This window comes from Mytilus galloprovincialis, chromosome 13 (assembly GCF_965363235.1).
Source record: "Mytilus galloprovincialis chromosome 13, xbMytGall1.hap1.1, whole genome shotgun sequence".
In the NCBI taxonomy this organism is placed as follows: Eukaryota; Metazoa; Mollusca; class Bivalvia; order Mytilida; family Mytilidae; genus Mytilus; species Mytilus galloprovincialis.
The window spans coordinates 26,771,811-26,843,899 of record NC_134850.1 but is presented as its reverse complement, the minus strand read 5'-3'; the positions used below and the strand labels follow the sequence as shown (position 1 = coordinate 26,843,899).

Below are 72,089 nucleotides of genomic sequence, written 5' to 3'. Positions count from 1 at the left end.
GGTTCAAGCAATACTCATGTAAAATGATCTTTTGCATTGTTTTACGTTTTGTCGAGGTCTTTTATAGTTTAATGTGCAATATACATTGTAGGTACTTAGCACTGTTGGAAGGCCGAGCTGCGATTTTCGTCCTTTGGTAACTGGTAGTTTGTTGTCTCATTTACTATCATACCACATATACATATTATGCAACAGTAATTTCTTTAACCAATAATAATGCAAACCGTTTACACAGTCGTCATGTGTATTTCATATGCTTTTGGAAGTATTCTCAATGTTCAGGTGCATTATGAGATGCAAATAAACCCATCAAAGATAATAGGCTTAACATACTTTACGCCAGACGCGCTATTGGTCTACAAAAGGTGGGTACATGATGATCGAATCAAAAAGTTAAAAAGGCAAAATGAAGTACGAAGTTAAAGAGCATTGACAACTCACAGTTCCGAAAGCTTTCAGCAAATACACGTTCAAGGCTTCATTAAATGGTGTTGATAAAAATACCAATCTATTAATGCATGCAAAGTTTTTTGTATCTATTGTATTATCTATAGTACAAATGTTGACGTTCGGCGATATTTGAACAATGCAAATGACATAGTCATAGTTTCAGATGTTGTTTTAAAATATCAAAATTAAAATTGTCGATACTGATGCCTATAGATTTCAATGATAGACTTTGTAATACGTAGAGATGCTTAAAAACATTAGAAAAAAGGTACAAGATGATTTATTGAAATAAAAAAGCTTCTCTGACGGACTAGGGACACACACAGTTGGCCTGATCCTGAAAATATAAAACAAAAAAGAATTAAAAATCTAAATTAATTTGAATCAACACTATTACAAAAATATGTACTTTTGAATAAATGATCTGAAGGTAAGTTATTCCGGTTCCTGTTCCGTAAAAGGCCATATCAGAATCAAATGGATGATGAATAATTCAAATGTTCATACCCAAAATAAAAATGACGTCACGTCATTGGTTGAATTTCAATTGTTTAGGATATTTATAACCAGTCACGACGCTTTTGCATACAATTTTAAAAATATTAACAAGAATGCATTTGATTCTGAAACATCAAATAAAGCTTAGTCTTGGTAAATGGAAGTTGTTACTCTATACACCAAGATAATTACCAAAAAATCGACTGAAATATAACTCGTTATAACAATTGTCAAGATTTTGGGCACACCCATGAACTTTCTTCTCTTACTTTAGAAACAAACTATGAAACTGCAGTCAATTCGATCTATAATTTTTTAATAAAATGCCATATACATTGTAAACGCAATTAAATTAAGCATTACTTTCTCATCTCTGTCGTTTGATAATACTGGAGTATATTTCAAGGTTTTGTTACTTGGATGAAAAGTTGTCCCATTGGCACTCATACAACATCTTCCTATATCTATTTACTTACCAATCTCGCTTCACAGAGTGAATTAGCTATTACATCAACACAAGAAGGTATGGGATTATAAGCTCCAGTCCTTGTAACAGTTACACAATTAAGACCCGGAACAACTGTAATATTCAGTATTTTTAGTAATTAAGATTATAAAACAATGTTGACTGCTGTATATTACACATTTTTACCTATTACGTCTGTTTGTTTTTGTTCACGCATCTTTGTTTATATAATGAAACTTGATACGACTGTCATACAAGTGAGACGTTTAGCTAACAATAAAACCAGGTTCAATTCACTATTTTCTACATAAGAAAATAAATGCCTGTTTAAAGTCAGGAATATGTCTGTTGTTATCCATTCGTTTAGTTTGTTTGGGCTTTTGGTTTGCTCATTTGATTAGGAACTTTCCGTATTGAATTTTCCTCAGAGTTCAGTATTTTTGTGATTTTACTTTTTTTCGAAATTCAATATTTATTGCTTAGTATGAGTCAGATTAAGTTTCAAACATGTAACAACAAATATTAAGGTAATCGCATAAACTCGGAAAGGAGCGAAATAGGGTGCATCGACAGGTTATTGTCTCCTGCTATGATCTGCTATGCATGCATTACCCGTAATGCAAATTAACACGTTATCAAAACATCGCAATCATATGTATATGAATTGGTATCTTAAGATCTAAGACCAAAACATATCGATCTTGAGTTGAAGCACTGACATGGATCTTCAAATTTGGTGTTGTGTTTGAAATAGGTCGTTTGTTATTGTGTTACATATTTGTAATCTATAGTATTTATATTTCATTATAGTTAAAAACAGCAAATTTCCATGCAAAAGTAAAATGCTTCATACTTGAAGTGTGTGTTTTTTTTTCCACACAAGAAATAAATTTTCAGTGAACTTTTTAGAAACATATAATAGGTTTAGGCAAACATATGCAATGAACATAGGCGCTTTCCGTTGTCGGGACAGTTCTAATAATCCGAAATTTATAAGGCATTGTACAAGAGCATGCAGATTTGCAACACAAATTTCTCGTTTGAATTGTTTTACGTGTGGCAATTTGGGGACTTTTATAGATGACTATGCGGTATTGGTTGAGCTCATTGTTTAAGGGCGTACAGTAGAGGTCAATTAAGATTTTGCATCCAACCGGTTTTGCTTAAATACTGTTGTCTGAATAGTGCATTTAATACAAAATTCCTAAGGCATTGTAAAAGTGCATGCAGATGTGCAACAAATATTTAACTTACAAACAGGAGCTCCAATATTAGCTGGAAGTCCGCCACCCGTGTTAATCCCTACTGGGGCTACTGCCTGATTGTTAATGCTGGTATATCCAATGTAGTATGATGCCGTACTAGTCGCTGAAAAAATATATTCAATAGTTTTATGAACAGGCATATATATATATATACGTTTTGACAATTATATTTTAAGTGAGGTGAAACAACCCAAGTCATCCCTATTGCATACAGAAGCAGACTGTACAATCTAGGGATACAATATTTCTTTACATCGTTATGAAAAATATCACTGTTGCTTAGAAGAGCGTGAGCGTATCTATCTTTTATCGTCATTCTCTACGTCTTTGTCACCTTGCTCAGTCGCTCCGTTATTCACGTATTACGGCTTTGAAATGAGAGCAGGCATTATCAGCGACGTCACAATGTCTCATCTTATCAAGCTTGCGTTCGTCAAGCGTAAGACTGGTTTGGAAAGTGCAAAAAGACCAGTTATAGAACAATTAACAGATAGTCCGATTTTTTCGTATAGATACCGTAAAATCACTCCGCTCACTTGTCAAAAAGGTATATAATGTGGCTCGCGGCTGATATTTTACGATACTAATCTGTAGAAAACCCTAATGTACATCAAATGACACGTGGCCTTATCGGACTTAAAAAATGAGTTTTAACACATTATTTCAAATATCAACGCCGTTGCAATGGCATGAATAAAGGGACGACAAAAGATACCAGAAGAATATTCAAACTCATAAATCGAAAATAAACTGACAACGCCATGGCTAAAAAAGAAAAAGACAAACAAACAAACAATAGTTCCCGGCATGCCATAGAAAAAATGAAAGTCCAGAAAACCTGACAAAATTCAATAAAAAATTAAACAGAAACAACGGAATGAACCTGAGATATCGATGTCGTTGTATAGTCAATGCAAATGTATATGATCCGCTTTGTTTCGTCATACGTATATTAATTTCCTTCGACTATCAATATAACTTATATCCTCAACTTGAGTATTCGTATAATTCATTTTCTTCTTCACCAGTACATCAAACACTTTTTGAATTATGTCATTATTTTTGTTTTTATCTTAAATGTACTACTAGTATTTATGTTATTATGTTTAAATAGAATAAAGTGAAATAAACATGAAAGCTGTAAATAGTTACTCGCAAATTTTGTAACGTATACAGCCTAAATACATGTTAACTATTTCGTATCATATATTTGCAAAAAGGTGGAAAATTTCCTAAGACTAGAGATTTTTGAACAGTTCCTGCAAAGAAATAGTGACTTATGTATGCATGATCTACAAAGTAATTATATCTTACAAATTTAACCATTATTTTAGATACACCTACCGGCTATAAGAGAAGTTCGTACTGCATTAAGTTCTGCTGTCGACCTAGGCTCAAACAATTGTCCTCCCACAGTAGCACACGCTGTCTGAAAAGCATATATCGTATCTCGTTTCAGAACGATCAATACTATTGAAAAAAATATACATGAATACAGTAAGCCAGAAATACTGAAATATTATGGAATAGACCTTGCCATACAAGTTGAAAGTAACAACTAGACCTTATTATGCGGCATATAACAAAGAGCAAAACATAGACCGAATAGCAAGCATTAAAAAGACTGAAATTAAAAAAGCTAAAAAATTCAAATGTCAAGACTAACGGTCTTATCTATTTACAGTGATTGTCGTTTGTTATTTTTTTATAAATGCTTCTCGATTCTCGTTTTTTTTTATATGTATTAGACTGTCGGTTTTCTCATTTGAATTGTTTTACACTAGTCATTTGGGGAACTTTATAGATTACTGTTCGGTGTGAGCTACGGTGCTGAAGACCGTATTTTGACCTATAACGGTTTATTTTTACAAACTGTGACTTGGATGGAGAGTTGTCTCATTGGCACTTATACCACATCTTCTTATACCTATATATAAACATGAAAGGAAAACCAAGTTTGATTTAAAGATATCAAATGAAAGCCACTGTATCTCAGCCCCTTGAATATAAAAGCCACATACAAAAAAATAGCCTCAGTCTATTAACAAGCATGACATAACTCACGTGTATGAAGTTAAAAAAAAGAACTTACACTTGCAGCGCCGAAATTTCCCACAGAAGTTGATGATGCTAGGTAACATTTATTTGCATCACCATTGACAACAGCCACGAAACCTGCTGGACATGCTGCTGTTGGGCTGCATTGTACTAAGTTAAAAAACATATTTTGATTATAAAATAGATAGAAGTATGTTTTTACACAGATAAAATATGGTTTAAAATTTAATATAATTTCTGTGTCATTTTGGTCTTTTGTGGATAGTTGTCTCATTGGCAATCATACCACATATTCTTTTTTATATAAAGAATAAGGGTCCGAAAGATAATCACATAAGCTAAAAAGCTCTTTACGCTATCTCCCGCCCTAATTTAATATGCTATATATTGAATCGTTTCAATATAGTGAATTCATAAACATAATATATGAAATATTCCAAATAACTAAATGAAATATCACAGTATAGCGAAAGCTTAATTAAGTATCAAAGTTCAAAATGTCCTATGCATGATGTCAAAATCTAAAGGATTATGGGACATTGTTGTTCTCACTCCCTGTAAAGATCATCAATTAAGGTTATTCCTTGATTTCAATAATTTTAAAATACGTTGATAACTAATTCTTATGGTTTTCGCGTTTTAGAATAAAGGCCAAAATCCTAAGGAACTGAAATCGCAAAAAGAAAAATACTAAAATAACCGAACTTTTTGTACATACCTGTTGTTGTTGTTGGACATGTTGTCTGTGCTGGCGTCGTAGTACAAACTGGACATCCGCTGACCGCAACACTTCCTGGAGCAGGTGTAGTTGTGAGAGCGGTACCTCCACCGAGAAGCGCCAATAGGAGTAATAGTGGAACTGAAATAAAAATAAAAAAGATATATTTTGCGTCCTAATAAAAGAATCATCTCCAACTAGTCGAGTTGAGCATAAGACAATTCATGTATAAAAACAGACTCTCAAATCGTTACTTTTGTTCTTTTGTCTTTAAGTAAATTGTGATTTGTGCATTATGCCAATCTGACGAGTAAAATGATTTTGCAACCAAATTCGAAAGTGTAGTATTACATGTATGTTGCCGTTTCACCACTATCACAAATCAAGAATACGTTACTGAGTCGAAAACTTCAGACCCTTCTATACTTTTGAACATTAACATATGTTTAAACTAATCCCTGTTATAAATAAAGGAAGATAGAGATATCACAACCGTATTCAACCCCGCAATATATTCGTCATATGCCTGTCTTAAGTTAAGAGCCTTCTTGTCAGTGGTTTTCATTGGTTGCTGTGAGTCATATTGTCTTTTTGGATCTATTTCACGAGGATATTTTGGGACATTTTGTATTCAATGACTTTCAAATCGATGTGTACAGTGTATATACAACTTCTCTCTGTATTTTCTATTTTGATAATTTTTATCTTGGTAATTTACGCATCTAATTTTATCTTGGTAATTTACGCATCTACAAACATGAAGTAATTTCCCCAAAATATTGAATTTTAACACTTAAAACATGAACAGAATGGCAGATTGGATTTCTATATAAAATAACAGATGGCAAATGCTATGAAGCTTCTGGATAACAGTTTGAAAAATATTACTTTTGATGTAAAATTTGTTTCATTGACAAAAGTTTAAAGATTTCAAAAACATGAACATAACATACATAACGCATGCGCACAGATACAATTAATATTTCCTTCAGTTCTTCATTGATTATTAAATTGTATGACCCTCTCCAAGGAGTTTTTACCTATCAAATATATAATTCTTCTCGTTTGGATGATAAAATCGATGACGGGGACTTGAAAATTCCGAATTACTATTGATATCTAATGCAAATAAGGATACTTTAAATTAAGAACAATACTTACGTCCCATCATAAGAATACCCCCAAATCCACCACCCTCTCCATCTCCTATATCGGGACTTTCTACTACAGAAACCTGGGCAGGAAAACTTTCTCCAGTTTGAATTATAGAGACGCTTTCTGCATCATCAAATACTCGGGTATTTCCTAGTCCATTGAATTGAGTTGATGGCGACACAAGACATAGCACAACAATCACATACGGAATCACCATTGTTCTGTAAATTAGAAACATTTGTTTAGAATTACGTTAATAATTTTGTATGAACCCCTTTCCGTTTACTTTTGTTTTTTCATATGATGTTTCAAAAGGAGGTCTTTCCGCAAAATAAGGATAAAAACTTAGTCAAAATTGCACGACCATTATTACAAGTTATTATGATGAAAGTTGAAACCTTCCGTCATGTATGTCTGTTTATTTCTTTGAAAGTTTCATTCTAGGGTCGTTCAAAAGCATGTTTCCCCGAAAAATTAAGAAGGAAACATTAATCACAATGCTCAGACATTGTTAAAAATTAGAGTGACGATAGTATAAAGTTTTATTTAGATATGAATCACCGGTGAAAATCGAAGCCTCAGAGGCAATCAAGAAAGGTACTTGGTTTACACGGGTTTGTTAAATTTTTAAGAAATACTCAACCATGATTTGTTTCGCTTATATCTTCCATTTTTAAAGGGAATATATTGCAATGGTGCGAGACAAGATTTTCAAACTGAATACACATATTTTAATTGGATTAATTCACTTGAATAAACAGTTTAAATATATTTCCGACTTGAACCAGCCAATTCACTTCTTTTTTAGAATTTAGAATTTATAGGAATATATGTTTTCTGAACGATTTTTATTGATTTGAGATTTGTCTGATTAATACAATCGTTATTCTTTTTGGAATAACATCATAGCCAATTCACTTCTATTTTAGAATTTAGAATTTATAGGAATATAGAATGAAATTCAAAACAGTGTGGCTGTGGCCTCTGATTGACACATTGAATTCATCCATTGACTGGGACAATTTAGGTGAACGTTTGTATGTAACGACCACTGCTCACTATGTACTTTTTAAAGACACTTAAACTATGGGGTCACCAAAGGTTCTCAACACCTTAATAAAGTAATTCGAAAAACTAATCAGAAATAACACGATGTTTTGATTTATATCAATTATATAAATCAAAACATAAAGGTTATTCTTGATTAATTTTTTGAATTATTTTATAATTAAAGACGTTAAGAAACCTTTGGAGACCCCACAGTTTAAATGTCTATCGTAGGTACGTCGTGAACAGTGGTCGTTACAGACAAACGTTCATGTAAATTGTCCCAGTCAATGGATGAATTTAATGTGTCAATCATTGGCAACAACCACACTGTTTTGAATTTCATTCTATGTTTTCTGAACGATTTTTGATTCATTTGAGGTTTGTCTGATTAATACAATCGGTATTCTTTTTGGAATAACATCATAGGGTAATTGTGCTATTACTTCTCCTAAAATATATTTCCCTTGGCATTATATCGTAATGCGGAAGCTTTCGTACCACCTTTTGTGTAAAAAGAATGCAAAAGCGACCAATATACCATATGTTCACTTATTGGAAATGCTCTACTCTTCGGGATTATTATCTTATCGACTATCAACATGTAGCATTTAGACAGTGGCCTATTAAAGTAATCAAGTCTTCATTATAATAAAACCTATTACCATTGATATTTACAAAAAACAAATGTTGACAATAACCTGTCCCAAGTCAGGATCCTGTAATTGAGTGGTTGTCGTTTGTTTATGTGTTACATATTTGTTTTTTTTTTTTCATTTTCTTTATACAAATCAGGCCGTTAGTTGTCTAGTTTGAATTGTTTTACATTGTCATATCGGGGCCTTTTATAAATGACTATGCGGTATGGGATTTGCTCATTGTTGAAGGCCGTACAGTGACCTATAGTTGTTAATGTCTGTGTCATTTTGGTCTCTTATGGATAGTTGTCTCATTGGCAATCATACCACATCTTCTTTTTTATAATAACCACTTGTTAGCTTTAATGCTGTGTTTGGATTTATTTTCATTTGCTATTTTAGTGCTATTTTGGTGAATGTTGTTTTTATTAAAGAATGCAATACTCCTAATAACCAAATATTAAAACAAAACACGCCCACTTATCTAATATCAATTATATAGGGTCTTAACACAGTGTCTTATAACCTGTCATATTCCTAAAAATGTGTAAGAGGTAAAATAGATATATAGATGTCGACAAACATTGTAGTTATCTTTTAATAAATTAACTATTTGACACAACCTATTAAAATAAATAGAATTGGTGTTCATTCCTTCACTCCCAAAAAGGGCAAATGTTATTCAGAGGGTAATCAATCTCGATGGATTCCAAAAAAACCAAACCGGGATCTCTCTTTTTTTTTAATTTCTATTTAAGATTGTGAAGGAAAACAATTTAGACAAATGTATATTAAAAAAATACGCCTTCCCACCTTCCTTAGACGAATTGCAAATGCGTAATTGAAGAGTAGAATAATTGTTGACAGAATTACAAAGACAAGAACTATGTGCTGATAATAACGATGATCTGATCCTAAGGAACAAGAAGCAGCACAAGATTGTAGGCCATACTTATAGAAAATAACTTACCAATGTTGTTTATTCATAAAAAATATAAGAAATTGGTTTCTTCAAAAATTCATAAAAGTGGTAAAACTTTAAATGTTTGCCACTTTAAAACACAGAACACTGTTTAAATTAAAATGCGGTTAAAAAAATCAATTTTGTGTTCCACACAAGAACACAACTTATTATATATTGAGTGTATTAGATTCAGTAACAAGTATTTCTAAAATATATTTTGTTTATTTCCGAAATAAACATTTTCTTTCAAACAGACAATAAATAACCTATTGTAACAAATAAAAAACCATAAGGTTTATATTTGTACCCCATAAAAACTTGAAAAATCGGCAATCAAGTTTCACAATTTCTAAATATTTTCTAACAAATGATCAAAATATTATGTATAAACGTACAATCTCAGAAAGTATTACTTACACGACAAGGTGTTGACTGAATGGCTGTGAGGTGGTATTGCAAAACTTAACTTTTTAAAACTATATATATAGTAAGTGATAAATGTTCGGGCCAATGACCAAGACATCATCCGTACGTGTCTTTTTTCCCTGGTAGAATATGATTGACATCAGGAAAAGTCAAAAGTTCGAGGTTCTTGTATTGCCAGTAGTAAAATCTTATAATTGTTTTACTGGTTTTTATCAGTGTAAATGTTCTGTACACTTGGGATTCGTTTTATCGACTAAACGGTCAACAAACATCATCCGCTCGTGTTTTTTTTAGGCTGGAAGAAAACAATGTTGACATTCAGAAAAGTCAAAAATTCGAAGTTCTTGTATTGCCAGGAGTAAAAACTTATAAATGGTTTTACTGGTTTTAATCAGTGTAAATATACCGTATGTGTGGGAATATTTTTATCAATTTAACTGTCAATAAAGTCCAACGTATAGTGATCGAATATGTTCGTTAAACTTTGTCGTAAAACAGATGACACTAATGGAATAGAATGTTCGTTAAACATTGTCGTAAAATCGACGAACACTGAAACAAAATAAAAGTAACTCTTCTTATTAGAATTCAACACTATTGTAATATGTCGTGGCTGTCAGTTTTAATTGATAAGAAAAAAGTAAAATCACAAAAATACTGAACTCAGAGGAAAATCAATTCGGAAAGTTCATAATCACATGGCAAAATCAAATAACAAAACGCATCAAAAACGAATGGACAAGAACTGTCATATTCCTGACTTGGTACAGGCATTTTCAAATGTAGAAAATGGTGGATTGAACCTGGTTTTATAGCTAGCTAAACCTCTCACTTGTATAAGAAAACCACCGATCATCGATAGAAGAATAATGACAATCCCGGTCAAATTTAATTCGCGTTTTCAGATGCTAAAGGATTGTGGGTAATCTCATTGTTCGAACACCAATATAAAAATCATTGGTTGAATTTCTATTGTTTAGAACGTTTTAAACCATTCACAACGTTTTTGGTTTTTTTTTAAATCATAAAATATTGAAGTCATACACGATATAGTCCTAACCATCGATTTTGACTACAATAAACTGTAAAAAAAATATTAAAAAAGTGGAATCTTTTAAACCGAACATACATGTAGTCCTATAAATGTCTTTTCAACGAGTTTTATCCATTTATTAAAGATGTTATATTTTATGTATACATAATGCCTACATACCGGATAAATGACTTTATACTGCATTCGTTCTATTTGAGCAGTCAAAATGCTTTGACTGTAAATTTCTATGTCATAAACAGTCACTGACCCGATATAACTTTTCCTCGTGAAAATTGAAATCGAAGTTGCCGAAACTATAGTTAATTATTCATACGACCTCTTCAACTTGTTCTTGTTTCCAATGTTTACAACGAAGCGTGGAACGACTCAAACTTATTCCTGTTACAATTTTTGGAAAAACATATTTCACTGTTTTTTTTTGTTGTTGTTTAAAACGTATAAATCATTATATTGTATGCTTATTGTTGATATTTTAGTCCAAAATCAAACGAATTCACCATTGATTGCGTGTTTCAACAGGTAATATACATTTCATTGTGTTGTAACTTGTATATTTCTCTGCCTGATATGAGACCTTTATGAAGGGGGATTTCCCCCACTATTTAAATCAAATGAATAACATTTACACATTAAACATTTTTCTAATTTGCAGTATAAAGACAATATATCAACGATATAAGGATTCGACCCAAAACCAAGGAAAAAACTCGGCACAGCCTCGCTTTTCCCCGTTTCGAAGCCTCATCCTTATATCATTGATATGTCAAGTCAATGCACTAATATTGTCTATACATCCTAGTCAAAGGAAGACCAAAACCCCTCACACTAAATTTCGTATATCTTTCCGTTGACTAACTCAACCTTTAGCTCTCGTATTTACATACATGTCACTAGATGTTATGAAGTAGTTAGTTAGTTAGGGACTATAGACAGTTACATCTAGGATACAGTAAACTATTCCAAAGCTGAACATTTTCACCCTAAGATTTTGCAGTGATGCTTGAGTATTTTATGGCAGAAGACGTTCGAGAGCACTATTTAAGTGGTGTTGATAAAAATACACACTGTCCTGAACACGTTTCCTACAGTTATCGACAACTATGTAAACAATGCATCAGTTACTTTGAGGTAACTGTTGTAAAAGAATCAACATCAATTGAACGTTTTCTACCTGTCATCTATAAAAAAAACATACTAATATGCCGACCTTGTGCGGAAAGTGTTACAAATTAAAGGGAAGAATCATTCGAAAAGAGAAGGGTGCAAGATAAAAGAGGTTGACTTTAACGATTAGGTTCCTGTATTGGAAATTAAACACTTGGATTAAAATCGTCATATATCTTTATTCCCGGCGTATATGAACTTAGATATGCCTTTGTATCCTCTCTGCAATGATACATGCCACAACGCACATGTACTTTCTCAACCTCTTGATATTTTTGCTTTTGCCTTTTTCAGATAGCATATCACCATATTATCTTGGATTTTCCGACGTTGGCAACACAGCTAATAACCCAGTAGGGATCCCGGATTCACTCCGGTAGAGGACTACCAGCTCCTGTGGGATCAGTAATTTGTAAGTTCAAACAACTGTTACACATGAATATGCACCGGACAAGGCTTTAGAGATTTACGATAAATAGTTCTGGCCAGACAAAAGTTAAGGATCTGCCAAAAATGGCGCACATACATATTCGTCGCAAGCTTACCCCTTATATGTTTTGATTAAATCTCTGATTTTTGAAAGAAACATCGAAAATTAATTTTTAGTATGACTTTAATAAATTTTGCAACGCTAAATGCAAGGTTTATTTGGTAAAATTTAAGTGTGGTTCATATTTATTTTCTGAGGATGTATCGACAAAAAATAAGCTTTTTGAAGAAATTCGCTGTGTTTTTTTTTTTACAACAATAAATCGTAAATAACTATCATGTTTGCCTACTTAAGATATAAGATAACAGCTAAACACATAATTTTAAATAAAAGTATAATTGAATTAAAAGACAAGTCGATGTCTTTCAACACCTGGTTTTGAAAAATCTAGCAGTAGTTCCCCTTATATATAAAGTTAACATTAAAATATCAAGGTAAAGAATACATACGTCCATTAACTGAAGGTGGCAAAAACCTGACAGTAATTAGGGGTAAAAAAAATGAAAGAAGTACACATTTACAAGACAGTTAAACTTCATTTACTAAAAAAGTTGTAAAAGGCTTCCAAGGCATCTGCATTTGGCCTAGTTTTTGTGGCATATACTGTTATTTTATAACTTTATAATGAAAAAATTGTGATTGCCAATGAAAACGTTGGTAACAATATAAACAAAGTGCCGTAAATATAGTGATTAGCTTAGTTTGAAAAGTCAAAGTTACGGATAAACCAAATATCAAAATAAATCAGTACATGTCTAAAAAACATTTTTTTTTTTTTTTTTTTTTTTTATATTTTATGAAATATCTTTCATTGAACGTCAAACATATACTAACATTGTTAGTCTTCAAACAGCTTTTGCGACGATAATTTACAATGTACGTAAATCCGTTTTCTTTTTTTTTTCTATAGGCGCGGGGAACATTGACAATACTCTGAAGGGGTAGATGTATGGACGTTTAATCGAGATTAGTTCTTTAATTTCAAGTATTTAATCAACTAACAATGAATACAATTAATACATTATTTTAACCGCCTTGAATAACGACCATATGCGCTGTCTTAAATCTTTAGATACCAGTTATCCCGTATTGTCGTAATTTTACCAATTGTGTATTATTCCCGACGATAACATTTTACTATTTTGACTAAATGTGAATTCGCACGGCGGATGATACATAATTTAGAAGAAAACTCTGAACTTTTCAATTCACCCGTTCTTGTTATTTTTGAAGTTCATAGTTACGATTCCCTCATTTTTGTGTGTGTTACCTTGGCTATTCTCTTCCCGATAGAATATCGTTGGTGTAATACTGTCGCCTTAAAATTTGTTGACTTAAAATGAATTTGCAAAAGTTTTCTTCTTATATTTTTAAGTTAAACGTTAACATGGTATTGTATATTACAGTTGATAAAGGTGAATTGGATTGTGTAAGTGTTAAAAAGACCGGAGAGTATTTTGCCGTGACATATTGTACGGGTAACGTAAAAGTACTCTGTGAAGTGAGATTGGTAAGTAAAATCTAAAAATATTCACCAATATTATTAGCCAACAGAGAACAGAAAATTTGTCTTACTTTAACAACGTTTCAAAACATTTCGTAGAGTACAGATGGTACGATTGCAGTTTTCAGACCTCGTTTCTAAAGTAAGATGAAAAAGTTTTTAACTGACATAAGCCTTAACGAGTTCGATGTCAATAGAAATGTCTGCAAACTATGATGGAGTAAGGGGCAATGACTCTTAAAAAGACTTGTTTGTGTCAACAGTTAAAGTAAATATATTTCTAAGCTTCTTCTTGAAAAGGTTATTTTACTTCGGTTTCACACGAGTGCTTAAAATGCATTAATTTAAAAAATTCTCCATCTCAAACGCATTACTGATTTAAATATTTATATCCCTTTTACCAAGTTCCACTTCCTCTTCAATCAAGGAACAGAAACATGTGCTCTTCTACCCTGATATCGAGTTGTCAAGAGTTCATCTTATACGTATAATGATGATCTCAAATCAGTTAGTAATGTATCAAATTTCATTTCATAATCAACTGTTAAAAATGTACCAAACTTGAATTTTAGCATTTTAAAAAAAATCGACATTTTTATGTGGAGGAATAATATCAGTCTATGAAACGTATCGAACACCACACTGTCATCACTAATATTCTATTTACATGTCCGTATATGCTAGAATATCACGAAAGGAATTGATAATACAAACTCAGATTATTTGATAGCGGGAATGACGGTCACGATAATCAAATAATAATTTTCCAATTATGGCTTTCTAACTATTTTGATTTGAGCGTCACAGATGAGTCTTATGACGATGAAACATGCGTCTGGTGTATTAAATTATAATACTTGTACCTTTGATAACTATAAAGAATGTGTAAACAAATAAATATTACTTTACATATCTATTAAGTATTTAGAAGAAGAATACTCTTATCTCTAATCTGTGTTTTCTTTACATGTTTCCATAATAGTAAATATCGCTGGTTTTTAGTAAAAAAAACCGTGCAGGAAATGGTAGTGTCACACATTTTGGTGAAAGTTTGCTCGATACTTTGCAAACTTTGAATTAAAATCGCAAACAAATCATTCATTTAACTGTTCTGAACGAAAATCCAAAACGTAGTTCAGCATTTTATAGAATGTACAAAATCTATCTACAATCTTTTGTAATACCAGTGCAAATATTTGTCTTAATAAAGGGATCTCTAAATAAATATCCGCTTTAATGCTATAGAATAATTGTAGTTTTAACGACATCAACATAGGTCACAGTAACAGTGAAGTTAAAAAAGCTAGAAAATGTCGAAATAAGTAATGTTGTCGCGTGTTTAAGGATTTAAACGTCGTTTCTCGTTGTTTTTCAGTACTGATATAGATTACTGTGGATTCATTATTATTCGTTGGATACCAATTTTTGTGAATTTCGTGGGTACAGGTAACACGAAATTAAATATTCAACGAATGCCAAATTTTCTCAGGTTTGTATAAAGAATTCGGCAAAACCACGAAATTAAATGTCCACGAAAATGTGGTTTTCCGTCATTCAAGAAAATTTATGCCCACGAAAATAAATGACTCCACAGATGTTACAACTATCTAAATGGAGTCAGTGATCCTACTTCAATTTCATATGAATTAAACTGAAATTTATATAGCATCAATTTAAAGTTTTAAGAAAAAAATCAACGCAGTAGTTTTTGAGATTTAGAAATTTTAAGACAACCGTGAAGAACTTTTTTTATCAATTCACATGCTTCTGTACACATTTGTATCAATCTATTTTCAGAAACTAGGGATATATGAATTTATTTTGATCCATTAAAAGTATGCAGTATGGGTTGGCTCATTGTTGAATGCCGATAAATGTCCTATATCTGATAATTTCTGTGTCATTTGGTCGCTTGTGGAGAGTTGTATCATTGGCATTCATACCATATCTTCTTTTTTTGTATAAACATTTAAAGGTCAACATACATTAATAAATAGTAAACAAAAGACTACTGAAATCCCGTTAAAAAGAATATCAAGCTCTTAATCGCGTCGAGTTTATGCTGGTTCCCTTTGATGTTGCATTAAGATACTTAGGTCACCGTAAGGACCAGTCAGCACAAATTGTGAATTAAGGTAACATATATGAATGATTTGTTTTTTAATGTATTAATTCAAGTTGTGGTAGTCTAATATGATCTTTTTTTTATAGCTATTCCTTTTCCATCTGTAGAGATAGGTATTACTGTCAATTCAGAACTTATTCCGAGGTTTATATAAATGTTAACATACAAATGGATGAGTATTCTCAATAATTCGAACTCGTATTGTGTTATCTGATTCATACATTATTTGGATGGAGAGTTGTCTCATTGGCACTCACACCACATCTTCCTATATCTATGTATGTCTGTACGGGTTATTTAATTGACTCGGAACGACTTAATCTCCCTGTTTTGTCAGCAAAAATCGCATAATCAATGCTTGAAATATTTCTGAATTTACACTACAGTATAATCTAGACCACAAAAGTTGTTATTGTCTTTCTGCGAAGACAACTCGCCTGACTAGGCAAAATAAAGAAACACATCAAGTAAAGATGTCGATGTTCATCATATTGATTTATTTGGATTGTTTATATGTTATCTTTTAATCTTTATTTTATATTTGCAGGATAGGGTCAACTGTGTGTGTCCGTAGTGATGGGATTATTCGTAAGAGAAAAGTTATTAATTCAATAAATCATCTTGTTTTCTTTTTTTAAAGCATCTCAACGTGCTACTATCATTGCACTCAATGTTATCTCTTAGGTAAGAAGCCTTTCGTTGAAATCAATTTGATTTGGAATAAAAAGGAAACAGTTTTGACAATTTGTATCTTTTTTTTTAAAGGAGGCAGATCTAGGATAAGGGAAATAACTCTTAAAATCAGTACGTTTGTGTCAACAATTTTCAATGCTTAAAATACATTGGTTAAACTTGACTTTTACATGATTTAAAGAGTTATCTTCCTAAACCAAGATGAACCCCCTTAAAAACAATATTGATAAAACCATGACAATGTCATTCGCAGAATCTTTACGTATTATGTATTTGTTTTGCACACATTTTTTGTCAAATATGTAATTCTATTGGACTTTCATTCAAAAAAGAGTATGAGCTTGCTGTTAAATGAGGTATAAAGCACTATTTTCTACATAAAGAAACGCCTGTATCAAGCCGGGAATAAGATAGTTGCTTTCCATTCGTTTAATGTGTTTGAGCTTTTGATTTTGCCATTTGACAAGGGTCTTCATGTTTTGTATTTCCTTAGAAGTCGGTATTTTTGTTTTTTTTCAATTTTGTTTTTAAATATCACCCAACGTCAATCTTTGTACTATATACACAATAGACATCAACTACAAATTGTCAATCTGTCATTAAGGCATAACAATATATGGTTTCCTTGTTATTTTTCCTTCTCTGCATTTGTATCTTTTATGTTGTGGCCATTTTGTATGACTTTCAAAAAGAGACATTCGTTGTTGATAACTTTCATTTACATAATATAAAGGTAAATACATGTATAATAATTGCAAATGATACAACTCACCACCAGTCTCCAAATGACATAGAAGTTAATATGTCGATTGAATACAAAATTTTACGAAAAAGGAGATTATTTCAGCTTCCTAATTGTGAACTTTCCATTTTTATGTACAACAGATACAGTTAAGAGTGCTTCATATCTTGACCTTTTAGAAATTGACAACGAAGGTCAGTTGAAAAAAACTTTACGACAAAAGAGATGATTTAAGCTTCGCAATATTTAAGAAGCGCCTGCTAACGGAGTATATATCTCCGAATTGATACGATTATCCTCGGCTTGTATTTCGTATCATGATTTCATTGATAGAGGTTGCTACTCACAATGAAGTTACTAAACCAACAGTTCCAAGTGGTGAAGTTAACATTTCCCCCTAGTATTTTTTACGGACGACATCACGAGTTGGTTGACCGTTATGAAATATCCATTTCGCAGATGATAGCGGATATGTTCTTTATGTTGCAACTAAAATCCCTGTCCCTATTCACGAATGTGACCTACTAGATAAGGATAAGACTTATAACCGGGTTATTACTATACTAACTTGAGCAACACGACGGATGACACATCTGGAGCAGGTTCTGCATACCTCCTGGACAACGTGATATCACCCCCAATTTTGGTTCGTTTCTGTGTGTGTTACATTTTAACGTTGTGTTTCCGTTGTGTCGTGTGTTTTCTCTTATTTTTGAGTGTGAATTCACATTACTATAAGACGTGTCACGGTGCTTATCTATCCCTAATTCATGTATTTGGTTTTGATGTTATATTTGTTATTCTCATAGGAATTTGTCTAGTGCTTAGTCCGTTTCTGTGTGTGTGTGTTACATTTGAATGTTGTGTCGTTGTTCTCCTCTTATATTTAATGCGTTTCCCTCAGTTTTAGTTTGTTACCCTGATTTTGTTTTTATCCATGTATTAATGAGTTTTGAACAGCGGTATACTACTGTTGTCTAGTGCTTAGTCCGTTTCTGTGTGTGTGTGTTACATTTGAATGTTGTGTCGTTGTTCTCCTCTTATATTTAATGCGTTTCCCTCAGTTTTAGTTTGTTACCCTGATTTTGATTTTTTTCCATGGATTAATGAGTTTTGAACAGCGGTATACTACTGTTGCTTTTATTTGGTGGTGTTCGTATTGTTAAGTTTTATATATGTTGTGTTTTGTGTACTATTGTTTGTCTGTTTGCTTTTTGCTTTTTTTACATTGCGTTGTCAGTTTATTTTAGAATTATGAGTTTGAATGTCAATAAGATATCTTTCGCCCCTATTTTAACAACAATAGGTCACAGTATAGCCTTTAACAAAAATCAAAATCCATTAAAGACCCGAAATGACAAATATGATACAATTCAAGTATTTGTGCATCATTCTTAGGAATGTTATTGTATATTCAGTGATACTCGATTAGAAAATATTTGAAAAGTAAAGTTGTAAAGTTTTATTATTTCCTTAAAACTTATAATTTACGGAAAATCAACAATATTTGTCAACTTATTATATTATATTATCAAAAAGCTTTCAAGAGTCGAAACTTCATTTAGTTATTATAAGGGCCAGATCGAAATGGTTAGGTTACGAAATGACTATAAATCACAAATAAAACAACGTCCTGTTACATATAAAAACTACGTGTGCGTAGAAAATCTATCGATTTATAACACCGGTAAAAGCACTAAATTCTTGCTTTTCGTTTTTCTGGTACTTTTAGGAATTTAGTGTCGTGGATCGAATTCTATTTGTTAATCTTGTTTAGTAAATATTTGAATTTAAATTTGAACACCAATATTCAAACTGTGGTCCCAACCTCAGAGTTTGTCATTCAATAAACAACATTTCAATAGGGTCGATATTGTAGACATTTACTCATAATTTTGGTTCTTTTTGTAAATTTTTTTGATTTTTGTAAAACCATTTTTCAAATATTCTTTAAAGATTTACCCTTTATATGTACAATAATTCTTTGGAAATAATTATTTTTTAACAAAGTTTTAGGAAAAAAAAAATTTTTTTAGCGGTAAAGGACAAGGTGTGATCAGGGTTTCAACTTCAAAGTTTAAGAATTCTGGAAAAAGGGGGGCCAGAAACGGCCCTTATCATACCTTGTCCTTTATCAAATTAAAAAAAATAAATGCTGAATTTTTCATTAAAATTTGTACAAATAATCTTCATCCGTTATCAAACCTAATGTAATTTTACAAAAGTAAGGTACATGTACTCGTTTTCAAGTTAAATCGGTTTAAAGCATAACAAAACAGTTGGCAAATGCATCCAGTAGTATGTAAAAAACGGATTTTGGTTTTATCAGATAAACTTTATGTTAACGTATGAACCAAGAACATTAGGTCAATATGTACTACTTGCTATTTGATGTTAACATATTGATCGATATACTACATTACTATCCTGGTTCCCGGTACTACGTTCCATGTTTTAGCTGATAGTAATACACTGTCACGAGGTACATAATGGTATATGTGTAACATACTGAATATTGTGATCGGGAACCGGTCTTTATTTAAATATGTATAACAAACTGAATTTTGCGATCGGGAACCAGTCTTAATTGGTATATGTGTAAAATACAGAATATTGCAATCGGGAACCAGTCATTATTCATATATGTATAACAAACCGAATATTGCGATCGGGAACCAGTTTTTATTTATATATGTGTGAAATACAGAACATTTCGACCGGGAACCAGTCTAATACATCACTTTCTCTTCATGAAAATTAAACTTATGAATAGTCATTTATTCAGAAGTAATCATGTAGTCATCACAACCGCGTGCTGTTATGTTTGGATTTTTGAGATGGAGCTCATTTTCAGAAATTTATGATGAAGTAGCATTTGCTGCACTTCAGTATTCTGTTGTTTCGTTATTTTCCTCTTATAGTTGGAGCAAGTTCGGACAAATATTCCAGCTTTATACTGTTTTAATTTGGATTGTGATATAGGTTTTTGACACAAAATAAATGTTTTCAAAGATCTTAAGAATTTAAAATGAAACATTGAATTAACCGAGTTTGACCTGATATAAAAAATATAACAACGTGGTTAGATTCAGCATATAAAAAACACAAAAATTTGGTTTTAGTTAAAATTAAACAAATTTTGATTTTATTTTGGACCCTTCAAACCTTTATGTGGACTAATTTGAAAACAGAGGCCAAAATCAAAAATCTAAATGTACAATACGATTCAGCATATCATTGAACTGCAATGATATAGTTTTTGATTTCTTGCTATTTCGGGATATGATGTAATTAAACTTTTCTTGCTTTTGCGCAATACTGTGCTATTGCGCAATTATATTTTATTGTGCAATACTGAGCTATTGTACAATACTGTGCAATTAAAGATTTATTGCTACTGCTCAATACTGTGTTGTTGCACAATACTGTGCTGTTGCACAATACTAAGTTAATCTGTTATATATAATAATTTACAAATCCTGTTTGTTGTATATCTAAATCCTAAATAATGTAATAAATATAAAAATGGAAAACTTAAAAAAAAAAAATTATGATCCCTCCCCCTCCCTTAATGGTAATTACCACAAACTCAATCTCAGCCTTCCCTTTTGGGTAAGACATTATATACAGAAAAACCCAAGTTATTGTCTGGAAACTTAAAACAATGCTTGTTTTTTTCCCCTCTTTTTTGGACCAATAGTTCCTGAATGTGTTGGGCGGCTTCCTTTGTTATATGGAACCTTGTGGTACAAACCCAGAGAGATCCATACACTTAAACGAAAGTTTTTTCCCCCCGGAAACATTAAAAAAGCTTGTTTTTCTGTTATTGACCCATTATTCTTTAACTGTTGGTACCATAACCCCCAACATCAATCCACACCTTTCTTTTTGTGGTATTGAGCCTTCTGGTAAAATTTCAATGAGATCTATTCCGACGAGAAAATGCTTACAATTTACGAACGCAAACTCTTTATTGCGAACGTATACAAATTTGCATGGATGTATGCCACTACTATCTGCACAAATGAAACCTTTTTTTTTCAAAATGAAGTTGCGCAGACTAGACATTGGAACTAAGAGCTTGTTTCAATTATTGGTTTTATTAGCGCATCGGAATATTAATAATCCCAGATACACATAAAAGATGTCGTTCAATTTGTATATCTTATTTAAACGTAGTACAAAGTTAATGTTAGTTACAAGAAATGTTTAACTCGTTTTTTAAGGCCTACAACGAGCTTAAATAATGATACCGCATCTTTAAATTTGTTGTTGTGAGTGTATATTAACGTGTTAACCTATTAATAACTAATCAAGACTAAGCTTGACACACACAAAAAAAAAAAAATGAGAACACTTTTTCACGATCAATGTTTATTGAACAAATGCTGATTGTCGGTAATTGCAAAATTATTAGTTATAGATTGACAAAGTTTAACTCTAATTATCTTTAATTGATATGTTTTACTATCGTTCACAATCTCTACCATTTAAGATATAGAAGTGGCAGAAATAAAATGCTAATAGCTTACTATACGATATAGGTATTACTCATTATGCCAATAGGAATTTTGACCCCTCTTCCTAACCGCCATGTTGCTAGTTAGAGTCATGGGCGCTGAAGGAGGAAAGACATTTATGACAGTACAATGGAGATAATTTGACATAATTATTCAAGTATTTCAGTAAAAAATCCATGTCAGCAGTTGATAAATTAAAGTACAAGTGATAAATCAAGTTTTATACCATTTTGTTTTCTTCAATATTGTGAAAACCTATTAGTTTATGTATACAAAACAAATTAATCTCTTGTCTTCACTTTCAATGTTCGCATTGAAAATTCGCAAATTAAATATTTTTTATTGAGATTTTCAAATCGCTCGCTCGCCCAACTTCTTTTTTTTAAAGTCAAAAATAGGAAGAACAAGAAATTAAATTGGTGTGGTCTTATTTGTATTTGCCAGAACGTTTATGAATTTTGCTCATTGGCATTACTTTAGGAATTTCGGTCCTCTGTGCACTTTAACTTCGTAATTTGTTTGGCCTTTTAAACTCTTTTTACCCTAGCGTCGACACTGATGTTTCTTTTTGTAGCTGAAACGAGCGTCTAGCGTACTACATTTCAATCGTGGTATATCTGAGGATTTTATCTATTAAAGTTAAGTCTAACTCAAGCTGGAGTAAAATTGTTACTTATTATAACCACGACAGACTAGTTTATCTCTATACTTTCTCTGGTTTACTCTTATGTAAACGAAACGCACTCCTGACGTATTGAACTATAAGCCTGGTACCTGACCCAACTTTTTGGAATTTTGTGTCATCAATGCTGTACAACTTTGTTTTGTTTGGCTTTTAAACTATTTTGATCTTAGCGTCTTTGATGAGTCTAATGAAAACGAAACGCGCGACTGGAGTATACATTATAAGCCTGGAAACCTTTGATAACTAGTAACTTCACTGTGTGGATACCACTGCTGGTGGATGTTTCGTCCCCAAGGGTATCACTAGCCCAGTAGTCAGCACTTCGGTATTAACATGAATAGCAATTATATGGTCATTTTTATAAATTTCCTAAATACTAAGGATTTTTATTATCCCTGGCATAGATTACCTTAGCCGTATTTGACACAGATTCTTGGAATTTTGGGTCCTCAATGCTCTTCAGCTTTGTACTTGTTTGGCTTTAACACTATTTTGATGTGAGCGTTACTAATGAGTCTTATGCAGCCGAAACGCGGGTCAGGTGTATTCAATAATAAGCCTAGTACCTTTGAAAACTATTCAGTATTTCAAGCAATAATCATGTAAAATGATCTTTTGCATTGTTTTACGTTTGTGTCGAGATCTTTTATAGTTTAATGTGCAATATACATTGTAGGTATTGAGCACTGTTGGAAGGCCGAGCTGCGATTTTCGTCCTTTGGTAACTGGTAGTTTGTTGTCTCATTGACTATCATACCACATATACATATAATGCAACAGTAATTGCTTTAACCAATAATAATGCAAACCGTTTACACAGTCGTCATGTGTATTTCATAGGCTTTTGGAAGTATTCTAAATGTTCAGGTGCGTTATGAGATGTAAATAAACCCATCAAAGATAGCAACGTTGTTATTGTCTTTCTGCGAAGACAACTCGCCTGACTAGGCAAAATGAAGAAACACATAATGTAAAGATGTCGTTGTTCATCATACTGATTTCTTTTGATTGTTTATATGTTATCTTTTAATCTTTATTTTATATTTGCAGGATAAGGTGAAGTGTGTGTGTCCGTAGTAATGGGATTATCCGTAAGAGAAAACTTATTAATTCAATAAATCATCTTGTTTTCTTTTGTTTTCTTTTTTTTAAAGCATCTCAACGTGTTTCTATCATTGCACTCAATGTTATCTCTTAGGTAAGAAGCCTTTCTTTGAAATCAATTTGATTTGGAATAAAAAGGAAACAGTTTTGACAATTTGTATTTTTTTTAAAAGGAGGCAGATCTAGGATAAGGGAAATAACTCTTAAAATCACCACGTTTGTGTCAACAATTTTCATAAATGTATTCTAAGCTTCAAGATTACATATGTTATTTCCAAACTGGTTCAGAAAAATGCTTAAAATACATTGGTTAAACTTGACTTTTACATGATTTAAAGAGTTATCTTCCTGAACCAAGGTCAACCCTTTAAAAACAATATTGATAAAACCATGACAATGTCCTCCGCAGAATCTTTACGTATTGTGTCTATAATACTTGTATTTGTTTTACACACATTTTTTGTCAAATATGCAATTCTATGAATTCTATTGAACTTCCATTCAAAAAAGAGTTTGAGCTTGCTGTTAAACCAGGTTTAAGGCACTATTTTTTAACATAAGGAAACGCCTGTATCAAGCCGGGAATAAGATAGTTGCTTTCCATTCGTTTAATATGTTTCAGCTTTTTATTTTGCCATTTGACAAGGGACTTCACGTTTTGTATTTCCTTAAGTAAGTAAGTCTGTATTTTTGTTTTTTTTTCAATTCTTTAAGGAATGACTGTAATATTTCTGTCTATGAAGAAATAACATTAAAAATTTGGTGCACACTGAATAACGCGCGTAGCGGGTTATTTAACAGTGTGCACCACATTTTTTATGTTATTTCGAATAGACAGAAAAAATATTACAGTCATTTCTTATAATTTAATTCTAAATTCCATTTTAAACCGTAGAAAACCATGAAAAAACGTTGATGACGTCACGGTCACATGACTAAATAATGTCTATGGGCTCATAACAAAATAACGTCAGCCAATCAGTAGACGCGTTACATCCAAAATTAAATCATTTTTAAATATCACCCAACATCAATCTTTTTACTATATACACAATAGACATCAACTACAAATTGTCAATCTGTCATTAAGGCATAACAATATATTGTTTCCTTGTTATTTTTCCTTCTCTGCATTTGTATCTTTTATGTTGTGGCCATTTTGTATGACTTTCAAAAAGAGACATTCGCTGTTGATAACTTATTTCACTTACATAATATAAAGGTAAATACATGTATAATAATTGCAAATGAAACACCTCACCACCAGTGTTAGTGACTCTGCAGCTTTTGCTAATCTAACAGAAAATGATTGTTTGTGTACACCAATTTGAAGCATACTTGTTGTCCGGTAAATAAATTACATTATTTCTTGTCATCGGTACGGTAGATTTTTTTAAGGACATTATCTCCCCCTTTGGCGCATTTTCTTCTCTGGCAGTGTCCAAATGACATAGAAGTTAATATGTCGATTGAAAAGAAAATTTGACGACAAAGGAGATTATTTCAGCTTCCTAATTGTGAACTTTCCATTTTTATGTACAAAAGATACAGTTAAGAGTGCTTCATATCTTAACCTTTTAGAAATTGACAACGAAGGTCAGTTGAAATTAAAACTTTACGACAAAAGAGATGATTCAAGCTGCCCAATATTTAAGCAGCACCTTCTAACGGAGTATATATCTCCGAATTGATACGGTTATCCTCGGCCTGTATTTTGTCTCATGATTTCATTGATAGAGGTTGCTACTCACAATGAAGTTACTAAACCAACAGTTCCAAGTGGTGAAGTTAACATCACCCCTAGTATTCTTTACGGACGACATCACGAGTTGGTTGACCGTTATGAAATATCCATTTCACAGATGATAGCAGATATGTTCTTTATGTCGCAACTAAAATCCCTTTCCCTATTCACGAATAAGGATAAGACTTATAACCGGGTTTTTACTTACTTGAGCAACACGACGGATGACACATCTGGAGCAGGTTCTGCATACCCTCCTGGACAACCTGATATCACCCCCAATTTTGGTTCGTTTCTGTGTTTGTTACATTTTAACGTTGTGTTTCCGTTGTGTCGTTTGTTTTCTCTTATTTTTGAGTGTGAATTCACATTACTATAACATTGTATAAGATTTGTCACAGTACTTATCTATCCCAAATTCATGTATTTGGTTTTGATGTTATATTTGTTATTCTCATAGGAATTTGTCTAATGCTTAGTCCGTTTCTGTGTGTGTGTTGTGTGTGTGTTACATTTTACTGTTGTGTCGTTGTTCTCCTCTAATATTTAATACGTTTCCCTCAGTTTTAGTTTGTTACCCCGATTTGATTTTATCCATGGATTTATGACTTTTGAACAGCGGTATACTACTGTTGCCTTTTGCTTTTTTTACATTGCGTTGTCAGTTTATTTTTAGAATTATGAGTTTGAATGTCGATAAGATATCTTTCGCCCCTCTTTTAACAACAATAGGTCACAGTATAGCCTTTAACAAAAATCAAAATCCATTAAAGACCCGAAATGACAAATATGATACTATTCAATTATTTGTGCATAATTCTTAGAAATATTATTGTATATTTAGTGATACTCGATTAGAAAATATTTGAAAAGTAAAGTTGTAAAGTTTTATTATTTCCTTAAAACTGATAATTTACGGAAAATCAACAATATTCGTCAACTTGTAACACACATTAGTTGAAAAGAAAGTACAAGCTAAATTTTCAGTATTATCAAAAAGCTTTCAAGAGTCGAAACTTCATTTAGTTATTATAATGGCCAGATCGAAATGGTTAGGGTACGAAATGACTATAATGACTATATAAAAAAAGAAATAAAATAACGTCCTGTTACATATAAAAACTACGTGTGCGTAGAAAATCTATAGATTTATAACACTGGTAAAAGCACTGAATTCTGGTACTTTTAGAAATTTAGTGTCGTGGCTCGTATTCTATTTGTTAATCTTCTTCAGTAAATATTTTAATTCAAATTTGAACATCAATATTCAATCTATGGTCCCAATCTCCGAGTTTGTCATTTAATAAAAAAACATTTCATTAGGGTCGATATTGTAAACATTTACTCATAATTTGGTTCTTTTTGTAAATTTTTGGGATTTTTGTAAAACCATTTTTAAAATATTCTTTAAAAATTTACGCTTTACATGTACAATAATTCTTTTGAAATAATTATATTTTTATAAAGTTTTAGGAAAACAAGTATTTTAGCGGTAAATTTATCAAATTAAAAAAAATAAATGCTGAATTTTTCATTAAAATTTGTACAAATAATCTTCATCCGTTATCAAACCTAATGAAATTTTACAAAAGTAAGGTCCATGTACTCGTTTTAAAATTAAATCGGTTTAAAGCATAACAAAACAGTCGACAAATGCATCCAGTAGTATGTAAAAAACGGATTTTGGTTTTATAAGATAAACTTTATGTTAACTTATAAACCAGGAACATTAGGTCAATATTTACAACTTGCTATTTGATGTTAACATATTGATCAATATACTACATTACTAACATGGTTCCCGGTACTACGTTCCATGTTTTAGCTGATAGTAATACTCTGTCACGAGGTACATAATGGTATATGTGTAACATACTGAATATTGTGATCGGGAACCGGTCTTTATTTATATATGTATAACAAACTAAATTTTGCGATCAGGAAGCAGTCTTTATTGGTATATGTGTGAAATACAGAACATTTCGACCGGGAACCAGTCTAATACATCACTTTCTCTTAATGAAAATTAAACTTATGACTTGTCACTTATTCAGAAGTAATAATGTAATCATTACAACCGCGCGATGTTATGTTTGGATTTTTGAGATGGAGTTCATTTTCAGAAATTTATGATGAAGTAGCATTTGCTGCACTTCAGTATTCTGTTGTTTCGTTGTTTTCCTCTTATAGTTGGGGCAAGTGCGGACAAATATTCCAGCTTTATACTGTTTTAATTTGGATTTTGATATAGGTTTTTGACACAAAATAAATGTTTTCAAAGATCTTAAGAATTTAAAATGAAACATTGAATTAACATAGTTTGGCCTGATATAAAAAAATATAACAACATGGTTAGATTCAGCATATAAAAAACACAAAAATTGGTTTCAGTTAAAATTAAACAAATTTTAATTTTGGACCCTTCAAACCTTTATGTGGAATAATTTGAAAACAGAGCCCAAAATCAAAGATCTAAATGTACAATACCATTTAGCATATCATTGAGCTGCAATGATATAATTTTTGATTTCTTGCTATTTCAGGATATGATATAACTAAACTTTTCTTGCATTTGCGCAATACTGTGCTATTGTACAATAATATGTTATTGTGCAATTAATACTGAGCTATTGTACAAAACTGTGCAATCAAAGAGTTATTGCTACTGCGCAGTACTGTGTTGTTGCGCAATACTGTGCTGTTGCACAATACTAAGTTAATCTGTTATATATGATAATTTACAAATCCTGTTTGTTGTATATCTAAATCCCAAATAATGTAATAGATATAAAAATGGAAAACTTAAAAAAAAAAAAAAAAAAAAAAACTAAAAAGTTATGATCCCTCCCCCTCCTTTAATGGTAATTGCCACATACTCAATGTCAGCCTTCCCTTTTGGGTAAGACATTATATACAGAAAAACCCAAGTTATTGTCTGGAAAGATAAAACAATGCTTGTTTTTGTCTCTTTTTTGAACCAATAGTTCCTGAATGTGTTGGGCAGCTTCCTTTGTTTTATGTAACCTTGTGGTACAAACCCAGGGAGATCCATACACTTAAACAAAACTTTTTTTCCCGGAAACTATTAAAAAAAGTTTTTTTTTTTTTTTTTTTTTTTTTTTATCTCTTATTGACCCTTAATTCTTTAACTGTTGGTACCATAACCCCCAACATCAATTCAAACCTTTCTTTTTGTGGTATTGAGCCTTCTGGTAAAATTTCAATGAGATCTATTCCGACGAGGAAATACTTACATTTTACGAAGGCAAACTCTTTCTTGCGAACGTATACAAATTTGCATGGATGTACAAAAATGTATGCCACTACTATCTGCACAAATGAAACCTTTTTTTCAAAGTGAAGTTGCGCAGACTAGACATTGGAACTAAGAGCTTGTTTCAATTATTGTTTTTATTAGCGCATCGGAATATTAATAATCCCAGATACACATAAAAGATGTCGTTCAATTTGTATATCTTATTCAAAAACATAGTACGATTATAGTTAATGTTAGTTACAAGAAATGTTTAACTCATTGTTTCAAGCCTTCAACGAGTTTAAATAATGATACAAAAAGATTTAAATTTGTTGTTGTGAATGTATATTAACTTGTTAACCTATTAATAACTAATCAATACTAAGCTGTCACCCCACAAAAAAAAAAAAAAAAAAAAAAAAAAAAAATGAGCAACACTTTTTCACTATCAATGTTTATTCAACAAATACTGATTGTCGGTAATTGCAAAATTATTAGTAATAGATTGACAAAGTTTAACTCTAATTATCTTTAAGTGATATGTTTTACTATCGTTCACAATCTCAAGCATTTAAAATATATAAGTGGCAGAAATACAATGCTAATAGCTTACTATACGATATAGGTATTACTCATTATGCCAATAGGAATTTTGACCCCTCAGTGCTCTTCAACTTCGTAAATGTATCACCAGCACAAAAGTCAGTACTTCGGTAGTGACCTGAATTATCACTGATATGGTCTTAATTATAACACACTGTTAACAAAATATTTCACATTACTAAAGCCCAAGGAAAAGATCACATTATGCCACAACAATTTAAATCCTTGATCGACGTACCCGCCCGCACATAACAGATTTTTTTTCTGATGTTACCGCTTCACGCAACTGGAAAAGTAATCATGGTTATTTCCCGTCTTTTTGTAAATATTAAAGATATAAATAGCGATCCCAGCATATAGCATATTAAAATCAGTTCCCTTCCCCTAACTTACATTACCCTGGAAAATCATGCTTTGAGATGTTCGAAAAAAAAAATACGCAAAAGGAGAAGTGTTTGTTTCAGCTGCAATATTGTTTACTGGCGGAACAAAACTATATATACTGTCCTGAGCCTGTTGTTCCGTTCATTGTAGTTGTCGTTTGTAGGTTTGATTCATAGGTATTCCTCCGTTTGTATCTATCTTGGATTTTCCTGTTTGAATTGTTTTACACTAATCATTTTGATGCCTTTTATAGCTTGCTGTATGGTCTAGGTCAAAGCCCTGTGTTGAAGGTCGTACTTTGACCTGTAATTGCATAAACTTGAAATACATTATCAGGTTAGGAACAACCCTCCAAATTAATTACTAAGTATTCCTTAAATGAGGGACTGTTCCTCAGACAAAGGGTCATTTAACTGTTGTAAAAAGAAACATAAATAAGAATGTGTCCATAGTACACGGATTCCCCACTCGCACTATCATTTTCTATGTTCAGTGGACCGTGAAATTGAGGTCAAAACTTAAATTTGGAATTATAATTAGAAAGATCATATCATAGGGAACATGTGTACTAAGTTTCAATTAGTACCGTCAATTTTATTACTACCACTGGGTCGATGCCTCTGCTGGTGGATTATTAGTCCCCGAGGGTATCACCAGCCCAGTAGCCAGTACTTCGGTACTGGCATGAAAATACGGATTTTTTGTGTTATTGAAATTTCCTGTTACAAAATATTAGAAATTATTATAAATTAAGGAATGAATCTCCCTCATGCAAAGCTCTGATTCCTTTCACGGATTTGGCTATACTTTTTGGACCTTTTGGATTATAGCTCTTCATCTTTTATATAAGCTTTGGATTTCAAATATTTTGGCCACGAGCATCACTGAAAAGACATGTATTGTCGAAATGCGCATCTGGTGCAAGAAAATTAGTACCGTCAATTTTATTTCAAGTTGATGTAACTTTAACTTCATCAAAAACTACCTTGACCAAAAACTTTAACCTGGACTTCGCACTATCATTTTCTATGTTCAGTGGACCATGAAATTGGGGTCAAAACTATAATTTGGCATTAAAATTAGAAAGATCATATCATGGGAAACATATGTACTAAGTTTCAAGTTGATTGGACTTCAACTTCTTCAAAAACTACCTTGACCAAAAACTTTAACCTTAAGCGAACGGACGCACAGACGGACGAACGGACGAACGGACGAACGGACGGACGAACGGAGGCACAGACCAGAAAACATAATGCCCCTCTACTATCGTAGGAGGGGCATAAAAACTTAGATTGTTTAACTTGAAAATGGGGGGGGATTAATCATATTTAAAACAATTTGTCTAAAAGAGGGGTCCACTAATTTTTAATATAAAGAATATATATTAACAACATGATTAATGTCAAGGAATATAAAAAAAATCTTGGACATGTGTTGACCATATAATACCAGATAGATGTTTAGTTCTTTGGGAAAAAGTTCTTCAAATAATATAAAGATGTGTCCTTTTGTACAAAAAGCTTTTTTTTTTCAAAAATAATTTATATCACTTGAAATGTACCTATCATAAAAGGGATAGTTATTACATTGAGGAGTTGTACCCAACCTGATTATCACTTGGATATGAGAATTGTCTCATTGGCACTCATATCATATCTTATTTATATACAAAGTGTCAAAAAGACAAAGAACAAACATGAAAACAATAAATCAACAGAGACACAGACAACCGACATATAACACAACAACTAAAAAGTTCACACATCAACGAACAGCTCTAACCCCAAAAAGCTGGGAGTGAACACAGGTGTTCTGGAAAGATGAGCAGTTCCTGCTTCTTGCAAGATAGCCTCCATGTTGCTAGTTGGAGTCATGTACGCTGAAGGAAGGAGGAAACAGAAATTTATGACAGTTCAATGGAGATAACTTGACATAATTATTCAAGTATTTTTTGGTGAACAGGAAAAAACCCACGTCAGCAGTTGATAAATTAAAGTACAAGTGGTAAATCAAGTTTTATACCATTCTGTTTTCTTCAATATTGTGAAAACCTATTAGTTTATGTATACAAAAAAACAAATTAATCGCTTGTCTTGACTTTCAATGTTCGCCTCGAAAATTCGCAAATTAAATATTTTTCAAGATTTCAAAATCGCTCGCTAGCCCCACTTCTTAAAGTCAAAAATCAGAAGAACAAGAAATTAAATTGGTGTGGCCTTATTTGTATTTGCCAGAACGTTTAGGAATTTTGCTCATTGGCATTATTTTAGGAATTTTTGTCCTCATTGCACTTTAACTTCGTAATTTGTTTGGCCTTTTTTACTATTTTTACCCTAGCGTCGACACTGATTCTTCTGTTTGTAGATGAAACGAGCGTCTAGCGTACTACATTTCAATCGTGGTATATCTGAGGATTTTATCTATTAAAGTTAAGTCTAACTCAAGCTGGAGTAAAATTGGCACTTATTATAACCACGACAGATTAGTTTATTTCTATACTTTCTCTGGTTTACTCTTATGTAAACGAAACGCACTTCTGACGTATTGAATTATAAGCCTGGTACCTGGCCCAACTTTTTGGAATTTTGTGTCATTAATGCTGTACAACTTTGTACTTGTTTGGCTTTAAAACTATTTTGATCTTAGCGTCTTTGATGAGGCTAATGAAAACGAAACGCGCGTTTGGGGTATTGAATTTTTAGCCTGGTACCATTGATAACTAGTAACACCACTGTTTCGATACCACTGCTGGTGGACGTTTCGTCCCCGAGGGTATCACCAGTCCACTAAGTCAGCACTTCGGTTTTGACATGAATATCAATTATATGGTCATTTTGATAAATTTCCTGTTTACAAAAGTATGATTTATTTGTAATACTAAGGATTTTTCTCATCCCCGGCATAGATTACCTTAGCCGTTGTTGGCACAGCTTCTTGGAATTTTGGGTCCTCAATGCTCTTCAAATTTGTACTTGTTTGGCTTTAACACTATTTTGATCTGAGCGTCACTTTATCAAATTATAAGCCTGGTACCTTTGAAAACTATTCAGTATTTCAAGCAATACTCATGTAAAATGATCTTTTGCATTGTTTTACGTTTTGTCGAGGTCTTTTATAGTTTAATGTGCAATATACATTGTAGGTATTTAACACTGTTGGAAGGCCGAGCTGCGATTTTCGTCCTTTGGTAACTGGTAGTTTGTTGTCTCATTGACTATCATACCACATATACATATTATGCAACAGTAATTGCTTTAACCAATAATAATGCAAACCGTTTACACAGTCGTCATGTGTATTTCATATGCTTTTGGAAGTATTCTAAATGTTCAGGTGCGTTATGAGATGCAAATAAACCCATCAAAGATAACAGGCTTAACATACTTTACGCCAGACGCGCTATTGGTCTACAAAAGGTGGGTACATGATGCTCGAATCAAAAAGTTAAAAAGGCAAAATGAAGTACGAAGTTAAAGAGCATTGACAACCCACAGTTCCGAAAGCTTTCAGCAAATACACGTTCAAGGCTTCATTAAATGGTGTTGATAAAAATACAAATCAATTAATGCGTGCAAACAGTTTTTTGTATCTATTGTGTTATCTATAGTACAAATGTTGACGTTCGTCGATATTTCAACAATGCAAATGACATAGTCAAAGTTTCAGGTTTTGTTTTAAAATATCAAAATTAAAATTGTCGATACTGACGCCTATAGATTTCAATGGTAGACTTTGTAATACGTAGAGATACTTAAAAACATTAGAAAAAAGGTACAAGATGATTTATTGAAATAAACAAGTTTCTCTGACGGACTAGGGACACACACAGTTGACCTTATCCTGAAAATATAAAACAAAAAAGAATTAAAAATCTAAATTAATTTGAATCAACACTATTAGAAAAATATGTACTCTTGAATAAATGATCTAAAGGTTAAACTATTCCGGTTCCGGTTCCGTAAAAGGCCATATCAGAATCAAATGGATGATGAATAATTCAAATGGTCATACCCAAAATGAAAATAACGTCACGTCATTGGTTGAATTTCAATTGTTTAGGATATTTATAACCAATCACGACGCTTTTGTATACAATTTTAAAAATATTAACAAGAATGCATTTGATTCTGAAACATCAAATAAAGCTTAGTCTTGGTAAATGGAAGTTGTTACTCTATACACCAAGATAATTACCAAAAAATCGACTGAAATATAACTCGTTATAACAATTGTCAAGATTTGGGGCACACCCATGAACTTTCTTCTCTTACTTCAGAAACAAACTATGAAACTACAGTCATTCGATCTTTAATCTTTTAATAAAATGCCATATACATTGTAAACCCAATTAAATTAAGTATTACTTTCTCTTCTCTTTCGGCTTATAATACTGGAGTATATTTCAAGGATTTGTTATTTGAATGGAGAGTTGTCTCATTGGCACTCACACCACATCTTCCTATATCTATTTACTTACCAATCTCGCTCCACAGAGTAAATTAGCTGCTACAGCAGTAGTACAACCTACGCCTTGATAACCTCCAAGTCTTCCTATATCTATTTACTTACCAATCTCGCTTCACAGAGTACATTTGATCCTGCATTAGAAGTACAAACTCCGCCTTGATAACCTCCAGTTCTTTGAACAGTAACACAATTAGCAGCCGCTGTAGTAACTGTAACATTCAGTATTTTTAGTGATCAAGATTATAAAACAATGTTGACTGCTGTATATTACAAATTTTTACCTATTATGTCTGTTTGTTTTGTTCACGCATTTTTGTTAATATAATGGAACTTGATACGACTGTCATACAACTGAGAGGTTTAGCCAGCTATAAAACCAGGTTCAATTCACTTTTTTTCTACATAAGAAAATGCCTGTTCAAAGTCAGGAATATGTCTGTTGTTTGATTTGTTTGGGCTTTTGGTTTGGTCATTTGATTAGGAACTTTCCGCTTTGAATTTTCCTTAGAGTTCAGTATTTTTGTGATTTTACTTTTTTATTGAAATACAATATTTATTGCTTAGTATGAGGCAGATTAAGGTTAATATATGTAACAACAAATATTGAGGTAATCGCAAGAACTCGGAAAGGAGCGAAATATGGTGCGTCGACAGGTTATTGTCTCCTGCTATGATCTGCTATGCATGCATTACCCGCAATGCAAATTAACACGTGATCAAAACATGGCATTAATATGTATATGCATTGGTATCTTAAGATCTAAGACCAAAACATCGATATTGAGTTGAAGCACTGACATTGATCTTCAAATTTGGTATTGCGTTTGGAATAGGTTGTTTGTTATTGTGTTACATATTTGTAATCTATAACTATTTATACTTTCATTGTAGTTAAATACAGAGCGAATTTCCCTACAAAAGTTTTTTTTTATTATTACAACAACAAAAAAGTAAAATGCTTCATATTTGAAGTGTGTGTTTTTTTCCATACAAGAAATAAATTTTAAGTGAGCTTTTTTAGAAGCATATAATAAGTTTAAGCAAACATATGCAATGAACATAGGCGCTTTCCGTTGTCGGGACAGTTCTAATAATCCAAAATGTCTAAGGCATTGTACAAGAGCATGCAGATTAGCAACACATATTTTCTCGTTTGATTTTTTTTACATGTGGCAATTTGGGGAATTTTATAGCTGACTATGCGGTATTGGTTAAGCTCATTGTTAAAGGGCGTACATTATAGGACAATTAAGAGTTCGCATCTAACCGGTTTTGCTTAAATACTGTTTTCTGAATAGTTCATTTAATCCAAAATTCCTAAGGCATTATACAAGTGCATGCAGATGTGCAACACATATTAAACTTACAAACCGGATTAGTTGCAACAGAATTAGCTGGAAGTCCTGCACCTGTGTAAAACCCTACTGGGGCTTGTAAAATATTGTTAATGCTGGAATATCCAATGAAGTATGATACCGTACTAGTCGCTAAAAAAATATATTCAATAGTTTTATGAACAGGCATATATATATACGTTTTGACAATTATATTTTGAGTGAGGTGAAACAACACAAGTCAACCCTATTGCATACAGAAGCAGACTGTACAATCTAGGGATACAATGTTTCTTTACATCGTTATGAAAAATATCACTGTTGCTTAGAAGAGTGTGACGTTAAGTCCTTTATCTATCTTTTATCGTCATTCTCTACGTCTTTGTCACCGTGCTCAGTCGCTCCGTTATTCACGTATTACGGCTTTGAAATGAGAGCAGGCATTATCAGCGACGTAACAATGTCTCATCAGTGACGTCACAATGTGTGAGGAGATGTTATCAAGCTTGCGTTCGTCAAGCGTAAGACTGGTTTGGGAAGTGTAAAAAGACCAGTTATAGAACAATAAACAGATAGTCGGATTTTATCGTATAGATACCGTAAAATCACTCCGCTCACTCGTCAAATAGGTTTACAATGTGGCTCCGGTTGATATTTTACGATAATAGTCTGTAGAAACCCTAATGTACATCAATTGACATGTGGCCTTATCGGACTTGAAAAACGAGTTTTAACACATTGATTTCAAATATCAACGCCGTTGCAATATCATGAATAAAGGGACGACAAAGGATACCAGAAGAATATTCAAACTCATAAATCGAAAATAAACTGACAACGCCATGGCTAAAAAAGAAAAAGACAAACAGACAAACAATAGTTCCCATGCCATAGAAAAAATGAAAGTCCATAACACATGACAAAATTCAATAAACAATTAAACAGAAACAATGGAATGAACCTCAGATATCGATGTCGTTGTATAGTCAATGCAAATGTATATGCTCCGTTTTGTTTCGTCATACGTATATTAATTCCATCCGACTATCAATATAACTTATATCCTCAACTCGAGTATTCGTATAATTTATTTTCTTCATCACCAATACATCAAACACTTTTTGAATTATGTCATTATTTTTGTTTTTATCTTAAATGTACTACTAGTATTTATGTTATTATGTTTAAATAGAATAAAGTGAAATAAACATGAAAGCTGTAAATAGTTACTCGCAAATTTTGTAACGTATACAGCCTAAATACATGTTAACTCTTTCGTATCATATATTTGCAAAAAGGTGGAAAATTTTCTTAGACTAGTGGTTGATTTATTTGAACAGTTCATGCAAAGAAATAGTGACTTATGTATGCATGATCTACAAATTAATTATATCTTAAAAATTTAACCATTTTTTTAGATACACCTACCGGCTATAAGAGAAGTTCGTACTGCATCAAGTTCTCCTGGCGATCTAGGCTCAAACAATTGTCCTCCCACAGTAGCACACGCTGCCTGAAAGCATATATCGTATCTCGTTTCAGAACGATCAATACTATTGAAAAAATATACATGAATACAGCAAGCCAGATGGAAATACTGAAATATTATGGAATACACCTTGCCATACAAGGTGAAAGTAACAACTAGACCTTATCATACCGCATATAACAATGAGCAAAACATAAATCGAATAGCAAGCATTAAAAAGACTGAAATTAAAAAGCTAAAAAATTCAAATGTCAAGACAAACGGTCTTATCTATTCACAGTAATTGTCGTTTGTTATTTTTTTATAAATGTTTCTTGATTCTCGTTTTTTTTTATATATATATTAGACAGTCGGTTTTCTCATTTCAATTGTTTAACACTAGTCATTTGGGGCACTTTTTAGATTACTGTGAGCTACGGTGCTGAAGACCGTATTTTGACCTATAACGGTTTAGTTTTACAAATTGTGACTTGGATGGAGAGTTGTCTCATTGGCACTTATACCAAATCTTCTTATACCTATATATAAAAATGAAAGGAAAACCGAGTTTGATATAAAGATAGCAAATGAAAGCCACTGCATCTCAGGCCCTTGAATATAAAAGCCACATACAAATATGCCTCAGTCTATTACATTTGTAACAAGCATGACATAACTCACGTGTATAAAGTTAAAAAAAAAAAGAACTTACACTTGCAGCGCCGAAATTTGTCACAGTAGTTGATGTTGCTAGGTAACATTTATTTGCATCACCATTGACAACAGCCACGAAACCTGCTGGACATGCTGCTGTTGGGCTGCATTGTACTAAGTTAAAAAACATAGTTTGATTATAAAATAGATAGAAGTATGTTTTTACACAGATGAAATATGGTTTAAAACTGAATATAATGTCTGTGTCATTTTGGTCTTTTGTGGATAGTTGTCTCATTGGCAATCATACCACATCTTCTTTTTTATATAAAGAGTAAGGGTCCGAAAGATAATCACATAAGCTAAAAAGCTCTTTACGCTATCTCCCGCCCTAATTTAATATGCTATATGTTGAATCGTTTCAATATAGTGAATTCATAAACATAATATATGAAATATTCCAAAAAACTAAATGAAATATCACAGTATAGCGAAAGCTTAATTAATTATCAAAGTTCAAAATGTCCTATGCATGATGTCAAAATCTAAAGGATTATGGGACATTGTTGTTCTCACTCCCTGTAAAGATCATCAATTAAGGTTATTCCTTGATTTCAATAATTTTAAAACACGTTGATAACTAATTCTTATGGTTTTCGCGTTTTAGAATAAAGGCCAAAATCCTAAGGAACTGAAATCGCAAAAAGAAAAATACTAAAATTACCTAACTTTTGGTACATACCTGTTGTTGTTGTTGGACATGTTGTCTGTACTGTCGTGGAACAAACTGGACATCCACTGACCAGAACACTTCCTGGAGCAGGTGTAGTTGTGAGAGCGGTACCTCCACCGAGAAGCGCCAATAGGAGTAATAGTGGAACTGAAATAAAAATAAAAAAGATATATTTTGCGTCATAATAAAAGAATCATCTGCAACTAGTCGAGTTGAGCACTAGACAATTCATGTATAAAAACAGACTCTCACATCGTTACTTTTGTTCTTTTGTCTTTAAGTAAATTGTGATTTGTGCATTATGCCAATCTGACGAGTAAAATGATTTTGCAACCAAATTTGAAAGTGTAGTATTATGTTGCCGTTTCACCACTATCACAAATGGAGAATACGTCACTGAGTCGAAAACTTCATATTATTATTCTATACTTCTGAACATTAACATATGTTTAAACTAATCCTTGTTATAAATAAAGGAAGATAGAGATCTCACAACCGTATTCAACCCCGCAATATATTCGTCATATGCCTGTCCTAAGTCAAGAGCCTTCTTGTCAGTGGTTTTAATTGGTTGCTGTGAGTCATATTGTCTTTTTGGATCTATTACACGAGGATTTTTTGGAACATTTTGTATTCAAATTTATTTCAAATCGATGTGTACAGTGTATATACAACTTCTTTCTGTATTTTCTATTCTGATAATTTTTATCTTGGTAATTTACGCATCTCTTAACAAACATGAAGTAATTTCCTCAAAATATTGAATTTTAACACTCAAAACATGAACAGAATGACAGATCGGATTTCTAAATAAAATAACAGATGGCAAATGCTGTGAAGCTTCTGGTCAGATAACAGTTTGAAAAATATCACATTTGATGTAAAATTTGTTTCATTGACAAAAGTTTTAAAGATTTCAAAAACATGAACATAACATACATAACGCACAGATACAATTACTATTTCCTTCAGTTCTTCATTGATTATTAAAATGTATGACCCTCTTAAGGGAGTTTTTACCTATCAAATATATAATTCTTCTCGTTTGGATGATAAAATCGGTGACGGGGACTTGAAAATTCCGAAATACTATTTATATCTAATGCAAGTCAGAATACTTTAAATTAAGAACAATACTTACGTCCCATCATAAGAATACCCCCAAATCCACCACCCCCTCCATCTCCTATATCGGGACTTTCTACTACAGAAACCTGGGCAGGAAAACTTTCTCCAGTTTGAATTATAGAGGCCCTTTCTGCATCATCAAATACTTGGGTATTTCCTAATCCAGTGAATTGAGTTGATGGCGACACAAGACATAGCACAACAATCACATACGGAATCACCATTGTCCTGTAAATTAGAAAAAATTGTTTAGAATTACGTTAACAATTTTGTATTAACCTCTTTCCGTTTACTTTTGTTTTTTCATATGATGTTTCAAAAGGAGGTCTTTCCGCAAAATAAGGATAAAAACTTAGTCAAAATTGCACGACCGTTGTTACAAGTTATTATGATGAAAGTTGAAACCTTCCGTCATGTATGTCTGTTTATTTCTTTGAAAGTTTCATTCTAGGGTCGTTGAAAAGCACGTTTCCCCGAAAAATTAAGAAGGAAACATTAATCACATTGCTCATGCAAACATTGTTAAAAATTAGAGTGACGATAGTATAAAGTTTTATTAAGATATGAATCACCGGTGAAAATCGAAGCCTCAGAGGGAATCAAGAAAGGTTCTTGGTTTACACGGGTTTATTGAATTTTTAAGGAATACTCAAACAAGATTTGTTTCGCTTATATCTTCCATTTTTAAAGGGAATATATTGCAATGGTGCGAGACAAGTTTTTAAAACTGAATACACATATTTTAATTGGATTAATTCACTTGAATAAACAGTTTAAATATATTTCCGATTTGAACCAGCCAATTCACTTCTATTTTAGAATTTAGAATTTATAGGAATATATGTTTTCTGAACGATTTTTATTGATTTGAGATTTGTCTGATTAATACAATCGTTATTCTTTTTGGAATAACATCATAGGGTAATTGTGCTATTACTTCTCCTAAAATATATTTCATTTGGCATTATATCGTAATGCGGGAGCTTTCGTACCACCTTTTGTGTAAAATGAATGCAAAGCGACCAATATACCATATGTTCACTTATTGGAAATGCTCTTCTCTTCGGGATTATTATCTTATCGACTATCGACATGTAGCATTTAGACAGTGGCCTATTAAAGTAATCAAGTCTTCAATATAATAAAACCTATTACCATTGATATTTACCTAAAACAAATGTTAACAATAACCTGTCCCAAGTCAGGAGCCTGTAATTCAGTGGTTGTCGTTTGTTTATGTGTTACATATTTGTTTTTCGTTCATTTTTTTATACAAATAAGGCCGTTAGATTTCTAGTTTGAATTGTTTTACATTGTCATATCGGGGCCTTTTATAGATGACTATGCGGTATTGGCTTTGCTCATTGTTGAAGGCCGTACGGTGACCTATAGCTGTTAATGTCTGGGTCATTTTAGTCTCTTGTGGATAGTTGTCTCATTGGCAATCATACCACATCTTCTTTTTTATAATAACCACTTGTTAGCTTTAACGCGGTGTTTGGATTTATTTTCATTTGCTATTTTAGTGCTATTTTGGTGATTGTTGTTTTTATTAAAGAATGCAATACTCCTAATAACCAAATATTAAAACAAAACACGCCCACTTTTCTAATATCAATTATATAGGGTCTTAACTCAGTGTCTTATAACCTGTCATATTCCTAAAATTGTATAAGAGGTAAAATAGATATATAGATGTCGACAAACATTGTAGTTATCTTTTGATAAATTAACTATTTGACACAACCTATTAAAATGAATATAATTTGTGTTCATTCCTTCACTCCAAAAAGGGCAAATTTTATTCAGAGGGTAATCAATCTCGATGGATTATAAAAAACCCAAACCAGGATCTCTTTTTTTTAATTTCTATTTAAGATTGTGAAGGAAAACATTTTAGACAAATGTATAATAAAAAAAATACGCCATCCCACCTTCCTTAGACGAATTGCAAATGCGTAATTGAAGAGTAGAATAATTGTTGACAGAATTACAAAGACAAGAAACATGTGCTGATAATAACGATGATCTGATCCTAAAGGAACAAGAAGCAGCACAACATTGTAGGCCATACTTATAGAAAATAACTTACCAATGTTGTTTTTTATAAAAATATAAGAAACTGGTTTCTTCAAAAATTCAGAAAAGTGGTGAAACTTTAAATGTTTGCCACTTTAAAACACAGAATACTGTTTAAATTAAAATGCGGTGAAAAAATCAATTTTGTGTTCCACAAAAGAACAAAACTTAAACTTGATATGGCTTATTATATACTGAGTGAATTAGATTCAGCAACAAGTATTTCTAAAATATGTTTTGTTTATTTCCGAAATAAACAATTCCTTTCAAACAGACAATAAATAACCTATTGTAACAAATAAAAACCATAAGGGTTATATTTGTACCCCATAAAAACTTGAAAAATCGGCAATCAAATATCACAATTTCTAAATATTTTCTAACAAATGATCAAAATATTATGTATAAACTTACAATCTCAGAAAGTATTACTTACACGACAAGGTGTTGACTGAAAGGCTGTGAGGTGGTATTGCAAAACTTAACTTTTTTAACTATATATATAGTAAGTGATAAATGTTCGGGCCAATGACCAAGACATCATCCGTACGTGTTTTTTCCTGGTAGAATATGATTGACATCAGGAAAGTCAAAAGTTCGAGGTTCTTGTATTGCCAGTAGTAAAAACTTATAAATGTTTTACTGTAAATGTTTTGTACACTTGAGATTCGTTTTATCGACTAAACGGTCAACAAACATCATCCGCTCGTGTTTTTTTTTTAGCCTGGAAGAAAACAATGTTGATATCCGGAAAAGTCAAAAGTTCGAAGTTCTTGTATTGCCAGGAGAAAAACTTATAAATGTTTTTACTGGTTTTAATCAGTGTAAATATACCGTATGTGTGGAAATATTTTTATCAATTTAACTGTCAATAAAGTCCAACGTAGTGATCGAATATGTTCGTTAAACTTTGTCGTAAAACAGATGACACTAATAGAATAGAATGTTCGTTAAACATTGTCGTAAAATCGACGACCACTGAAACAAAATAAAAGTAACTCTTCTTATTAGAATTCAACACGATTGTAATATGTCGTGGCTGTCAGTTTTAATTGATAAGAAAAAAGTAAAATCACAAAAATACTGAACTCAGAGGAAAATCAATTCGGAAAGTCCATAATCACATGGCAAAATCAAATAACAAAACGCATCAAAAACGAATGGACAAGAACTGTCATATTCCTGACTTGGTACAGGCATTTTCAAATGTAGAAAATGGTGGATTGAACCTGGTTTTATAGCTAGCTAAACCTCTCACTTGTATAAGAAAACCACCGATCATCGATAGAAGAATAATGACAATCCTAGTCAAAAGAGTAGGGGCATTAAGGCCTGGTTTTGGCCCAAGAAAATAAAATGTTTGATAACTTTTTCAAATTTGCACATAATGTTTAGAAATGCATAGGGTCAAGAAATGTAAATGAAAAACATTACGATTCTTATGTGATGACGTCACAATTACGTCATAATATGTACTGTTTTAAAAAAAACGACGAAAAATACAGAATTTTTGCAGTTTTCTATCTTAATTCCTGTTGTGGAAACATTGTGCGCAGCCAAGAAACAACAAAATAATTTAACAGAAGCTTTATTATAACTATTGACAAAATCTCACCAAACATAAAGTTGTTTCTTGGCTGCGCACATACTTTTTCAAACTAAAATATACTTAAAAAGTTGATGAAAAACAAGGAAAATCACGAAATTTTATAAAATATGCAAATTAAGTCATGATTTGTTGCCATGGTAACTTGTTCAATGTCCAAAATTGTTTTGTTTTTCTGAATACCTTTTACCTAAAATACTTTTTAGTAATTTAAAAAGAAGTATGATAACTTTTCAATTTGCAGTACTTTTTGGACCAAATAAGACGCTAAAGGATTGTGGGTAATCTCATTGTTCGAACACCAATATGAAATTAACGTTACGTCACTGGTTGAATTTATATTGTTTAGAACGTTTTGAACCATTTACAACGTTTTTGGTGTATGCTTTTGAAAATATTACATAGCATGCTTTATATTTCGAAACTGCGAATTGGAATTGAGCGTACCTGTAACGTGCAGGATACAAATTCCCAAACGCAGTATTGATAGTCGAGTGATACAGTTAATCGACTATTTGGTACATTCGAACACCGACGTATCTAATTCTTCTGATGAAAAAGTCGACAAGATCAATATAAAAAAATTGAAAATTGAACCTCCTTCCTCCCAAGCCCTGTTAATCGAACTTTCAATATTTTCATTTAATGACTATCACATATGGATGAGAGTAGGTCTAACATCCTTATAATAATTTATTTTAATAGCTCAGAAGATTTGAAAACCCTAGGTCTATAAAGGTTCAATTTTCTATGGTTTGATTTTTCCTATTCAATGCCTTTTTAAAAATATTTTTCTAACATGTATTTGTCCCTACAAAAAACATATTAACTTGAAAGCAGTATTGCCTGAAGAAAAACTGCTAAATTAGCTATAACGATTTAAAATTCAGAAGTTTATGAAAAGGCGGGGGGTCTGAGTCAAATAGTTTTAAAAAAAAATTCTATCAAGTTTTATTCTTGCCAATTACTTTTCATATTTTTTTAATGCATTACTACTATCACATAGCTTGAATTACTTTTCCTATTTTTTTAATGCATTACTACTATCACATAGCTTGAATTACTTTTCATATTTTTCTAATGCATTACTACTATCACATAGCTTGAATAGCTATGACAATTAGAGTAGTTTGAGGAATATAAAGAGGGTTAGTTTACCGTTGTAGGGGGTAAAATTATTAAAAATATTGTCTTGCATGCTTTATCCCTCCCAAATAAACTCATCATAGATTCGTATACAAGGAATGAAATATTGTATTTGCGCCAGCTGCGCGTTTCGTCTACAAACGACTCATTGGTGACGCTCGAATAAATTTAAAAAAAGGCTAAATAAAGAACGAAATTGAGGATCATTGAGGACCAAATTTCTATTTAGTTAAGCATGATGAAAAAAGATGACAATATTCAAATCGGAGGTCACTAACGGGGGTTCACTTTCCCACGGCTTGGGAAAAACGTGCTAAGATATTCAATTAACAAAACATGATTAGTTCCTTCTGAAATAGAAATGATAGTTATTAGGAAACATCAATAGTTCAAAGTTCCTGTACTGCCAGCAGTGATTGCTAAAATGTTCTTTCTGGGTTGAAACAGTGTCGATAATACTGACATGTTCGATTCATTATACTGGTCAAGAAAGGTAGAAATTGATATCCAATACTTTCGAAGTACATTGTGATAAAACTGAGGACACGAAAACACTAGCAAATACATTCTTCTTAAGACATTATCGACAATATTCATAGAAAGAAAATTGACGGCTTCACTTGTAAAACTGAACCGCTGGTGTCCTTCATCAGGAATGATCAAATTCGAATATGTGAAAGCCTAGAGTGCATAAACACAAAAACTTTTTTTTTCAATTTCAAAATTCATTAACTGACATTTTCAGAATGGTTTGATAACCATCATGCTAAAAGACATTGTTTTGCAATGTTATCAATACAAAAATCAATACAAAGACTGTTGTATCCTACTTTTGAAGTTGTTGTATCATGATGTTTTATTATCGACGTGATTTTTAACCATTATCTCATTTAATTTTGTGTTGTGCGTGTTTTCGTTATGCTTCATTGATTATAATTCGCGGCCCTGTGAAATGTATGCATGCGTTGACGTTAGTCATATTTTATGTCCTATTATCGAAGTGACGTCATTGGAATGTTGGATCATGATATTTAACGGACGCCATCACAAGTTAGTTGACAGTTATGGATAACCGTTTCACTGATGATATCGGATATGTTCCTTACGTCGTTACTACAATCCCCTTCCCTTTCATGAATATGACCTACTGAATTAGACAGTTTACCGGATTTGTTATAACATGAGCAACACGACGGGTGCAACATGAGGAAGAGGATCTGATTACCCTTCCGGAGCACCTGAGATCACCCCTCGTTTTTAGTGGGGTTCGTATTGCTTATTCTTTAGATTTCTATGTTGTGTCATGTCTGCTGTTGTTTGTCTGTTTGTCATTTTCATTTTAAGCCATGGCGTTGTAAGTTTATTTTCTATTTATGAGTTTGACTGTCCCTCTGGTATCTTTCGTTCCTCTTTTATTATCGACGTTATGATTTAACTATCATCTTATTTTACCTTTTGTTGTACGTGTCATCGTTATGCTTCATTGTTTATAATTTATGGTCCTGTGAACTGTATAAATGCGTTGATAAAACGTATGTGGCCTTCAATCGAAGTGTTTGTATCATGATGTTTTATTATCGATATCATCATTGAAATATCGTACCATTTAACCTTTTGTTGTGCGTGTGTAGTCATTATGCTTCATTGAGTATAATTTGCGGCCCAATGAAGTGCATATGTACGCTGATAAAAATAAGGTTGACATAAGTTATATTTGATGCAGCTATTGTAATACATTTTTACCTCTGCAGCTCTTCGACTATTTGTACTGGATCTTCAATGACAGTAACAATGATCCTTTTCCGAATTCATTTATTAGGACACCATACTGTACATTTAAATAGACACTCTATTTCACTTGGTCTTTTTGTAAATAATTTTAAAAAAAATCGATACATGATTGATTTATTGGTATACGTGTCACATGTTTTATTGTTTCAATGATACACTAGAAATACTTATGCTGATGTAAATTATTGGATATTCAAGAGCTTAAATTGCAGCTTCTACTCAGATTTTGTTAAAAATTACCAGTGTCTGAGCAGAAAGTTGATGAACCAGGAGTTTGTAAAAAAACGTCTCATCAGTTTTCTCATCGGAAGGTACCAAAACCTTGTTGATAAGTATTCCGTATCAACCACACAAATAATACACGATGGCCATGAACTTAGGATTTTGGGTAATGACGTTGTTAATCATCTTAATATATTGTTATACTATTCTTTTATTTGTCTTTATGAATTTTTACTTTTATTGTTTAGTCTGTTTTTATTGATATCCATTTGACGTGGCTTGATACTTGTAAATCCCTTCATTGTGTTATTGTACACATCTTCTTGTCTTTTATTTTTGCTAATGTCCTCTGTTTTATGACTTAAGGGGTTTCTTTGATACATATGACGTTGTTCTGTACGTATACACATCCCGTCATTGTACATGTTATTAAGGTCTTTCCTCTCCGTGAGGAAAGACCTTATTGTTTTTCTAATGTTTTTTTTTTCTTTTTCTTTTTTTTCTTCCAACATTTTTTTGACAGGGCCTCCTCCCCTTTGTGTTGAAGTTATCAAGACCAAATATGGACCATAGCTAGACCTCACCAAGATGTATTACCAAATGACCCTGTTGAGGATTTCATCATCCCCTTTAGGAGTTATCTCCCTTTTATTGATTTTTTTCAACATGGCCCTTCTCGTTGGTTTTGAAGATATCATGACCTTAATTGGACATAATGTAGATCTCATCATGATGTATTACCATGTGAGGCCGAATAGGATTTCATCGTCCCATATGAGAGTTATATCCCCTTGAAACAATTTCTTTCCTTTGCATTTTTCTCAAAAAGTATAAGAGATAGAATCGATTTGAAAACGGCAACATGTACAGGAACAGATGGCAATGTTAATGATCATGTATAATTATTTTGTTATTAACCCTTATAAGGAGTTATTCCCCTTGAAAAATAATTTTAGAAAAATTGTATTTCGAGAACGAGAAGTCGTAGAGACTTGGCACCTTCACCAATAATCTTAATTCATGTGACTTTTAATATGCAGTCAAGGTCAAAAGGTCACTGAGTGCAAAAAAAAATTACGCTGCAATTTCAAGCTTACATATTAGGAAAACGATAAGACTTTGCTGCACAGTCTTCCAACTAAGCCCTTCAGAGTGAAAATTTCATATCTTCTCTCAATTATAAAATGGTTAAGTAGAGATATAAATATGTCATCCACTACTGATTAGGGGACCGATGATATTACATAAAACAGATGTTTAAAACAAAAACTGAGTGTGTAAATTTTTGATAAACCCTCAAGTTAAGAAATTACAAAAGTAAAAAGTAAATATTCTGATTTAGTTTTACATCTACACATTACCTCATCAGATATTAAAAAGAAGAAGAACGAGTTTTGAATAATGCATTATTTTTCATAGTTTTATATGTTATATTTAAGCGTTGAATCTTTAATATGGTAAATTTCGGTAAATTTCAACAGCTTAATTAAGTTCATTACATATACATTAATTTGTTGTTACTAAAATACAATGAGAGCTCAACCACACCCTCTTATTGCATGTATTGATAGATTGTCAAAAGATGTTAAGAAGAAAAAAAAAGAAAAGAATATAAGAAGAACAATTAGGTCTTTTCTCATCTATAGGATAGATCCCATTGATACTAAATGATACCTCAATATTTTTATGGTAGGGGTGTGCCATTCTGGCCTAAAAAAGTACCAATTTTAATATACATGTAACATAACGTTCAGCACCTATAGTCAGGAGCTGATCCAGAACTTTTTGTAAAAGTGGGGTGGGGGTGGGGGGGGGGGGGGGGCTGACTGACCTAATAGGGGGTCTCTCTAGTCATTAGTGATTCCCTAAATAATCAACCAAATTTTTCCCATGAAAAAAGGGGGGAGGCATTTGGAACTTACTTTGAAGGTGAACTTTCATATTAATTCATATATTAGTTTAATTTAGTTTACTAACATTGACTATTTATAATTTAAGATTCTGAATAGCATATTCATATATGAAATGAAGATCATACATACCCCGAATAAATATATAGTTATCAAACGTAAATGCATTTTTATATAGTATATTATAAAAAGGAGGGTCATTTTTATATAAAACCTCTCAAAAAAGGGGGAGGCAGTGCTGTGTATTTACTATTATTCCATTTATGCAACAATTACCACTTGTGGATCAGGATAAAATAACATGTGCTTCCTGTCATCTAAAATTTTTTAGTTGGAATGACAGTCTAATTTGAAATTATGGTGTTTTTTTAAGTGGTGCAGATGATAAGCCCAACATCATTTTGATGTGATTTCTCGGGCTTAGTTGCAAGACTGTGCATACATACAGCGTATAAAATTTTCCTCTCGACGAGCTCTACATTTTATAAGATAAATCCAAAAATGTACGACTGTCTGTTCAAAAGTTACAACGGGATGATTCTTAAAAGTATAGTATTTTGTGTATATCTTTTTAAAGGTAACAGATATCAACCTACTATAAACTGCAAAGATGATCAGTAATTCAAGACCGTCAATTGTCAATGTCAGGTCATGATGAAATTTCACCTTGACCTTCACATTATACTATGACCTTGACCTTGTGATATTTGAAAGGTCAAGTGGTCTTGAGTTGAATGGTGGTAGTCCCATGTCTCCACGACTTCCGGTTCTCAAGTTTGGTATTGCATCATATATTTGATGATTAATTGTGACCTTGGTGAACTTTGAAATTGTCCCAATTCTTTTTCTATAATGTTGTCCTTCAACTGAAGATCATTTATCATTTAACAGATTTGAGATATCTATTGTCGTTTTAGAGATAATGCAGTTTGAAGTTTTGCGAGCAGAGGCATGTATTTCTGAATCAAAAAGAGCGTACCACTTAAAATGTTTTAGAAGAGGTTAACATAGTTATATGTTTGACCAAATAACAAAAACATTCCATGAAAAAAAACACCAAAAAATCATTTTGAAATTTTCATGTTTTGCATTGACTTTGTAAGTTTCATAACTTCTATTTATATCGTTGATATTGCATCATTTTTGGCACTTTGTCAAATGGGGTCATCTGATATATCAAATTGAAGGTCTCAATAAACTTTACTTAAAAATGAAAATTTTAAACCTCTTTTTCATCCCAGGTGGAAGGGTGTGGTCATTTAGTGCAAAAATTCAAATTTCTCAGATGGTAAGGTTGTCGCATATCAAATGAAAGAACATAAAGCGTACATTTTAAATTTCAAATTGACGTCCCCCAAAAATTGGTTGGATGGGGTCATTGAGTGCAAAAAATAATTTTTTTTTACGATAGGGTTGTTGTATATCAAATGAAAGGTCATGATGTGTACATTTGAAATATCAAATTCCCAACCTCCAAAAATTGGTTGGATGGGGTTATTAAGTGCAAAAATCAAACTTTCTAGAACATGGCGTTGTCGCATATCAAATGAAAGCTCATCTACCCTGTGTTACATATATCATACTTCCGATCTCAAAAATGTAGGCGGATGAGGTCATTAAGTGTTAAAAGCGGAAAGTTTCAGAAGGTATGCTTGTCGTATATCAAACGAAAGGTCGTACAAGGTACATTACGAAAACATCACTTTTACAGGTAAGACCTTTCAATTGTTTTACAAACAATTGAGATACTAGTATTGTACTATGGTTTGTTTGTGTATTCTTGTCTTTAATTTTTGATGATATGCTTGTCAATTAATGCAACTGTGTAAAATATTTGTTTGTTTTTAAAGTGATCAAGATTATAACAAAATATTGACTGGTGTACCACTATTCATGACATTTTTACCTAGTATGTCTTTTTGTTTTGTTAACGTTTCGTTGTCAATATAATGTGATTTGATGCGACTGTCATACAAGTGAGAGGTTTAGCTAGCTTTAAAACTAGGTTTAATCCACCATTGTTTACCTTAGAAAATGCCGGTACCAAGTCAGGAATATGACAGTTGTTGTCAATTCGTTTGATGTTTTTGAGCTTTTTATTTGTCAATTAAATAAGGACATTTTCGTTTTGAATTTTCCTCGAATTTCAGATTTTTTGTGATTTTACTTTTCAGGTTGATGAATATATGAGCTACAGTTTTGTAGGCTTCTTGTTATTGTTACCCATACTGATATAAAGTTGCCGTCACGTTAGCGTTAGTCATAGATAATTCCACAAAGGCGTCCAATTGTGACAATTTTAAGGAACAGATCTGGAGCAGACTATCTACCTTCAGTAGTAGTCGGGTTGTTGTTGCTTTGACACATTCCCCATTTCCTTTCTCAATTTTATTATCAATTTCGTTTTCACTTGGATAAATGAGATGTAGGGATTAATTAAAATGATGTTTATTGTGTGACACAATCTGAAAATGGTAAAAATCATTTTTATATTATAAATAAAATTTGAAGTAAAATTTTTGCTGGAAAAATATAACAAAGAGAATACTATCCACTAAAAAAACCTATAGTTAATAATAAATGAAAAGCAAACGACAAGCTCTACTATTCTTATTCTTCATCCATATAGTTACTTATAATTGAAAAGCAAACGACAAGTTCTACTATTTTTATTCTTCATCTATATTACCTTCATACCTTCTTATTATTTTTAATATGTCTTACGTTGTTGGTGTTTTATTTGTTATTTAAAAAAGTATTGACCCTTACAATTAATTGTAAATAAGATATAGCATAGAAAACAGTCTTCTTAACTAAAATATTGATCATGAAACAATATTATGTACTGAATTTGCATAGCAATAGACACAATTCCAACCTAATATACTATCTGAATCCTCCTTTAATTACCGAAGTCTTAAACATAAAGCAGGAGTAGTCTTTCCTTCTAGCAATGTATTTCTCACATTTCATGGATGGTTAAGTCAGACAAGCTTTTTAAAAATTAAAATTCATCTTGTTGTTCGCATATGAATTGGAGTTCCTTCAAACACTTGTCAAGATAAGAAGTTCAAAGACGCCAGGTCTTTTAATTTCACATTCGGATATATTGATGATGCTCTATCCTTTAACAATCCAAATTTTTCTAATTTGAGTTTAATAAATATATTCCAAAGAACCAGAAATTAGAAACAAAAACAACATTCACGACTTCCTCTGCCTATTTGTTTTTACCTATGCCTAGAATTTGACAACACGGTCACCTCAGTACCAGCATCTATGACAAACGAGACGATTTAATTTTGAATTATCAATTTTAACCACCTAGGTAGCAAAATAACAAATTCTTACTTTAAAAAAAATGTTCATCGGAAGATACCCAATTCCTTGTTGATATATATTCCGTACCAACTTCACAATAAATATACGATGGTCTTGAAGTATAGATTCTGGTTTCTGCCGTTATTATCATCTTAATAGCGTGTTACATACATATTTTATTTTATTTGTCTTTATAAATATTACTTTTACTGTTAAGCCTGTTTGTGGTGATATTATCTTGACGTGGATATCTACTCAAACATCCCGTCATTGTGTTACTGTTCTATGGTGCAATTTTTGTAATCTTCTCTTCTTTTTTGAGAATGCCTTTTGTCTATATGTTTTTTGTGTGTTTCTTTGCTACATATGACGTGGCTCTGTACATCCCGTCGTTGTGTTATTGTTCTATGGTTATTTGTTTTGTATCCGTGTCTTAAGTTTTTGTCATATGCCTATTCCTTCTAATATATTTGTTTGTTTTTATAGTGATTAAAATTATAACACAATGATGACTGCTGTACTCCTATTTTTGACATTTTTCACAGTGTATGTTTGTTTAACACAGCGTTTTCAATATAATGGATTTTGTTACGACTGTCATTCAAGAAAGAGGTTTAGCTAGCTATAAAACCAGGTTTGAACCATGATTCACCACACAAGAAAACGCAAGTACCAAGTCAGGAACATGACAGTCGTTATAAATTCTTTTGGTCTGTTTGAGCTATGGATGTTTCCATTCGAATTGGGACTTTCCGTTTTGAGTTCAGTATTTTTCTGATTTAATTTCATAAAGCATATACCGGTTATGAATACTATGAATCAAATGTTTTACAAGAGTTCTTAAGTTTGCATTGATTATAACAACAATTAATGAACACGCAACAACCTGTCATGATGTCTTTTGGGTATAAAAAAGAAGATATGATATGATTGACAATGAGACAACTATCCACAAGAGACCAACTGACACAGAAATTGACAACTATAGGTCACCGTACGGCATTCACCAATGAGCAAAGCCCAGACCCCGAGTGGCAATGTAAAACAATTGTTGTTGTCCATTCGTTTGATGTGTTTTGTCATTTTATTTTGCCATGTGATTGGGGTCTTTTCGATTGAATTTTCCTCGGAGTTCAGTATTTTTGTGCTTTTATTTTATTCATACGAGAACAATAACGGCCTAATTCATGTACCAATAAATGAACGAAAAAGAAATATATAACACATAAACAAACGACAACCACTGAATTAAAGGCTCTTGACATTGAACAGGCACATACATACAGAATATGGCGGGGTTAAACATGTTAGCGGTATCCAAACCCTCCTCCTAACATGAAACAGTGGTTTAACAGTACAACATAAGAACGAACTATAAAAATCAGTTGAAAAAACTCGTTAGATGGATAAAATACAAATAGCCGGTTTTTTCAAAAATTGTCATTAACCGATGTTTGAACAATGCAGATGACATTGTCATACTTTCATAAAAAAAAACACAACATCAAAATTGTCGAGCCTGTTCCATAATGATTTAAAATCATATTCACAGAAGGCTTTGTTTCCCCAAAGAAGTATTTGTGTGTAAACGATGGTTACACATTAAGATGCGAAAATAAAAAAATAAAAACATTGAAAGAATGATTTATTTAGTTATTATCTTTTCTCTGCTGCATTAGGGACACACACAGTTTGTCTTATCCTAAAAAAAAACATGTATTAAAATATAAAAAATAAAAATTTCCAAACAAATAAGTTTGATAAAACTAATAGTATTTTCACCTTCTATGTTTCTTTTTAATTTGGCCTAGTTGAATGAGGCGTCTTCATAGAAGAAAAAAATAACTTTCAAATCAAGAATTTTCTGTAAATATATACATCATTGCGAGTTTTGACTTTTTCTTCTTTTAAACAGTTAAAAAAAGCAAGATTTCTTTTTTGCAATTATATGAAACGATTCTTACCGATATATGTATCAAATATAAAAATACGAGTTCATATTATCATGACACTCACCCAGTCATACTTTTGCATTAATAAAAACCTTTGCAATAATTTCAGAATTAACAGATGCTCAACAGATAGAATAAGAATACCTAATAGCATAGATTGCTTTAAACTATCACAATTCAAATTGGTTATTTATTATTATAGCAAATAATTCATGTCAGTTAGATAAATCAAATATATGTGTAGACTTGTTTCCTGTCCCTCATCTGGTTGTCGTATTTAACATGTTTAAGTGTATCCTAATAATACAAGGGAAAGAACAAGGTTAAACTCAACACGAGTTTGAGATTGATATTCGTTATGAAGTGTTTTCTGAGAGTGTTTTGTTTACTGTTAAATACTGTTTTGACCTTAAAATAATTGGACTTTTTATAAGATTTGTGTATTCACCTTAACAGTTATTCAAAGCTTTAACTACAAAATAAAACATAATAATTAATTTATCCCTATATTTGAAATGATATTGAATATTTTTTCTGCAATTGCCGAAATTGGTATATAAGTACGTACATCAGTAAAGAGTTCTTCAAAATTGTCTTCGAATACCAAAATCTGTTAAAATACTATCTAATTTGAGATCAACCTTATTAGAACCAGATTTTCCTATACCACTCGATCTCAAGGTAGAGGCCCACTGGCTTCTGGTCCGTGAATGAGGAAGGATTGGTACTTGGTAAGGGGAGATAAAAATTGATATCAGTAATGCGTATGTGATAGGCAGTTTTATTTTCACATTAAACACATGAAAATGATGTTAAATATATTGGTGACCATTGTTGACACACAAATACAACTATTTAAAGAGTAAGACATCTTTTTCTAACTTAATTAGAGACGTGTCGATTGAAATTGAATGTGTACAAAAATATGTCAATCAGTTAGATAAAATCAAAAACGTTTCATCTTAGCTTTAGAAACTAACTATGAAATTTGCAATCGTACAATCTGTAATTATATAACCAAATTGTAAATGCATTTTACAACTCAATTTAAGTTAGACGAATTATCTTCTCTGTTAGTTAGTAATACTGAAGTACAATTCTAAGTTTAACTTACCAATCTCGTTTCACAAAGTACCCTTGCAGTACCCACACAACGTGACACGGCTGTATAACCTCCGGTTTTTCTAACAGCTATACAATCCAAAGCAGTAGGAGAAACTGTAGTATTTAGTACCATGTAGATGTTCAACGTAAGAGCAAACAAACCATATATATGTTATTTAAAAATGTTTCATATAGGCCGATGTTAGATAAATTCTATCAAACTCTTTGTATTTTTGTGTACTATTTAACATGTATGACATATTGAACGGTTCACTTAAAATACACAATCAGTTGAAACACAATTTGAGTGTGTCATGTATAGCTTCAATGCCGTTCTTTTAATGTGCATGCAGATATTACCATTGAATGTTAAGAAATCATTACAAATCCGCCGCCCACAAAAGAAAAATTATCAACGCATTTTTTAATAAAGTTCCCGTAAAATCGTTAATGTTATTTTCCCATCCTCAATAGGTATTGGTCAATATGTCTCTGATATTATGAAGAATACTTAAAATATTATATATATGTATTGATGCAATTTGTCAGCGTCACTTAGTTTAATATTATAACTATTTTGTCGAATGCTTTCTACAAAAGTTATCTTTGATGGCTTCCTTGAAAAGGATAAGAAAAAAGTGGTTTTATATTCACACGAATGCTTTCTATTAATGTCATCTATGAAAGCGTCCTCGAAAAGGTAAAACAATATATGAAATATGTGTTCTGAGAATTTTTACTGAAAAGAAGGCTCGTTTTTTTAGAATCTTGCTCAAATATTATAACAATGGGACATTATCTTTTGTTATATCTCGAAGTAATTATAGTAAGGTTTAAATTCCGGTGAAATTTATGAAATGGTCGGAGGTTTTGTCAAAATTATAAATGAAGTATTTTCTTCCCTAAAAAAAGAAATTATATTTAATATTCATTGTCACTTATCACTTATTTATAAAAACACCCATTGCTCATATAATTCTTACATCGATTCTACCCCACAATACCTCTCCATACCATACAAAATAAGACAAATAAGTAGATACAGAATGAAACGTCATAAAACGTCTGAAATAAGTTTGAACACATGATAAAAAGTAACAATAATATAACTGATCTTACTGATTGTTATGCTTCCCATGATCAGTTGGTAGTTCAAATGATACCACATTATGTTTGTATATTTAGGTAAGAAATTCTGTCGTTTGAATATGCATTTATAATGTTTTTCCTTTTCCTATTGGTATATTAAAAATGTCCGATTCAGTTCTTATCTTGAACTTTTTGATTTTTTTCAAAGGTATGGGTGACATGTAAATATCTTTATAACAAAATCCTCTTACTTTTCCTTTTCATTGATAGCAATTCTTTCAGGGACAACCACAACTTTTTATAATAAAGTTTCTACAAATGCAAAATATCCAAAATACCATGGGAAGTTCTAAACGGAAAGTCAAAAGCTCAAAAACAACAAATGAATAGCAACTGTCATACTTCTGACTTGGTAGAGGTATGTTGCTATGAAGAAACCCCTTTTATAGCTAGCTAAACCTCTTACTTGTCTGACATTCACATAAGATTCTATTGTATTGACAACGATGTGTGAACAAAACAAACTGGAATAATAGGTAAAATTTTCAAACATAAGGATACAGAAGTAAACATTGTGTCATAATGATCACAATCACTATAAAACTTTTACTTTAGCTAGGCCATTAAAGTTGAGTAAATGTAAGTCTATTACAAGTCATTTTGAGCAGTTGAAGTTAAACTGTCTTGTATAATTATACATAACTTAACCCTTATTTAACATCTTAAACATTAAGTACTGTAGGCTTGTGCCACCTTCATCCCGTGAAAATAAGCATTCGTCACCTTGATCTTTTGCTGTATCTTTCAAATAATAGCTTGGTGGGGTAAATGTGGCTTATTCTTTAGTTTTCTATGTTGTAGTTCCTGGCTGTTTGGTGTACTTTTGTCTGCTTGTCTATTTGCTTTTAGTGATAACAACGGCAGTTTATTTTCGACTTATGAGTTTGAAAGTCCAATTTCTCTCTTTCGTTTAGCTGTCATGAAATATCATTTTTGCTCTTACATCCTCAGAAAATGAATATGATCCAAACTTAAATTTTACCCAATGACGATTCTGTATTGCTCTCTAAGAGAAAGGCGCGTGCATATTCATGTGTAACGGTTATTGGAACTTACAAAGCGGATAAGGTATTCCATTAGCTGGAAGTCCGATACCGGAGTAAAATCCTACTGGGTTAGAAGCTGCATTGCCAATGTCGGTGAATCCAATATAATATTCATACGAAGGCGTTACCGCTGAAAATAAGAAAAAAGCAAAACATAAAGAGTTTATGAAAAAGGCATTTTCGTTTTGGTATATTTCATTGCAGAGAAGGTAAAACATCAAGTTTTTGCGCATATACAAAAAGTCATTTACCCAATCCCACTGAAACCGTATCTTCGCCATCGGATATCTTTGTCCATAACATTCTACACACTTAATTTTGGGGTTGAAGAAGACGCGGATCACATCATCTGTTTGTTTACTGTAGCCTGGTAGAGCATGGACATAGTTGAGCACTAGCGGGAGCCTAACTAGCACGTCCGTTGAGATGCAATTACTAAGACATGATTGATGATGCTTCTGTGATAGACGGATTTATATATGACTATATTTGCATGAAATTGTGGAGTAGTATGAACATTATCTAAAAGAAAGAAAAAAAAAACATAAAAAAGGATACCTGTCATGAACTAATCAAATTCAAGTATACTTATATAAGGTGTAGTTATAGGCGACATCATCAAAAATTATAAACATGGTGGCTTTGAAGACTTCATACATACTTGTTAGTTTATGATAGAACCTGATGTATAAGAAGCCAATGTCCTTTTAGTAATATATAAAATTGTATGTAGATTCACTTACATGGTATAATAGCCCTAACTGCATCCAATTCTAGTGCCGTTTCAGGCTCAAAAAGTAATCCTCCCGCACCAGCACATGCAACCTGAAAATTATATATCCTTTGTTGTTTAGGACCATTCAATACCGTTTTTTAAGATTTGAAAAATAAATGAACACGTTTAGCTATAAGCGCTCATTTCTTGTGATGTCTTTTTTTCTCTCATAAAAACGCATAAATTGAACCAGAACACACAATAACTAAAATTTTAGTAAAGTTAGGTCTTGTGTGTGTATATGGCAAGACAAATTACGTATTATAATGAGTGAGGTAGTGATTAGGTTTAGGTTTCATACTTGTTTTATACTTGTTGTTACTGTTTTAAGTAAGACTTTGCGATGGCAAAGCCGGCATCTATGCAACTAGAAATAAATGTAAATTTATTTATTTATAGTGGATTGGGAAACAAGTTATTGCAACTTATATTGATCCCTTTCCACTCTGTGGGTGCGAGTGATTCATTGTAGCGGCATTAGCCTGTTCTTTTTCGAAATCCACAATGATGTCTTTTTAGTGCAAGAGTTATTGCTATCTCTTAACACGGCTCAGCAATTTATCGTCAACTTCGAACGGACTATCATTGTTCCTCAAGACCATACTCGCAAATGGGAGAGCTGAAAATTTGGTCCCTGAAAACTACGTATACTTGCAGCGGCAAAATTTGCAACATCAGCTGATCCTACTAAATAGCATTTATTTGAATTACCATTGGCAACAGTCGTAAAACCTGCTGGACAAGCTGCATCAGGTCTGCATGGAGCTAAAAAAAACCCAATATATTAATTATTAACAAAGGAACGTTTTCACACTGATAATGTTTAATATCTTAAAAGAAAAAACCATTAAAAAAAATATAACATAATAAAATCACCCTCTAGAATTATGCAAACCTCTCCTGTGACATTGCGTTTAATAAGAAGCGACAAATACATAAAATATTATCAAAATTGTATCTACAAGGAAAAATAAATAATTTCTTGTGTATCCTGATATCTGCTTTGTCTAAGTGATATCTGCTTTGTCTAAGTGTTTGTAGCATTTACATGATTAATAAATAATAAAAAAATAGAAAATGATACATTAAGTTAGATAATTGATGTACATATCAACTATTTGCATTGATATGCTCCACTTTTTCATGTTCTACGGATTGCATCGACTTTTATGTTATTTGTTTGTGCATTTCTCTGTTATGACTGTTCTCAAAGAGAAAGGCGCGTGCATATTCATGTGTAATAGTTATTGGAACTTACAAAGCGGATAAGGTATTCCATTAGCTGGAAGTCCGATACCGGAGTAAAATCCTACTGGGTTAGAAGCTGCATTGCCAATGTCGGTGAATCCAATATAATATTCATTCTCACGTAGTGTTTTAGCGATATTTATTAAGATTGTCATACAGCGGGAGGTTTGGCATGCCATTTAACCAGGTTCAACCCGCTATTGTTTTCTTAAAATGTCCCGGTTTTCTTGATGTTCTTTTGTGTTCCAAATATAGTTGATGTGTTTAGTTTTAGTTTGTAACCCGGATTTGTTGTTTCTTTCATTCTATTTATGACTTTTGAACACCGGTACTACTGTTGCCTTTATTTACATACCTTGCATTGTTGGACATGTTGTCTGTACGGTAGTCGTACAACTTGTGCACGTTGTAGCACCACAGGCCATAGTAGTACATGTGAGAAACGTAACTCCAAAAAGCAAAAGCAAGACAATTGACAGCGGAACTAAAATAAAGAGTACATTAATTATCTGGGTTGTTGTGTATTCAGGTTTATTGTGAATGCAGTTAGGTTTGGTGTTTTGTCATCAAGTATAAGATCAATAGTTTGTGTCTTTTGTCATGTTATTATTTTTAATTGTGCTTTGTGCAAATCTGACGAGTCAAGATATTTCAAAATGATTTTTGCAGTTTGCTCTCATGTTTTGCTGTTGCAATACTATTCCAGCTTATTTAAAGCTCACATGCTGACAAAAATATTTCATCACGCAAAAGTCTTTATGTGTTTTTTCAAAATTTTTATGATTATGACGCAGCAACTCATTGGTTGCTTTTGTAAAATAAAAAAATTATCGTTTGTCTTTTTGATAATGCAGAAAAAAGTAAAATCACGAAAAGTACTGAACTCCTAACCGATGATTTTTCTCGTTTTCAATGTTTTAAATTTAATATGCCTGTACCTTTTAGAGCTGATGATACATTTTTTAACCATTGCTAAAAGTTGTGTTGTGACATATATTTGCAACCAGAAATATTCTTACAAAACATAGTAATTAGATAAAATATGTTTATGGAGGTAATGGTACTTTTAACACTGTTGGTAATTTGCTCAGTCAAACAATATTCTCTTCTTTTACAATAAATCTAAGAAACAAATCTGCCACTAGGGTAGATATCATAATTATGTGGAGAAGGGAAAATCATGTGGTTCATATGTTGACTTTCTAAATAAAAGCAGTTCAATATACGAATTTGTGAATTTCTAAAATTATTGAAAACTCTTGATGAAGAAATTAGGAATTGAAGCGAGAAAATAAACGGACTTATAATGATAAAAAATACGAGAAAAAAATATGATAAACAGCAACCAACTACAACAGCATTGCCCCATTTCCGAACCTTTAACTCTCCACAAACCTGAGACAGTGGTGTCACAGCAAAACATAAGATCAGCTTATATTTCAACATTATTTATTTTTTTGAATTAGCAATGAGGGACTGAAAAGATCTAAGACAATTTTTTCGATTTTTTTTATTGATATAAATTTAGCGGCATTAAATATATAGAGTTAAGATGTTAAGTCAGAAAAAGCTCTGTTCCATATTGATGGGGTATGATAGATCCAGCGTCTATTTCTCCAAATATGTATGTAATAAAGAAAAAGTAAACTGGCAATGTTACGAACTGTAAATAATGCATGAAATATTGATACAGTGAGAGATGTCAAAGGAATTATGTAGTCTAGTTGTCACATGTCTGATCGACGATCGCAATTCGAAGACTCCAATTATCACACAAAAGCTTTACTTCAAGTTTATATTTACATGCTGTATATATTAACCTTATGGTTATAATTTCCATTTTATAAAAGCGTTCCCATCACCACAGACACATTTTTTTCTCATATTGGATACATTTCCTTAGTCGGATGTTTTTTTTATCCTATCGGACATAAATACATTCCACGGGATTGTATTCTCCCACTGAAATGATACCAAGAAATAAAACCGGTGTTGTTTTTCATCTCCCATGGTAATGTTTAATTCCATATTTTAAAAAGAACATGTGGTATGATTAAAACTGAGACAAGTCTCCCGAAGAGACTAAATGACACACAAATTTACAACTATAGGTCATTGTACGGCATTCAAAATGAGCAAAACCCATACCACATAGTCAGCTTTAAAAGGCCCCGAAATGACAAATGCAAAGCAATCCAAACGAGAAAAACTAACGGCTTAGTTTATGTACAAAAAATGAACGAAAAATAAATATGTAACACATAAGCAAACGACTGCCACTGAATTACAGCCTCCTGACTTGGGACAGGCCCATACATACAGAATGTGGTGGTGTTAAACATGTTAGCGGGATTCATAACCTATCATAACCTGGGACAGTGGTATAACAGTACAATGTAAGAACGAACTATATAAAATAAGTTGCAAAAGGCTTAAGGAGGCTCGAGGGTACAAAATTTATGGCAGAAATTAAGGATTGTGTTTTTTCAACACAAAATTTATTCGTTACTTTATTAGTTGTTACCTTATCATATGATACAAAAATCAACCAAACAAATCAATTCGGGCCTGAGATGACTTTTAAAATTTATATGTCATTGAAAAAAAACCCAAAATTATCTGCCTTTGGTACAAAAATGGCATTTTTTGGAATTAAAATTGAAATATCATTTTTAACTCATCGGTGACCTATATTATGTTTTTTCGAAAAAAAAACTGTACTAATACTTAACTATTGTAAAATTTAAGCGATTTCTGGAATTTAGTTCTCTTTTTATTTCGATATTACATTTTGTACATCTATTTCTCCTATTAGTTCAACAGAAACAAAGTACCAGTACAAAAATGTGTGCTTCTTTCGAAGACATATTGTGAGCTTAAATGAACGGTGACCCCATTTTTTGATTTTATTTTTCTATGACATGTAAGTATATGATAAAGTTCATTTATAGAAAATATAGCGAAATCCTATATTTAAAAAACTATAAATGTAAAGAGAGGATAAAGGATTTTAATATCTCATATAGAAATAATTGTCATCTTTTTAAAAAAAAAAGAGAAAATCGCTTAATTATTAAAAGAATTAAGCTAAATACAAATAAAGGAATTGAGCATTCTTCAGATCTTGTACATTAATACAAATATATATTGTCAAATTCCACATGTTTTTGATACTCACTTTCCATGCTTGATATTGTTCCTCGTTGTTAGATTTCAAAAACCTAAAAAAAAATGGGACAAAGTAGTTTGATCTTTTATCTTCATTTGGGCTTTGTAAAATTATTCTTATAAAATAATAAAAATTGCATATAATTTTGACATTTTTACCTATTATGTCTGTTTGTTTTGTTCACACATCGAAGTCAATATAATGGAATTTGATGCGACTGTCATACAAGTGAGAGGTTTAGCTAGCTATTAAACAAGGTTTTTATCCACAATTTTCTGTGTAAGAAAACGCTTGTACCAAATGCAAGTCAGGAATATGACAGTTGTTATCCATGCGTTTGATGTTTTTGGGCTTTTGATTTTGCCATTTGATTAGGGACTTTCCGTTTTGAATTTTCCTCGGAGCAATGATAAATCATGTCTTTTTGTAAATACTGCCTCTTTAAACATGTTCATGGTATGCTTGATTCGAACTTATTCAAGTCCATAGAACTTGTATATAGATGAGAAAACGACTACTAGTTTATTGTTATATAATGATATTATCTAATTACTTATCAAAGGTACCATGTTTATAATTTAGTACACCAGACGCGCGTTTCGTCTACATAAGACCCATCAGTGACGCTCATATCAACATAGATATATATTGATAAAGCCAAACAAGTACAAAGTTCAAAGAGCATTTAGGATCCAGAATTTCCCAAATTTGTGCCAAATACAGCTAAGGTAATGTATGCCTGGGATGAAAAAATCCTTAGTTTTCGAAAAAAAAAAGTTTTGTAAACAGGAAATTTATAAAAATGACTACATTATTAATATACATGTCAACACCGAAGTGTTGACTACTGGTTAGGTGATACCCTCGGGGACGAAACGTCCACCAGCAGTGGCATCGACCTAGTGGTGAAAATACTTATCAAAGGTACCATGATTATAATTAATTACGCCAGACGCGCGTTTCGTCTACATAAACTAAATTGTATAGTGCTCTGGCTCGGAATTTGATCGGTATTATAATTATAGTTCGTTTATATGTGTGTTACGTTTCTGTGTTGTGTCCCCGCTGTGTCGTCGTTCTCTTATATTTGATACGTTTCCCTAGGTTTTAGTTTGTAATCCGGATTTGTTTTTTCTCTATCGATTTATGAATTTTGAACAGCGGTATACTACTGTTGCCTTTATTTAAAGTTTTTGAATAGGGTTCTCGCATTAACTGCATTTATAGAAATTATACCTTATTTATTTATCTACAATTATTAATTGTATAAAACACAAATTATAGTGCGAACTTCGGAACTTACCCCAAACTGAAAATGTTCTTCAAAGTCCTTATAGGATATTAGTCCAGTGAGGAAACGGGTGTACTGTTTAAAGTCATATCAGAGTGTATACATACACATATCAAGTAAACAATTAAAATCGTTAAAACGGGATGGGGGTAACAGTTATAGTGATTTTATGGGCAACTTTCATAAGCAAAAAATGTCATAATCTAATTTAAGAACGTTAATAAAAATCATATTAAAAAAGCCGGATCTCATGGATTTTATGGGCAATTTCCATTAGCAAAAAATGTCATAATCTAATTTAAGAACGTTAATTAAAATCACATAAAACAAGCCGGATCTCATATTTTTTATGGAATATTTGACTATTGTTGTTTCTTCTTGTCATAATATGTTTGCTTCTATCTGCATAGTTCTACTATTATTCAACTGGTCTTCTAGTATAATATTTTTGCAAATATACATATCTGTTTCCAAGCACACAATTTCTGATGAGTCTTTTGTATACGAAACGCGCGTCTGGCGTAAATACAAAATTTAATCCTGGTATCTATGATGAGATTATTTACGACCACTGAGTCGATGCCACTGCTGGTGGAGTTTTAATTCACCGTGGGTATCACCAGCACAGTAGTCAGCACTTCTGTCCAGACATGAATTATCATTGATATGGTCATATTCATAAATTAACTGTTAACAAAACTTTTTTCAAAAATTTTTGAAATACTAAGGCTTTTCTACCTCAGGAATAGGTTACTTTAGCTGTATTTGGCAAACATTTTAGGATTTTTTTCCTCAGTGCTCTTAAACGTCGTACTTTATTTGGCCTTTTTAACTTTTTGGGATTCGAGCGTCACTGATGAGTATTTTGTTGTCAAAACGCGTGTCTGCCGTAAATACAAAATTTAAGCGTGGTATCTATGATGACTTTATTTCTACATTTGCGAATATCTGTTACAAATTATTTCAATTTAAATTCATGATGCAACGCGCTTCGGCCACATGCAATTTGAAACGTTTGTTTTCATTTCTAACATGAACTTATGGTTTTGTAAAGAATTATTTTAATGTAATATTTCTTACTTTGTTCTTAAAAGTTTTGAAATCAAAAACACTTCATTGTTTAGAGATTAGGAGTCAATACAATTTTTATTTTGTTAACGTAAATGGTGCATATATCAATTCGTCTCTGTTTTATATACACTGAGACAATAATAGGATGAAATACTTTGTACTTGTCTGAAATAAGTGTTAGGGTTTCCAAAATTATAGTTAGATTAAAATCCAATTCATTAGCCATCATTTTGTGAACATTAGTGTTGTTTTGTTTAACTATCAACACCATGAAATTGGTCAAATAGGGCCAACGCTTTTATATATGTCTAAGAATATTGGTATAGTGTACGTGGGTAGCCGCAAGATTTAAAGGCATATATAACCGTTTTTATTTTTTTAAATGAAACAGCAATAAAAGCTACTCTGTTTCAAATCATGACGTAGCTTTTTACCTTAGATCAAGAAGTTTCTGCGAGTTTTACATCCGTCATGATCAATATAGGGAATCAATGTTACCGGTAGACAGGTGTAAAGGTATATAAATGAACCTATATTGGTAAATGTAAATGAGTGCAACCAATTCATGACCAGCACATATACAGGCAATTGTTTTTAAAGGAGAATACAGATGGTACTGCGAGTCTGCAGTAAAAGTCATATTCAAGATTGAATTAATGATGTAATTCAAAACATAAGATATATACACACAATGGAGGGTAAGCAATAGAATAAAACATAGAAACGACAAAACACTATGTTTTAAAAAAAGATAAGAGCACATTATAATAGGCATACAATATGTTTTGCATACTTTATAAAAAAAAGGCAACAGTAGTATACCGCTGTTAAAAAGACATAAATTGATCGAGAGAAAAAATATTCAGGGTTACAAACTAAAACCGAGAGAAACACATCAACTATAAGAGTTAAACGACGGAACAAATAGTGAAACAAAAAGAACACAACAATGCAACACACATAGAAACGAACTATTAGATAACAACTACCATATTCCTGATGGGGTACAGGATTGATTTTTGATTTTTGGTGTTTTAACGCCACTTTTAAGCACCGTATTTATGCTATTTCGTGGAGGCCAGTTTTTATTGGTTTCGGAAGCCGTAGTGCCCGGTGAAAACCAACGGATTTGGTAACTATTTGTAAAAAGTAAAATCACAAAAATACTGAACTTAAAGGAAAATCAATTCGGAAAGTCCATAATCACACGGATAACAAAACGCATCAAAAACGAATGGACAGAACTGTCATATTTCTGACTTGGTACAGGTATTTTCAATAAAATATTGATTTAATAACACCTTATTTTACAATGACATTTCAGTTGAAAAGATTGATAGGAATTTAAAATAGATGTATTGGGTTTTTCCTAAGGTATAAATAGCAATTATCTCTTCAATGCCTCATAAACTTTTAATAAAAATCTAAACCTATTTACTTTAGATACTTTAAAAATGAAATAGTTCTACACACTGATTAATATATATCTATGTTAATATACGCATGTATTAAGTTGGCAATAAAACTGTAAATTGTAACTTTGATGTGCCGTTAAAACAGGATGCAATAAAAAAAAATCATCATAACATTATGAGCAATTTCCCTTAGTAGGAAAAAAAACATGATCTTATCACAGTAAAACGTAGAACAACAAAAAAACGAACTCAAAGGGTAATCAAAACGGTGAATCCCCTATCACACAAAATGGGATGTTCCATGGAAAAACTATACAAAATCGGACAATTTTGCACAAATTGTAGCGTATGAAAAATCCGGTGACACATACTTTTAATTTTATTATGAAAAAAAGCATTATAAAATCTACATTTTGGCAAATTCTTAAAATATTCTGTGGATTTTAATTAATGACACCTTATCTCAGTTAATTGACATAAACATCCTTTTTTCTATATAGCAAGGACATACCGTATTAAAAAGACGTTCTCGGAAACCTAGATGACGAAGATTGTAACATGCTAAAGACAACGTACATCACTTTAACAAATTTCAAATTGAAAGATAGAATCAATACAGATTAAGGTGGTATGGGAGTCTAAATTAAAAATGACAGAAATTGTTCATACTGTGCCAAAACGTAGATGATATTGATACATGTGTTATTGATTATACAGGAAAAACATCAATATGTGATTAGAAGTTAAACTAAATGAAAGAATTGTGAAATAATATATTAGAAAATACTTTGAGAATATCAAAAGAAAAGATAGGGTCAACTTCGCTCTCACCCCATATGGAATTTACTGACCCCTTATATATCGTATCCTGCGTTTTTCCCACCAAAAATACAAAATAGCAAAATTCCATGTAGATTCCTTAAAAAAAAAAACAACTATTTAAGAGTTATCTCCCCTAAAAATGACAATCTAAAAACATTAAAAATAAAGTAAAAATAATCAATACTGGTAAAAATATTAATATTTATAGGTTTTGATCTTTTAAATTTGTTCTTTTAAATGCAAATTCACATTAGTTATTTTACTAACTTGATTGATAATCTGCACCTCAGATTCTCTGTTTTCTACAATCCAAGATGGCGAAAGACCCATACCACCTTCACAAGATGTTTCTTCAAATTTAAAGATTGCTGTTTAGAACTAATAATGATTCCTATTGTAACCACCATTATTTTCCTTATTGATTTGTTAACGTTTTCAAAAGTTAAGTTACTTCATTGGCTGCGTACTATATATAAATAAAATTGTAACATGTCCAAGTCTACTTTGAACACTCCGACAATTTGTGAATTGAAAGAGCTTTAGATTTTTAAATATTCACACTATTATTCGTTTTATTTTTATCAATTAGCAGTAATTTGTTTTCGTCAACTTCAGTCTATCAAGTTTCTTATGCAATTAACTATTTTCAGTCAAGACTTTTGACTCCGATATATAGAATCTTTCGACAGGCTATGCCTAGGACATTCTTTTACTCGGTCAAATAAGAGCTACATTATCTGAAGGAAAGCCGAATTCATAATCGGTGCAATTTAGTCAGAGAATAATTGTTTTGCGGTTATTTAGCCGTGGATATATAAAAAATAATTATTTTCTTGCTGAAATTACGCGTTTTTTTAAGCTCAAAATTACGTTTGTCGAAGTTTCGAAAAGAAGAGTTAATTTTCTTATGTTTTCAAGTTATCGATTTTCCCACAATGAACTACCAACATATTTTATCGCAATGTTTGCCTTCATTAACCATCTAGTCTGTAAACTGAGCGTTAACCGTGCCTTGAACCTGAATACATTGATTAGTTTTGCCTACTGGCAATACAAGAACTTTGAACTTTTGACGTTTCTGAAATAAATTATATTTTTCCATGCTACCATTTTTTAAAGATTAAACGAACGGATGATGTCTTGTTCATTGGTTCTAAAATTTCCTGTTTTTATTTTTCTGTACTATATTTATATTAAATAGTAACTTGCCCAAGACAACGTGGAACATCACACTTATGCATTAAACAGCTTTAGATTTTCAAATATTCACATGATTTTACTCGTTTTTTAAATTTATTACGATTCAAAATAAAAATATTTTCAATTTTAGTCTAGCAAGTTGCTAATGCAACAAACTATTTTCATTCCACACTTTTGACTCCGAGATAAAGAATCTTTCGACAGGCTACCCAGGACATACTTGTACTCGTTCAAGTAAGACCAACTATACCAGAAGTAAAGCCAAATTTACAATCGGTGTAATTTAACTTGAGAATAATTGTTTTCCGGTAATTTAGCCGTGGATATATAAAAAATATTTATTTTCTTGCTGAAATTACGCGGTTTTTAAGCTCAACATTACTTTTGTCGACGTTTTGAGAACAAGAGTTATTTTTCTTATGTTTGCAAGGTATCGATTTTCCCTAAATGAACTCCCAACATATTCGATCGAAATGTTTGCCCTCATTGACCATCAAGTTTGTAAACTTGAGTCCATGTGAATCTAAGTGCATCTTACGTTAACCGTACGCGTGTCTTGAACCTGTTAAACATATTTTAGTTTTGTTTGCTGGCAATACAAGAAATTTGAACTTTTGACGTTTTCTGAAATCAATCATTTTCTTCCATGCTTCCATTTTTTAATATAAAAAGAACAGATGATTGACACCCGAATCATAAATTTACGCGACAGGTAAATCATGTGACAGGTAGTACATTTTTTATACAGGTAAAGTTGTTAGGGAGGGCACACCCAGATCTTGATGGTAACGAACGTTTAGTCTGCTTCAGTTCAATAATATATTTGGTGATACCTCAGAATTGTCAGTTCAGGACATGGAGTTTCACAGGACAATATAATGAATTTGCACAGGGGTTTGTCCATGCAGTTTTATGCTCAGTTTTGAAGCGACAGAGTTTAAATGGTCAGACAACGTACGACCCGTGTATTGACACAGATCTTCCAAAGTATCACTTACGAAGTTAAGTTAAACGTATCATACAACGACCAGTATAATGTTTCATGGCAGAAGTTATGTATTTTGCGCATACAGAGGTTGCTGCTAGTTTTATCGGAAGTTGGTGTTAATTGTTTGGTAGTTCTGTTTAATTAACAAAAAAACCTACAGAAGATACTATTGAAATATCAATTGCAAGAGTGCAAATCTTATTGATGTTACAAAAGAGGGACGGAAGGTACTAGAGGGACAGTCAAACTCATATATTGAAAATAAACTGACAACGCCATGGCTAAAGATAAAAAGACAAACAGTCAAATAATAGTACAGAAGACACAACATTGAAAACATTGAAAACTAAAGACTAAGCAACAAGTGTTATAAAAGTCAATATTAAATCAATGAAAAGTTTAATAAAGTGAAAGTTTAGAATAATTCAATCTTGACAGAGTTTATGGTAGTAGCTGTGATGAAACATTTTACTGGTTTGTGTTAATTGATACTAAATAACTGTTTAGCTTTGTTTAATTTGTTTGTTTGAATAGTGATTTTTGTTTATTTGTATTCATTTGCATATTGTTACTAAGTTAAGTTTTGTTTGATTTTGTTCTGTTTAGTTTGAGTAAAAAAATATTTTTACTTCTGTTTCTATGAATGTTGGCCAACTGACAATCTGATTAACCTACGTCTTTACAATGACCAACTATATACCAGAAGTAAAGCCAAATTTACAATCGGTGCAATTTAGTTAAATAATAATTGTTTTCCGATGATTTAGCCGTGGATATATTAAAAAATATTTATTTTCTTGATGATATTACGCGTTTTTTAAGCATAATATAACTGTTGTCGACGTTTTCAGAAGAAGTGTTACTTTTCTTATTATTTCAAGGTTTCGATTTTACTACAATGCACTACCAACAAATTCAATCGCAATGTTTGCCTTCATTGACCATCAAGTCTGTAAACCGAAGTTCATGTGTATTTAACTTTAACCGCGCGTTGAACCTGTAAAACATTTATAGTTTTGTCTGCTGGCAATACAAGAACTTTGAACTTTTGACGATTTCTGAAATCAATCATTACTTACATGATTCCATTTTTAAATGATTAAAAGAACGGATAGTACATGTCTTTTTTTATACAGGTAAAGTGGTTAGGGAGAGCACAACTAGATTTTGATGTGAACAAACGTTTAATCTGCTGCAGTTCAGATATATATTTGGTGATACATCAGAATTGTCAGTTCAGGACATGGAGTTTCACAGGACAATATAATGAATTTGCGCAAGGGTTTGTCCATGCAGTTTTATGCTCAGTTTTGAAGCGACAGCGTTCAAATGGTCAGATAATGTACGTCCCATTTATTAACAACACAGATCTTCCCAAATACCAGTTACGAAGTTAATTTTAACGTATAATACAATGGCCCGTATTATGTTATGTGGCAGAAATTATGTATTTTGCGTAAACAGAGATTGCTGTTAGTTTTATCAGAAGTTGGTGTTAATTGTTTGGTAGTTCTGTTTAATTTAAAAACCAGAACATATCGGTGAAATATAAAATGCCAGAGTGCAATATTAAGAGAAGTAATTATATTGTGAGCTATACATCTTATTGATGTTACACATGTTATAGGAGTCAATATTAAACCAGTGAAAAGTTTAATAAAGTGAAAGTTTAGATTAGCTCAATCTAAAAGTATTTGATGTTCCAAGCAACGTCCTAGATATTGACCACATACAACGTGCATGTGTATGGTAGTAGCTGTGATGAGACATTTTATTGATTTGTTTCAATTAATATTAAATAACTGTTTAGCTGTTTGAATAGTGACTTTTGTTTATTTGTATTAATTTGCATGTTGTAAATATGTTTAGCATTGTTTGATTTTGTACAGTTTTGTTTTAGTAAAATATTATTTTTACTTGTGTTTCTATGAACGTTGGCCAACTGATAATCCAATTATCCTACGTCTTTACAATGTTTCTATATTGTTTTTATATACATTGAACGACAAATACATGTGACGTATAAAATGTTCTGACGTCAGACACGCGAATCAATGAATGTGTTTGTAGTTAGATGTTTTTGTGTTCTGATAAATTGTTCCTTTTAAAATTGTTACACGATGATGATTGCTGTACCCATATTTTGACTATTTTATTTATTGTGTGTCTAGTTCACGCATCATTGTAAATATAACGGAATTTGATTAGACTGTCATCAATGCGCTTTAAAACCTAGGGGCGGATCCAGCCATTTAAAAAAAAGGGGGGGTCCCAACCCAGGACAAAGGGGGGTTCCAACTATATGTCCCCATTCAAATGCATTGATCGTCAAAAAAAAGGGCGGTTCCAACCCCCGGAACCCTCTCCCTGGATCCGCCACTAAAACCAGGTTTAATCCACCATTTTCTACATTTGAAAATGCCCGTACCAAGTCAGGAATATGACAGTTCTTGTCCATCCGTTTTTGATGTGTTTTGTTATTTGATTTTGCCATGTGATTATTGACTTTCCGATTAGATTTTCCTCGAAGTTCAGTATTTTTGTGATTTTACTATTTTCTAAATACACAGCTGAACAAGACGTTTCTTTAAATCGTACGATTGCTGTTTGATAATAGTGTTGATCCGTATTGTAACCACCATTTTGTATTCACCCTATTGTCTGTGTCAACATTTTCATCAGATGAGTTACTTTTTTAACGTTTCATGTACTTCGATCATTTTCGATCGCAATATTTGCTTTTATTGACCATCAAGTCCAAGTGAATTTAATGTTAACCGTGATTTGAACCTGTAAAACATTTATCACTTTTGTCTGCTGGCGATACAAGAACTTTGAACTTTTGACGTTTTCTTAAATCAATCATTTTCTTCTATGCTACTATTTTTTTACACGACCGCAAAAATTTTTGCGGTCGTGTATTGGTATCACGTCGTCGTCGTCGTCCGAAGACATTTGGTTTTCGTACAATAACTTAATTATAAGTTAAAAGAAATCTATGACCACAAAAGGAAGGTTGCGATTGATTTTGGGGTCTAAGGTTCCAACAGTTTTATAATTAGGGGCCCAAAACAGCCCAAATAAGCATGTTTCTAGTTTCCAGACAATAACTTGTGGACTCATGTACGGATCTCTGAAATTATACCACAAGTTTCCATACCACAAAGGGATGGTAAGAAACCGCTTTTAAAGGGTTATTTATCAAACCGTTTAGGATTTGGGGCACAAAAGGGGTAAAACAAGG

The 72,089-nt window shown here is 32.0% G+C and overlaps 2 protein-coding genes and 2 long non-coding RNA genes across 4 annotated transcripts; all 4 read right to left on the bottom strand.

The window, feature by feature from the left end:
- Positions 1 to 33,523: 33,523 nt before the first annotated feature.
- On the bottom strand, positions 33,524 to 34,426 carry LOC143057245 (uncharacterized). Its single transcript, XR_012972681.1, has 2 exons — positions 34,326 to 34,426; positions 33,524 to 33,596 (listed from the first exon to the last, which is right to left on the bottom strand). It is a non-coding gene; the product is annotated as an uncharacterized LOC143057245 (long non-coding RNA).
- Positions 34,427 to 35,097: 671 nt separating this feature from the next.
- Positions 35,098 to 39,764, bottom strand: LOC143057453 (uncharacterized). Its single transcript, XM_076230761.1, has 5 exons — positions 39,554 to 39,764; positions 38,422 to 38,559; positions 37,738 to 37,853; positions 36,986 to 37,070; positions 35,098 to 35,135 (listed from the first exon to the last, which is right to left on the bottom strand). Exons 1-5 carry the CDS (start codon positions 39,762 to 39,764, stop codon positions 35,098 to 35,100), a joined length of 588 nt encoding a protein of 195 aa, XP_076086876.1.
- Positions 39,765 to 54,680: 14,916 nt separating this feature from the next.
- LOC143056897 (uncharacterized) lies at positions 54,681 to 57,691 on the bottom strand. Its single transcript, XR_012972558.1, has 3 exons — positions 57,610 to 57,691; positions 56,877 to 56,996; positions 54,681 to 54,785 (listed from the first exon to the last, which is right to left on the bottom strand). It is a non-coding gene; the product is annotated as an uncharacterized LOC143056897 (long non-coding RNA).
- A 542-nt stretch (positions 57,692 to 58,233) lies between these two features.
- Positions 58,234 to 62,111, bottom strand: LOC143057452 (uncharacterized). Its single transcript, XM_076230760.1, has 3 exons — positions 62,068 to 62,111; positions 59,245 to 59,373; positions 58,234 to 58,406 (listed from the first exon to the last, which is right to left on the bottom strand). The coding sequence occupies exons 1-3, from the start codon at positions 62,072 to 62,074 to the stop codon at positions 58,234 to 58,236; spliced, it is 309 nt and encodes a 102-aa protein (XP_076086875.1). The 5' UTR covers positions 62,075 to 62,111.
- Positions 62,112 to 72,089: the final 9,978 nt, after the last annotated feature.

Bases quoted from the DNA above. Each gene is read 5' to 3' on its own strand.
- LOC143057452 (XM_076230760.1), bottom strand. The intron at 58,407-59,244 runs GTATGTAAATAA...GGTTTTTTTTAG, and splicing joins AACATGTCCAACAATGCAAG to CTCCATGCAGACCTGATGCA.
- LOC143057453 (XM_076230761.1), bottom strand. From the start codon at position 39,764: ATGGTGATTCCGTATGTGATTGTTGTGCTATGTCTTGTGTCGCCATCA. The intron at 38,560-39,553 runs GTAAGTATTGTT...TTTTTATTTCAG, and splicing joins GGGTATTCTTATGATGGGAC to TTCCACTATTACTCCTATTG. The intron at 35,136-36,985 runs GTAGGTGTATCT...AAACTTTTGTAG, and splicing joins ACGAACTTCTCTTATAGCCG to GGAAATTCGCTCTGTATTTA.